The 54933-nt window shown below is 38.1% G+C and overlaps 2 protein-coding genes across 3 annotated transcripts; both read right to left on the minus strand.

Moving 5' to 3' along the window:
• Positions 1-4133: 4133 nt before the first annotated feature.
• MCMDC2 (minichromosome maintenance domain containing 2) lies at positions 4134-13466 on the minus strand. Its single transcript, XM_009885569.1, has 14 exons — positions 13367-13466; positions 13145-13275; positions 12994-13053; positions 12490-12685; positions 11385-11507; positions 11111-11218; positions 9650-9778; positions 8898-9129; positions 6996-7143; positions 6761-6964; positions 6201-6377; positions 5511-5653; positions 4844-4953; positions 4134-4300 (listed from the first exon to the last, which is right to left on the minus strand). Exons 1-14 carry the CDS (start codon positions 13464-13466, stop codon positions 4134-4136), a joined length of 2028 nt encoding a protein of 675 aa, XP_009883871.1.
• A 5310-nt stretch (positions 13467-18776) lies between these two features.
• LOC104286925 (serine/threonine-protein kinase Sgk3) lies at positions 18777-47819 on the minus strand. Of its 2 annotated transcripts, XM_009885570.1 has the most exons (16): positions 47698-47819; positions 42875-42958; positions 40860-40932; positions 37909-37984; positions 32474-32561; positions 30465-30514; positions 29139-29196; positions 28261-28344; positions 28032-28163; positions 25852-25964; positions 25592-25628; positions 25392-25478; positions 23112-23207; positions 21895-22050; positions 20718-20807; positions 18777-19708 (listed from the first exon to the last, which is right to left on the minus strand). In XM_009885570.1, the coding sequence occupies exons 1-16, from the start codon at positions 47773-47775 to the stop codon at positions 19538-19540; spliced, it is 1473 nt and encodes a 490-aa protein (XP_009883872.1). In that variant the 5' UTR covers positions 47776-47819; the 3' UTR covers positions 18777-19537. The 2 variants fall into 2 exon arrangements, with proteins under 2 accessions (XP_009883872.1, XP_009883873.1); XM_009885571.1 differs by lacking the exons at positions 37909-37984; positions 40860-40932; positions 42875-42958; positions 47698-47819 and adding an exon at positions 34876-34895.
• Between the last annotated feature and the right edge of the window lie 7114 nt (positions 47820-54933).

Raw genomic sequence — 54933 nt, forward strand, 5'->3', positions numbered from 1 at the left:
GAGCGGCTCCGCTCGTCGGCCCGAGCACGTGCTGGTCTGGGCAGCAGAGTGGTTCCCAGTATGCGCTTTTCGGAGGGATCGGGAATAATCCCGTACTGTTGGATGTAAGGAATCCAATTTAGACGGTTCAAAATGATCTATATAGTCTCTAAGCAGGATGAGCTGTCGCTTGAAAGACGAGTGATTGTTGTGCTGTTGTAACTGCGCTGCGGTTCCGGTTGCCGCATACTGGCACACGGCTTAGTCTGGGTGCTGGAGGTGGCTGGTTGAAGCTGACGCTCGCTGGCCACGCAGGCTTTCCAGTGACCTGCGTATGTCTTCTGAGACAAAGATGGGCCTAATTAGCATGTGCCATGCCACCGGTAAGCTGTGGTGGGTACTTTGGGTAATGTCTTGGTTCGTCAAGCCTTCTCAGTAATGACAGGTTGGTCATCCAAAGAGATTTGGGTGTGCTGATAAATCACTTTCATCAGCAAATGCATGTCCTAACTCTAAAGATAAATTGCCTTCTTTTCCTTTGGGGAATTTGGCGAGTGTTGTATGGTGACCCTGACCATGCCCTTTTTGGGTTGTCGGCACAGATCTGCAGTGGTGGGTTCTGCAGGGACAGACCCCAGGGGTCTCGGCAGTCTCCATGGCTGTGCTGTCCTGCCAGGACCATGGCATGAGTGCTGACCTTAATTCAACTGATAAGAAAACTCATCAGCAAGTTACCCAGAGCACAACATGCAAATGAGGGTTATCCCCAGTGATGGCTGTTCATTAGGAGTGGCATAATAGCTCTGCAATCAATCATCCTCCATGCTGGAGCTTGCTTTGGGTAAAATGGTTGTGCCTCTCTTTAACCTTGACCTCAAGTGATGCTGCCTGTAGTTTTCTCTCCAGGAGATGAAGCCAGCAGTGAGGTTGCCCACTAGGCAGGTATTTCTTTGGGTTACTTTTCCCCAAGGAAGTGTTGATGCCTTCTGCTGCTGGGTCAGCAGTGGATTTCTCTGAATCAGACATCTTTTGTCTCTTGTTTCAGGCAGCAAGTGAAGTTGAGGGATGAGTTTGTTGCTGGCTTTGGGGATCTTCAGTTGGGACTCTGCCACGCTGTTACCTTACAAGCAGGAAGATGTCGTGTGAATTCTGGAGCTACAGAAGTAATTATTTCTTACTGTAGTTAAAAACATAGGGGGAAGTTACCTGAAATCTAGATCTCTAAAGGTGTTTTATAGCTTAGAAATTCTCTTACAGATAGAACAAGGAGGAATATGGTTGTTTGCATGCAGGATTAAGAGGTTGAAATTCTAACAAAAGGCATTTTGACAGTTATAAAACATCTTAAGACACTGTTCCCCAGAACAAAGCAGGCGCAATCCCAGAATGCCGAAGGAATCAAGAGGGGAGACGTTTGTAACGGTATCAGAGCATCTAGTTTTTAACTGGGGGGAGAACCAAGACTTCTGCTTTGAGGAATTAACAGAAGTGAGAGAAAAAAGTGAAGAACAGCGTGTTCAGATCGCCATCCCTGCTGGCACTTAGCTGTATCGGTCTGTTGGAATATATTCCAAAGGGAAAGGTGACCATGGCAGTGAACTTCACCTTTAGAAAGATACTTGGTCATCTGGGGCTTGAATATAACAACAGGGAGGGACCTGTGTTTTTGTGCCCAAAGAGAGGTTTTGTCTCTTGTTCCTGGCTATACCAAATCCATCCTGTGCTTAACAGTTAGAAATGAGGTTCTACCGCAGTTCATAGAAGCGCATCTCTTCAGACAAACTTAACAAATCCCTTGTGTTTGATCCTGGAAAAAATTACACCAGTCTTACCACAGGCAGGAAACTGTTTGCTGGCATAATGATGATAACTCTTTGCCGTTTACCCAGCTGATTTTTTTTGTGATGAGCAATGTTGTATCTGATGTGCCAGCTAATTAGTAGGATTTTTCCAGTCTGATTTGCTACCATCATTTCTGATTTTATTTATTCTTTTAAAGGTGCTATGACGTCTAGTGACCTTCTCCACCATCTTTGAGCCTTGTGTACGCACATACAGCCAATGGTAGACTCCATCCACTTCCAGAAGCTTGGGTGTTTTAAGAAGGCGAGTTGCTTTTTTTACTGTGATACTATGGTACTGGGGCTCCAGTAAGCTGCACTGCTAGCTGGGGAAGGCCTATACTGGCCGTGCTTGCTGCGATCTGGAGCTGTGCTGGCTTAACGTCAGCTGAAGGTGTGGCCTGTTAGTCAAGGATGTTTTTGGACTACTGACTGACTTTGTTGTCCTTTACTTGTCATACTGCTATTAGTATTGTAATTTTTGCTTAAAGCATCCCAGGAGAAGCTGGGGAGAGGTAAAGATAAAAACTTGTGCTGTTTTTGCAGGATTTTTTTTTTCCTAAGGATGTACCTGCCTTAATACGGCTTGTCAAAAATACTAATTTTAAAGGAATTCTATTTAAGTCTATTCTAGAAGTAATCTTGCTGGCATAATGATGAAATCTTTGCCGTTTACCCATCTGACTGTTTTTTGATGTGTATCTTTGAATCTGAAATGCCAGTAGAGTTCTTAACTTTGTCTAAGATTGATTAAGCATTCAGAAAACTAACTTATTCTGAAATTTTGTTTTGTTTTCAGCTTGAAAACAGCAGCCTGAAACATGGAGTTCTAATGCACTCGGAAATACTTTCATGGCCTTTCCTGCTCCTCAGAAATACTGCTTGATTTGATAGTAAGGCAGAGGAGTAGCTGTTTAATGAAAATGCGTGAATAATCCTCAGATGATGCTCAGGTGAGAGTGTCACTTTAGAAAGGGAAGTGGACTTGTGGACAGTTAGTATGAATATTTAAGTGTACTAAATAAATTGATCAAAATTGAATAAGGGTTAGAACATGTAGGGAAAACTTACATGTTATCCTGTCTAAATCGGAGTGTTTACAGTGTAAATGGTGGCAGCTTTTCTGCTTATCTTCAGAGCAATGTGTATATGAATAAAATCATGGATTTCTGTTTTCAGGGACTGTAGTTTTTTTTTGTTGAGGGTATGTGAACAGTAGCACCATGATGCTACTGGATGACATCCTGGGTAGGAGTCACACCAAGCTGTTGGTATTCAGCTTATCCAGATTTGACCAGAAGTCTGTACAATTTTTCTGCTCCCTTTTTTTTTTTAACACAGATCTCTTGGATGTAGAACTTGCTCAGTATTACTGCCATCCTTACCAGGAACATAAAATACAGGAAAGCCCATAGTTGGAGAAGCATAGTGTGTCTCAGACACCTCATCTTCTATCTACCATTCTTTACACTTGTTTTTGCAGTGATGTGGAGTTGAACTCACTGAGCTGCCTACCTACCAAGGTGTTATACAGTTTTTTCACTTTTCCTGCAGGGTTTACTGAGCTGCCTACCTACCAAGGTGTCTAATAACAGTTTTTTCACTTTTCCTGCAGGGTTCTATTGTTCTCTGCACTCTATATAAAAGTAATGTGGAAATACTGGTGGGTTGGTTGGGGTTTTTTTGGTTGTGGGTTTTTTTTTTTTCAGATTGCAGGAGCACACTGGCATCCTGGTCTGATATTACATTGCTGTGATGTAAAACAAAGACATAAAACATCAAACAGTATGGTGATACTTTACTTTTATACATTATAAAATTTATGGAACATGAGTAATAATTAAGGAAAGTTGGCTTACACTAGAAAGACATTTTAATGTACTTAAAACTATAACCCTTAGTGGGTGACACATCTGAAAAGAAGCAACAAGAAAAACAGCAGAGTTTATGTAGTTGAAATGAAACATTAGATTCTAAACTCCTGGTTTAACTGTTAGTTGTAGTCTTATTAAAAACCCTGCTTTACTCCTGTCACTTAACTGTGGATGAACAGTGGTAGTCAGGAAGAGAAGTTCAGGCTGTGGCTTTATTCTGAAGCTGTGGCCTCCCAGGATGAAGACATCACTCCTGCCTTTAAAAAACACTGTCACAAAACTTGTAATTCAGTCTTGTCAGCCATGCTCTATTCCTTAGCAAAATGGCACTGAACTGTCTTACAAAAATACTAAAAGCCTTATTAGTTGCCTATTTCTAACTGCAGTCTCTCAAAAAGCTAAAGTCGGAGCCTCAGGCTTTACTTACAGAGTGGAGTTTTCACTCTTCATTAATGTTAATGTGAGTTCCTGGGCCATATGCTCCAATAAACTTCAGCAGTTGATGGTGACACTGCATGAGGTAACTATCTCTCTGTTGCAGGGAGTTTTCATCACGGAGGTCAAATGGAAATAGAGGATTTGGTCCTATGCATAATGCAGATGTGCCTAAGCAAAGAAAAAAAAATCAAGACTTGTCAAGTCTTTTAGCTTAACTTTTGCCAGGACTTTGAAGGAAAAAAAGCTGTGACACAAATTACTCAGTAATGTAATCTTGTATGTTATTGTTTTTAAGTGTTAGATCATAATTCTAGTCTTGGTACTAAATTTGTGTGTGAACAAATGTGACTGTGATGCTAGATTAAAAAAAACAAAACAAACAAAAACAACCAACCACACCCAACCCTTGTCTTCTGTTTCCCCAGGAAGGGAAGTCTGTCTTTTGTTTAACCTGGACCAGGTTAATGCGATGCTTCGAATAAGCCAGCATAAAGGATTGAGGCTGGGGGCTTGCCTGTGGCCTCACGACATACAGCACTGAGACTCTTTGCAGGGAAAATCAAATGAAAGACTTTTCTTATATCAGCATTCAACAGTGGAATTCACAACTTTGATTTGAAAAGAACTACTACTGCAGTCAATTGATACAAACTCTTTCCAAACTGACAAAATATGAAAACGATGTACCAAAGACCAAGTTACATTAATTACCGTGTTTTAGGGTAAGAGATGATTCAAGTAACAAGATGGCAATCAATGCATCTTCCTCAAGTACTTTCTTTCTTAAACTTAGTTTAGTATGAGCCTTAGACAGTGAAATCCTAAGAGATGAATGTAAGCATGTCAGAAATAAAAAATACTGCAGACATGAATACAATACGTATTGCCCTGTTTCAAGAAATTCTGTAAATTGGAAATTAAGTTTGGAGTGGGTTTTTTCTATACTTCAGCTGTGTAAACTTCCCACAAATACTGCATAGTTAGTCTTGTCACTGACAAAGTATATGCTATTATGCATAAGTCTTGTGCTATGAAAGCAGTGGAACTTGGCATATTATCTATTATTAATACCTTTGTTGCTTGCATAATACAAAGCTGTGATAATTTAAATCCCAGTTTTGTTTTTCTAGATAGCTTTAATAGTGGTAATTGTTTCTTAAATCACTGGGTTTTGCCTGGCAAAGTTCTTTGCACTTTTTCCCAATGTCAATGTATAAAATAAATGGTATTAATAAATGGTAAATAAGATTCTTTATGCTTGAACTTTTCCAAAGTTAAGTCTTATCTAGATTTTTACTTAACAAGCTCTCGAGCAGGTCAGCACAATTTCTGTTTAAAATGTAGGTCTGTTTCCTTTACTTTGAAAAGTAGGACATACAGAATTTTTAATGCAGATGCTGATAATGTTGATCCATGAATAGAATCTCTTCTCACTCTGCGACTTGCAACGTAGTAGCCCTGAATGAGGTTTTCTGCTTCTGGACTCAGTTCAACATGAAGATTCTTAGCAAACAGAATAAACTAGAGAGAGGGTACACATTTTAAATATTTAACTGGAAAATAAAGAATTGACATTTTCCACACCTTCTAACATACCAGTGGCATAGTGACATAGTTTGGGCAACGTACTATACCACTAGTTTTCATAAAGACAGCTGTCACATTCAGCTATGGATAAGGTCAGATCACAGCTATTAAACAATAATGTTAATTATGCTAGAGATACTGACTATTTAGAATGGAATATTAATTTTACTACTGATTGTAAACTATTGTGGTCAAAAGTAGGTATTGGAGATCTGTTCAAATATGAATGTTAACCTAGTATTTTTTTCAGAAACAAGATCAAACAATTTATTATGCTGGCCCTTTTGAAGAACTGAAGTTAATTTTATCCACAATCCTTTTGGTGGTAGTGAGGACACGGTGGGGGGAAAGGGTAGGAAGTGAGTATTGACAGGTTGAAAAATTAGCAATCAGAATGTGCTGAGAGAACCTTCTGATTCCAGAAATAGTATGATATTCCCAAGTATAATGCATTTCTAAATTATTGGGTGGTATCGGTTACCTCTTCATAATCCTGCATTCTGAACTGCTGTGAGACTTTGTACAGCATGGCTTCAGGATTAATGGCTTTTTTCAAGATATGATGTATAACAGGAGAAGGCAGTTGACAAGCAGGAAATTCATTGTATATCAGAAGCCCAAAAACATCTAGAAGGTTAGGTGGAATCAAACTCACGTCCTAAAGAGAAGACCCAGGGAAAGAAAACAATTACTTTATTTTGGCCTTTTGACTTGTAGAACATTACAGTTTTTTCAATCTGAAATGCTCAATATCAATATATACTGAGTCCTGCAATATTATCTAATGAATTACCTGTAATACACGCAGTAAAATTTTGTTTCAATAGTAGCTGTCAAAAGTTATTCTAAATAAAATAAACGATACGTACTTTGGGGAAAGCTAGCTCATTTTAGAAGGTACTTGATTTAAAGTCACTTAAGTTGTGACTTTTTCGGAAATACTAACAAATTTGCTTGGTTTTGTCAGTTTAGAAGTTAAAATAACCATAAACACAAATGATTGCTATGGTACAGTTACTGTCAACGAGGCATGTGCTTTACCATCTGTCCAATTAGAAAATTATCCTTTTGTATATGTTTCTTTGAGGAAGAACCCATATCTACAAAAGACCAAAAATTGGTCTGAATTGAAATAGTAACTTGTTGGTCAGCCTCTTCTCCGTACTTCTTCCCAGGAATGAACACAGTTGTTGTTCTGCTGTCTAGCACTAGGACAGGACAAAATACATCAGTTACGCAATCAATCTAGTTTAACTATAAATTCCACCACCACCACCACCTCCCGGCCCCCCCCCCCCCCCCAGCAAGCGTGAATACTAGCACTTCCAGTTCCGTGTTTATCTTTAGAAACAGAAGGAAAAATTTCACTAGAAGGTGGGTGTCGTATACCATGAGGCAGAAGGCATATGCTGTAATTCAGAAGCCTAAAGGATTAAATAATTCTGTCAGTCATAAATTGTTAAATTATTGTTCAGTTTTTCAAAACTTTAATATTAAACTTGATACTATACTTACTACTTTATACTGGTATTTATATATATTCAGACTCACTTAGAAACAACACCGCCCCCCCAACATAAAATCAGTGTCAAAGCTAAATATTTAAAGTAACTTTGAATACAAAGGTAGAAGTCCAAGCTGTCTTCGCCAACAGGACTATATTTCTTATGGATTTAACATGAGGCAGACGATGGTTTGCAATAGAAGTAACTCCTAGGAAGTCAAAGGACTCTTGTAATTTAACCCCATATTGTTAACATCTACTCCTATTCTAGAAAAACTTTTCCAGTGATTTAAAAGGGTGGAGGATTAGCAATCCTGGCCATCTGGGAAAAATGAAAAGGTTGGGAACTTGCAAGCTCTGCCCGCCTGGGTTAATCCACTCCCACCCCTCCCCGATTCTTTTTGAGAAAGCAGGTATAGAATTTCTTTTTCATCCCCTGTACTATGTTCCTTGGCACAAAAAGGTTGCAAATTGTCTGTCTGGTTCCACCGTCAAAGGCTGCTAATGATTTTAAGATGTCAGGGCACGATTTATCCTACTATTAATAATGGAGAACATTATTAATTAAAATTAATAAGTATTAATAAATAGGCTATCATACCAATAGAAATACAATGTAGGAAATGCCTACTTTGACAGACTACTGACAATAAAATACTATGTGCATATGCAGACAGTACACATGACAGTACTAACCAAGATTTACAGTGTGCAACTGTTTTAATATTAACCAGATGTTTTGATTCTCAAAACACTCTGGGTTCCTATGATTTCTTGTATGAAATCTTACTCTTAACTTGGGGAAAAAAATTATGCAGCCCACATTTTTTTTAAATTTGAACTCATTTCCACAGCTAAATTTTTAAATGGGTAAAGCATTTTTTCCCACAAGAAAAAAATACTAATGAATTTGTTGAAGAACTCTCAAATGAAAATAAAATTCATGCCACTTTCAAAGATCTTTTTCAAAAATAAAAAGCTCTGTTTTGAGTTGGGGAAGGAGAAAGTGATTTTGTTTAAGTTAATGTAAATTTAAAGTTGAGCATATTGTATTTTTCTGGAGTGTATGTGAAAATGTGTGAACAAATCATAGTTGTGTGAAGGGGTAAATACAGAAAAACATTCTGTTAAGGGCAATAACAGCCAGATTTATGACCTACGTGTAAAGATGTACATGACTTTTGATACCTTATCAGTATAGCTTTTATGAAAAAGAGTGATAAAGATGTAAATATCTATTTACACACTGCTTATTAACTGAAAATGCTGATAGCTGGGAAGTGGTGATCAAAAGGCTTAAAGTGACACTAGATTTGAAAAGTAGAGCCCTTTGCTTTTATCATCACCAGCTTCTGGCATAGCCTTCAGTTTTGGCTTTAGAAGAATGTTTTGTCTGAGCTCTGCTAAATGGTGCTAGTGTTAAAATCTTATTGAGATCATTATGAGAGTGCTAAGAGGTTTTATTATAAGTGAAGTTCTGATATAGATTTATCATTTGAGAGAAATAAAAGTGTCCCGGGAATAAAAACTGGGTATTTTTACCAAGTTGGACCCTGGATATTCTTTTATTGTATAGTCTCTTTTGCCTTTTATGCAAGACCGATCCTATTATAATCTTTAAAAATGCCCATGTTTTTAATTCTAATTTATGTGAAAAATAAGGAATCTCTTTACCTGTCAATTACTAGCGTGTCACTTGTCACAATCAACAGATCCAGATAATCTGCATTTTCTTTTTCACCTGTCTGTACAAGACTCAGCAATATTGCAAGCTTAAGAGTATTGTAAGTGCCCGGTGGAACAACTTGAGAAGCAAAGATATTGGCAAGGACAGCAGTAAACCTCCAGCATGAACTTGAAGTCAGTGAGAGCAGATACTTAAAATTGTCACCGACAAAAGGAGGACCTAATTAAAACAAAGTACAGGTTAAAAAACACTTCGTAAGAGAGCTATGCAGACATAGTAGAACAAATCACCATTCTAGTCGTAATACAAAGCTTACAAAGAACAAATATGTTTAAGCACAAATTCAGAATGTAAACATCTGACACTATTAATTTTACTACTAAAAAGGTAGCAGACCTGATCTGCTAAAGATGGTAGAATAAGAAAGGAATAACAAACCGAAATAATCAGGTTCATTTAACATATGATTTCAAAGTACCTTCCGATGGATAGGAGAAGTTGGAAAGAGAAGATTGAGAGCTGCAGTAAATAATTATGTAGCTTCCCAACGGATGGAAACTGGGCAAAAGAATATATTCTCAAATAACAGTAAGTGTACATTTCAGACTGTAAGAGGAAAGTCCCAGAGTAGTTTCATAATCTGGACCTCTAAATAATAGAAAACTGTACCAATTCTCAAGATTTTGTTCTAGAAGGATTTCCAACTATTTTTAGTCAATTTTAAGTGGAACTTTCTTACCATTTGGTTTACAGAGCTGTACACTACTGACTTCTATACACGCTGTAGCTTGTAAGCCATTTTGTACACAAGCTGGAATTCCTATAATCCTGTAGTGGTTTCCTATTTTCATTTTATTGGCCAGTTCATCTAGAAATTAAAAAAAAAAAAAAAGGTGGGGCGGGGTGGGGGGAGACAGGAACCTACAGATGTGTTAGGGCATAAAAACAGTTTTAAAGACATGGTCAGAAAACTTTCATTCACATTGTAAACGGTTGGATTTTCTTATTTAATTGCAGAAAACAACAGTTGGATACCAGGTTCGCCATAATAGACTAGAATAAAAATGAAGCATACAATTCTAATTAATTAATGCAAAAAAGTAATAAAGGCACACTGGGCGAGGAAAAGTAGATTCCTGATAAAGAAAATGGATGGCGTATTTCGTTCTGCATTGAAAAGAAAATGGGCAGTTGTTTGCAAGTATGCATTCCTACCCTGAAACTTGTGGTGACACCATTATCAGGTACTGTCCTATAAAACACCAGAGACAGTAAACACAGTAAAAAGGAAATCCAAACTAAACAGATGTCAAAGAAACACATAAATAGCTTTGGGAACCTTTCTATTTCTCTTTTTGTTTTGTTTTTCTCTTTGTTCTTTTTAAAGAATCACATTCATTTTTTGGAAATGAGAGTTAGGTCCAACCAAATATGAATCTCAGCTGTGAGACCCTTTCTAGCCTCATTGATCACTGAAGCCAGTGGAAATTTAGTGCAGGCATAACCCATAAATTCTGTTTTATAACAATACACATATAGCTCTAGTTTTTAAGTGTTTCTCATTATCTTGGAGCTATTTAGTTTTCAAGAAATGAACCATACAATTCCATAGACTTTTGGAATGGCAGGGTTTTCGATGTGTTAGTTTGGTTTTGGTTTGTTTGGTTTGGGTTTGGTGTTTGTTTTTTTTTTTTTTTTAAGAGAATTAATGGAAGCATGTTGGTAAGTTGTGATTTTAGTTGGATAGTCACATTATAAATCATTTAATGTTTGCAGTGAAAGGCAGTGGTAGTAGAAGCCAAACATCCTGACGGAATGCGGAAAACAGCCAGATTGAGGAAGGATGTTAAAAAGGCATGAAGTTAGTACAAAACAGCATGACTAAAGGAAGCAGAAAGGAGGAAAAAACAAGCTACAGTTAGAATGTGATACTGCAGAGCTGGCCAGGAGATTTTATTTAAATGAAGGTATAAAAGTGAACACAGCAGTTTTGCCATGTGCACTCTTCAATCACCCGTGCATACTGTTTAGTCATCTAGCTAATTTTACATATTTTCCCCCCTAATTTTATTAAAGAACTGCAATATAAATTATGACTTTCACAATTTTATCCAGAGAAATGGACCTGTAAGGAAAATGCAAGGGATTATTACAGTTCAATTCTGAAACATTTTTGGCAAATCTCCACAATTCAGCTTACCTCTTAAGAAAACTGTAAATGTCTGAATCCTAAAGTGTGATTTATCACTGGAATATCCTTTCAAAGCATTGAGAACTTTTGCATCAATCATTTCAACTATTTGTTTGTCTTTCAAAATAAAGGCAAAGAAAAGGTTAGTTCTCTTGAAAACAGTACTTATTTTTAAAATGACTGGTGTATTTTGGAGCTTTTTCCACTTAACCATTTTGTTTACTTATTAGGTAACAGAAGTAGGAAAGTAATAGATCTAAAAATAAAACTACGTAGATCCTACCACCAAGTACTCTAAATTTCATGTCTTCCTGCAGTGGCGAAGAACACAAACTACACACAAAATCATTCCTCACTGTGGCTGATTCTGTAGCTCCAGGCATATGCACTCTTATGTACCTAAACCCTAAGGAAAAAAAATAATACTATTTAACAAACATTTAAAATTAGTACACGGCTTCCATTTTAAATTTCCCATTAAGAATAAAAATGATTAAAATACTGGACAGTGAAACTCCAGATTTATCATGTGTTTCTTGAGATGAGCATACGTTCATATACTATGCTTCCAGTAAAATGATCTGTATAATTTATTATAGGGCGACCACAAGATGGCAGAATTTCCTATTGGACATTCCCAAGCAGGACAGCCTGCCTTTCTGAGCAGCAGCAGGAGCGAGTAACCACCGCTTCTGCCTTGCTTGGAAATGACACAGGATATGGATATTCATTATTAGAGGTACGTGCCCTCATAAAGACATAATTATGATTTATTCTTCAGTCTTCTAACTTTGGGATTCAGCTTTTCTGCTTAAATTTTATGGTCTCTGTTACAGGAAGAAGCAAAAAAACTAGCCTTAAAAGTACTTCAGGCATAATGCTGCAATGATACAGGCAGTTCAGTCACATCACTCAAAGAAGTAGTTCCACAGAAATCAGGCAGTCATTAAAGCAACCCTGTTCTATGCTAGAAGCTTTTGCCTGACACTTGACCATACTGTTCTGCAGTGTTTCAATATAAACAGAAACACAGTTACCAAGGGGGGAAAAAAAGTATCCTACTAGTATAGCTGTTTTCCTTTTAGATAATTTGATAAATTATATTAGTGACATATCTTTTCTCATATAAACTATCTTCGGCATTAGGTAAATGGATTGCTGGCATAGCTATGCTCCCAAAACATTTAAAAATACTGAGCAACCACTGGCAACGTCCACTGCTTTCAATTAATAAAAATCATGCTGTGCTCATTACAAAAATGTCTGCATAAGACGACTGCATAGGAAAATGCCTTTTTCATGCTAGGTTTTTAATCTCTGTTAAGTTACCAAAATTATTTAAAAGCTTTTGAAATAGTAATGATTTCTCTTTTTTTTTTTTTTACTACCTTCAGAAAATGGACAGGTTTCCTCAGTGCAAAGGAATCTTGCTCCTTGTGTATATTTTGTTACAGTTCCCATTGCAATTGCTATTCCTTCAGACATATAAAATCTTTGAGATGTGTAATTAAAGGGAAACGCAGAAAGACTGAGAACATAACTTGGCAAAGGTGGCAAATGTGTTGGTTTCAGCAGAATACTAATCTAACAAGAGACACAATTACATTAATACTGTAAAAATATTTTGTTTATTTAAAACCGCTTTACTTATACACAATGTGACATATAGCTATTAGAAAAAATTCAGATGCACATGAAGTAAAAATAATTCAGTTTCATATTAACTGTCTCAAAATTCTTGCAACATGGTTGGGTGAGACAGCAATTTTTAATTATAAATACTACAACCAAAGGGAAAATGAAAACTGAAGAGCTAATACAAAAATAATATTAATACATCACTGTACTTAAAATATTTAAGATCTAAATGGAGGAGAACAATGCAGACTCACCTGGGCCTCTGTCTGCAATTGTTCAATTAGTGACAATGTCTTAATAGCTATGAAACATACCTGTCATTGAAAAATAACTTCATTTTAGAAAGGAAAATTTAGTTAAAATATAGATGATGTACTATATTCTTCTCTATAAATATATACTTACTGACTGAAAAATCTGTGCAGCTTGTATGGGATTATGAAGAATGTAGTTTCCAAGAGTTGCATCTAATTCAGCAATATCAGAAGGATTTATTGAAATGATGAAACGATAAACAGCATAACTTTGTTTTGAATCTGTAGGAGCAAAAAGTATCTTAAATAAAAATAACAGATTTGTGTAACATTATGTATCAATTTAACAGAGTATCTATTGAGTGAGTAATACCGTTGTATTTTTTGCAATCATGCACGAATTTCTGAAGGCCACCACTTCTGTCAAGGTAAACAAGGGCAATTTCCCTCATTTTCTGTATTTCACGATGCATCTTCCAAAAAAGATCTTTGCACTCTTTATCAAAATGTTGGAATAAACTGTGAAGAAATGACGTTAGAAGCAGCCATGCTACGATAATAGTAAAGGTATGTATTAACAAAGCCATACAACATTAAAATTAAGTCTCATTTTCCAACTATGCAATTCTTTAAGGATTTTTAAAATACCACCATTCAGTTGAAAGCTCTTTCCAGTGGCTGAAGCATACTACTTTCCCAAAGTAAATTCCTGAAGAATGCTCTAGTGTTTACTCAGTGAATTATTTCACTGCCCAATTGCCTAACCCATGAAACTAAAGCTTGCATTTAATTTAACCTCCCCTATGTGTTTTATATCAGCCTATCAAAAGTAAGACTTCAAGATATCCCTCATCTGAGAAATCTGTTACAGCTGTTAAAAGTGTGAAACTGGGCAACATCTCTAAATCTGACTTTCCTACTCTGTTGTTACCTCCTGTAGCACCCAGTTAAAGTGTTGATCTTGCAAACACTTATTTCCATTCATGTACACGGAAGATCAAGTCTGATTCCCATAGATAAAACTTTCACAACTACAGTTTTGGTTTGGAGGCTGACCATGCTCTTCAGTGCCATCTTCATTGTGTGTTAGCCACACCTCTGTGGGGTTTTTGTTTGTTTTGGTTTGTTTTTGTTGGTTTTTTTGTAAGTAAAGTTTCATACCATGAAGCATTTTGCTGAATTTAGAGGGAGAATTACTAAGGCCAAAATAGGGTATTTTGTATGTACATATCTGTTTTACTGTCTTACAGATTTTCTTCCACAAAGTGTCCTTTGTCTTCTCTGTAGATGACCAGTATGAAACACCACTTAAATCTTCAAAAATAGATTTAGCTACCTGGTAAAGGACAAGACACAGAATTACTGGGCTGATGAGTAAGCAATGCTCACAGCTCATGAAAGATCGCCTGTAGGAGTTCACAGAACTGACTTCGGGACAACAAAAAGTTGATCTGTTGATAAACACCTGAGAGAGGAGTAACTGGATACCAGTGCACCACAGTACACACAGTGCGACTGTTTGTGGCTGGTGGAGGTGTGTAGTGACCGGAAGTATCGAATTTTAAGCACAAGTTGAAAGAGAATTTATAGTAGGTTGTGGGTTTTGTTTTTGGTGTTTGGGTTTTTTTTTCATTTTCTTTAGGATTACTCCTATACAATTACTACTCCATCCCTTGAAATCTTCAGCAAGAAGGGATTAAAAGCAACACACACATACAGATCCACTGTATCCCCCAGCACCCTGTGTTCGCCAGGTTAGAAGGAAAGGACACCAAACATGACCAGGAGGAACTAAGCTATAGCCTAGGTCATTGCACACCAAACACTGTCATTGCCTAACCTTCAGAAAATAACATCTGACCAGTCCCGCTACTAAGATGACCACGTTCCCCAGTGCCCCCACAGCGGGGTAACCCTGCCCATCTGTGCTCCAGCACGTGACATGGCACGGTGCCCAAAGCCAGGCTTCAGGCTCCTGCCATCAGCACCCCACTCCTCACAAACCCCACTGGTGCTCTCCCCAAAGTACTCCCCAGGCTTCCTACATCCCCTCCTCTTCGGCACTGCTGTGAGACAGCAACGGGCAGCGAGGGCCGCTGGGCTGCCCACACCACAGCCACCGTGCCTTCTCCCTGTGAGGGAGCTGGTGTGCCTGGCTGGAGAGGTAAACAGGAACATTTACAGGGTGGTAAGCCAGGGGCTCGACAGCCGCAGGATGGGGCTACCAGAGCCACTGCCTCAGCTGGGACCTGCCATCATTGCCTGTCAGCAGGCCCAAAGCCAGCAGTGCTGTGCGGCCCAGGCAGGAAAGGCACCAGAGCTCCCCTCAGCCCAGCAGCCACCTGCCCCGCTGGCTGCAGCCTCCCAAGGACACCACCACCAGGCCCCTGAAGGGCAGCACCAGTGCGAAAACAACTCCTTTCCCCCTCACCCTGAGTGAAAACAACCGCCCAGCCCACCCGCTACCCGCAGCTGCACAGGGCCCATCAGCCACCACCTCGTAGGGATGAGCGCCCCACTGAGCCCGCAGTAGCCATGGGGTGCGCCACCTTGGCTTTGCTGTGGCCACAGTCTGAGGCAGGTCACTAGAAAAGGGCCATGTACTGACAGCATAGTCAGTACTAAAAGACAACATATTTGTAAAACCATTTTCTCTCTTTCATCATCAAGGAGAGTGTGGCCAGCAGGTCAATGGAGGTCATCCTCCCCCTCTACTCTGTCCCAGTGAGGCTGCATCTGGAGTACTGCATCCAGTTCTGGGCTCCCCAGTTCAAGAAGGACAGGGAACTGCTGGAGAGGGTCCAGCAAAGGGCTACAAAGATGATGAGGGGACTGGAACATCTCTCTTAGGAGGAAAGGCTGAGGGACTTGGGTCTTGTTAGTGTGAAGAGAAGACTTGAAGGGGGATCTCATTAATGCTTATAAATACTTAAAGGGAGGGTGCCAGGGGGATGGAACAGTCTTTTTTCAGTGGTGCCCAGTGACAGGACAAGAGGTAACAGGCGGAAACTCGAACATAGGAAGTTCCATCTAAACATGAGGAAAAACTTCTTTACTTTGAGGGTGACAGAGCACTGGAACAGGCTGCCCAGAGAGGTGGTGGAGTCTCCCACTCCGGAGACACTCAAAACCCGCCTGGACGCTGTCCTGTGCAATGTGCTGTAGGTGACCCTGCTCTAGACTAGATGATCTCCAACGGTCACTCCCTACCCGTATCATTCTGCAATTCTGTGTGATTAACAAATAATGTGTATTTCACTGGTGCCTTTAGCATGCCAGCCATCTGCAAACTTACCCCCAAGGACAGCACCTCTAAACTCTCTTTTTCTGTCCTGTTTCAGGTCATGTTTTTACAATTGCTGTGCATTTCAGTCAGTCCATCTTCCCATTGTCTCTCTCCCTCTCCTCCCAGGCCAAAAGACCAGAGAGCATAAAGGTGGCACCGCTCCTTTGCTTCCACAGCACGTGGCTGCTCACACAGTTCACACTGCTCTGGAAGGGGAGGAACAATCTGCTTTCACTATGGACAGGTGAAAAACCCCTGCATTAGTCACAAAAAGACGAATTTCTACCTCCCTCTATTACGTATCTGCCAAAACAGGAAAGGAGTACCACAGGTGGTTCCTGTATAGGTTCTTTGACAAACTCCTATCTAGGCTTTACCACAACTAGGGCTTCAGATTTCACTTTTCAGCTCAACAGGGGTGAAGGGGCTACTACACTCTGAACCTAGCCCTCTCACTTTAAAAGCCAGCATCATGAAATCACAGAATGGTAGGGGTTGGAAGGGCCCTTCAGAAATCTAGCCCAAGCCCCCTGCCAAAGCAGGTTCACCTCCAGCAGGTTGGACAGGAACACATCCAGGCAGGTTTTGAATGCCTCCAGAGAAGGAGACTCCACAACCTTTCTGGGCAGCCTGTTCCAGTGCTCTGTCACCCTCAAAGTGAAGTAGTTCTTCCTCACGTTGAGATGGAATTTTCTGTGTTCCAGTTTGTGCTTTTGCCCCTTGTGATGCAGAGATGCAGAACAAGAACCCTAGATGCAGAAGTATTGTGAAGCTTTATTGCCTGATGTTGTACACAAAGTCTGTTAAATTTAGAAGTCCTGATCTGACCAAGGCATTTCACAATATGAACTTATCGTAGAAGAAAAAAAGTGAACTTCGGTTTTGCAAGTGATATGCTTAACACATTCACACTTTGCCGAAAAGGCAGAGCCTGCTGAAGAAAAAGGTTTAATAAGCAATTATTAGTCTGCTCTCCCAGAAATAACTTCAACTACCACTACCATTTTTTTTTAATTAAAAAAAAGGAAAGAATCCCCAAGTTTATGACAAAAAAACCCTCCAAACAAACAAAACAAACCTGCAAACAAACCCAAACCGCCTCACCCAGTCAGGCAGCTAGATATAGACATCTTGGAAATACAAGACAAAGAAACTAAAAGGGGTGATCGCTCCCACAGCGACAACTCCTCAGGTATCCCCTCTCCTTCCCATTGCTCTACAGTACTGTACTTCCATGCTGGGAGAAGCAGAAAGCAGCTTCCTTGCCATAGAGAGAAGTTACAGTAGCCCACAGTCATTTCAGGAGTATACAGGGTAAAAATTCAGTATGAGAATGGATACTTCCTTTCTTACAAACAATTTCTGCTTTCCAGTCCATCAGAAAGACCTAAGTTCAAAAATAATAATAATAAAAAAAGGGCAAGGCTGTTGCTTCCCAATGATTATAGCTGCAAGAACAGGATTCATGTAGCTGTTTGTTGTTTTTAACAGCTGCGTAGCTACTTCCAAATCTCTCAAAACTTCCCAGAGCAGCATTAAGGAAAATGAGCGCCAAGCCACCACACCACTCCCACAAACGATACAGCTCCTTCCTCCCTCCATGCCAAAGTCAATTCTTACTTCTTTTACCCAGCCACTCCTTCCAACACCTCGTGTAGCAACTGCTCAGCATCACTTAAGCACTGTGCAGGAGATGCTGTAGGAGATACTGCTTGAGATAAACAAGGAATCCTGTTTTAGTTTCCACTTGTCTAATGTTTCACTGTTGACACAACATTAATTTCAAAAGAATCATGCTTTGATATGCTCTTCTCCCCAGTATTCTCAATTTTTAACTGATCTTGATGCAATATAGACAGCGTTTCTCTTAGCTAGTTCTTATTTTGTCAAAAATTAGAGGATTTAAATATTGAAATTTATCTAATGTTTACCTCTGGCTACTCATCAGTGTCTTATCAGAGTTCTCTCAAATCAAGACATTTAACTCAATGTATTTTTGAACAAAAAACCACAGAACACTTTGGAAGTAACAGACAAAAATAAGTTGTTATTTACAAGTAATATATATAATAAAACTACTACCGTGATAGGCCTTTATACACTGTAACTGCAGTCAATTTTTGCATTGTTTAAAAAAATTTCCTTAAACAGAAATTATTCAGAATTATCCGTTTGTCCACACACATGTATGTTATGAGAAATACAATAGCTTTTCACATTTTTAAAATTATCAGCGTAATTTACATTTTCTTCCCCCTAATATCAAGTGAAGATTTAAAAATGGTGCAAACTGGAACACAAAGACAAGTAGCTACGAATGCTGAAATACAATCAATTTGGAACATATTAGTGTTTCAAACTATAAATCCGTGAGAAAAATCCCAAATATTTGGCATGATCCCCTCACCACACACCCCCAAAAGGTCAAAGCAAGATAGCCTTTCAAAGTAACAGTGATTATTGCATATTGTATCTTTGGAAAAGCAGAGTTTTAACCAAAATATTTTTAACGTAGTTGAAATACAGGTGTATTTATTTCAGGGAGGAAAGAAAAGCAGAACACATGATCAGTAATGTTATCAAATCAATCCAGTTAATTTGTTCCATCCTTGCTTTGAGCAATCCCCCATACCTCAGATAATCCAGTTGAACGAACGGGTACTTCAGCAAGCGCAAGAGCAACAATCCAGTTTTACACGACCAACTTCTCATTCTGTAGAAGTCCTTTAAGAATCTTGGTCTTAACTTGTATTAGCCCCTCATTTAAGTGCTGACAGGTAAATTAACATATATTTCAAACTGATACAACAGGGAAAAAAATTTACCTTCCTTAAACCAGGATATACAAAAAACAATTTGCATAGTTACAATTCAAGCACAAAGTCACTGTAAATAGGTACAAAAGCTTTATAAATTTACTAAATTTGCTGCTGTTTGTCCCAGCCAAATCTCAGAGAGGCATAAATGTAAACTTGAAGGGATTGAGGAGAACAGTCAGTGTTTTTGCTTAAAAAATATGTAGAGAACGCTTTTTAAAGGTTTTAAAAAATATTTTCTGCAGCAGGAACAAACAGTTCAAACCCCAAAGAAAGCCATCCAAAATGCCCAAGTTCCTCCTATACAGCAGAGAAAGTTTGTTCATAGGTTTCAAACCTACATACAAAACGAGGCACTAGTTATGCTATTTTGGAATGTGTCCGTGACCCTAACACTTCAGTTCACCCCAAGACTTCCAAAACACTGTTGGCTTCTAACTTCCTAGGAAAACATATCTTCAGAAGGTGGTGCGTAAGAAAATCCAACAAATGCATCATCTGCCTCTAGCACACTGGCATTAACAATGTTGTAATCAGAAGAAACGCAAACTGAGTATGGGACCATTTCTTCTGTAAACACTGCATCAAAATTCCCAATATCATCTGGTCCAACCTAGAAAACAGGAAGATCTATCAGTTGTCATAGTAATACAGTGTTTTAAACTTGTGCCTGTCCTTTAGATGAGGCTATCTCCTTTATGTCATTCTTTCCTATTTAAGTACAGGAAATTTAAGGAAGCACACCACAGCATCCCTGAAAGCAGCTAGTAAAAGCCTGCTTGTTTCTTTTAGGCTGGAGTTAAGGCCAAAGCCTACACACCTTTATGATGTGATAAAACTAAGAAATATGAAGAAACATCTCCTCCTTAAATGACTGTTAGGGACACGCAAAAAAACTTAAAAGCCAAACCCACACAAACAACAATCTCCCCCCACCCCCCAAAAAAAACCAAACCCAAACCAAACCCCACCAAATTCTCTTGCTCCCTTTTCAATCAATAATAGTTGTGTTAAAGTGTTAAAGTCTAGCAACGGTACTTTTGTTACAATAGATCAGCTTCCTGGTAACACACCTAAGAACTAAAGCATAGCAGTATTTAGTCACAGAGGGGAGACAAGACAGCTAAGGCTTCTTCACCAAACAGACACAGACTCAACAGAAAGTGATGCTCTGATGTGGCCTTAGGAAGGACTTCCTCCCCACCACCACTCTTCCCCCCTGAGTTTTTGGACAAGCAGTCACACATTGACACAGTTTAAACTGATGGTATGATAAAGAAAAGCTACAACTAAGGCTTAATAACTACAAAAAAAGAAGCAGGAAATCAGTCTTCTGGAAAGTCTTCAAATAAAGAGGCTATCTGTATTTTCTTCTTTGGTATTCAGACCCCACAAAAATTGACAGTATTTTCACATGAACAAGCAGAGGAAACAGTGATATGTCAAACTGAGTTTTAAGAAAGAAAAAAAAAAAAAAAAGACAGTATCACTGCTCAAAAGTGCAGTCAGCACTGGGGGGTTCCCATTCTTCACCATTCTGAAACAAACATTCTTTGCAAATACATCAGCCCTCAAAGGCAGAAATTTGGCAGGTATGAACTAAAACAGCACCAGGCACCTACCACGTTAGGATTAAATGGTGGTGGAATCTTCTTCTGAAGAAGATCAGTCCAGCTGAGAGATTCAAAGAACGGGTGCTTTTGAATTTCAAGCTGCAACAAGGAATAAAGATTTTAGATACTTCAGAAATCCATCCTGTGTATCATAGTAAATAGTACTTCAGACTGCATGCATGTAAGGAAGTCCTTCATCAGTTTATTTATTCACAGTTTACTTTGCAATAAAAGCTGTAGTTGGTAAAAACAGCAATTAAGATTTGTTAGCCTCCCTCTACAAACTGATTTCCTTTTAAAATCATATTTTCTGCTTTTAAGCCTTAAAATCAACCACCTTGAAGTGTACCACAGAGCAAGAATGTTTTCTGTTAGTATCTTTGCTACTGCCTTTAAAGTTCATTAGTTTTTGTAAAGCAGATCATTGAGAAGCGTCTGCTTCAACAACTCTGCAATATGCTATTTAGGAATCAGCAAACAGCTATGCAAAATGCCACCGTCCTTTCATCTTGCTCCACACTGTGAGAAAGTACAACACAGTTTAAGTGCTCTATTACAAGGTCAACAGACTTAACTAATGTTAAAGGCTGCAAAAAGAAGACTGTAAAGATCTCACAATTAACGGATGTAAGAAGTCCTTCTAGATTATTCCTCATTGCACAGTTCTGAAGACATCTATAATTTCTCACATCACCTTCTTGCAAACAAAGTTTTTGTTGTTACACTGGGAAAACATTTGCCATGATTTTAATGCTAAAAAAAGAGCTACTGTTTGCACGGTACTAGTATTCCTCTTTACCTGAAGACTGGTTTTTTAGTTAGGCTGACATTACCAAAAAATAGCCTTTTCTTTTGATTATTTCCTAGTTTCACTACAAACAGTGAAACCTATCTTAGTACACCTTGGTGACCACTATACCAGGAATTGTGTTTCCTGTGCTGGCAGGTACAGCAGCAACTGAGCTCAAAATGTTTATATCCCATGACAATCATCTCTCTCCTATCCCAAACAACTTTCAGGGATTGACCACACTGGTGTCTTTAAGGAAGAAACAAAAAGGAAGAAGACAGAGACAGACATAACAGAGCAATCTCTATCTCCAGCTATTAAACCTGTGCTGTGCACACAAATTTACTGATGTCGCTTTAAACGAAGTAGGGCTTGACAAATTAGGACATTACATACAAAATCTTCCCTTGCTCCAAGTCGGCTTTGCCGATCTTTCTCCAAAAGTTCTTCCAGAATAGACCAGGCTGTAAGACTGATTCCTGGGCGCAGAACTAGGGGTTTATGAAGAATGTTCTCATACATCTCAGCAACATCACGGCAGTAAAAAGGAGGCTACAAGAAATAAAAGTTATACATGAACTTGAAGCCACATGTGACATTTTATTTCATGTGTATGGATCAGTAAATGATTCTGTAAGAAATACAAACTGCTAGCAGTAAAGAAGAAATCTACCTCTTCTTATGCACTAACTTCTAATTCAGCCATCGTTACTGCCAGATCTTTACACTTGATAGCTTCCCCACCCATCTCCTCTTCTCCTAAGACGTTCTCATACCCCTAAGTAGCCACAGACGCCGTCCAGCTTCAAAGCTCCCATTGAACTTGTCTGAAAAGAACATGAGAGTGGAAGAACAAATCTATCTCCCTACTTAAGGTCCTATGGGAGGAGATAAAACTAAAGAAAACTAACAGGACAGATTGTTACTGGAGTAATTACATATGACTAGAAGCAGCATAGTAAGATTTTTTTTGTTCTAATGCTGCATCAAGAAGTGGAAAAGCAAGGAGAAAACCTGGGAGACCTAAGTAAAAGAAGTCTTCTAATTTTATTTATTCCAGTATTTGGCAAAATTTTACTTCTAAGTTGTGTTTTTTATTAGGTATTATCACTGTTGATTCAGTTTACTCTCAATACACTCAATACTCTCAATACTCTCTTCCTTCACTGGCACAGGCTGCCCAGGGAGGTTGTGGAGTCGTCTTCTCTGGAGATTTTCAAAACCCACCTGGATGCAGTCCTGAGTAATGTGCTCTGGGCAATCCTGCTTTAGCAGGGGAGTTGGACTAGATGATCTCTAGAGGTCCCTTCCAACTCTGAAAATTCTGTGATTCTGTGTAATATTCCCTCAAAGCAATGACTACTTGTCTTCATTGGAGTGGATGTCCAGCAGTTCAGTGGAAAGCAAAGTTTTAAACATCAAGAGGCAATGCAAAATCCAAAAGAGAAAAACAAGTGCTAATGTTAAGTATAAGACAAACTGTTCATCCATTTAAGTGGAGTATTTCAATATTTTGCAAAAGTTAGCATCTTTAACAACACTGCAGGGTTATTTCACATAAAGGAGGAGAGGGGAAGGAAACAACCCCTGCCCCCCACATATTAAGTACATACCAGTCCATAAAGCATTTCATAAAGAACTGCACCAAGGCACCACCAGTCTACTGTGTTGTCATAGGGCTGCTTTTTAATGACTTCTGGTGCAAGATACTAAAATAAAAAATAAAGAAGTATTTTAGAGCACTAGGCTAGCAAGAACAAAATCTAGGTTTTAGTCCCATCCCAGTAAACACCTTCAGGAAAAATTGCTTCATAGCAACTGTAAGACTGCTAAGTATTTATCTTGTCCTTCCACAAACCTGGCAAATACTTCATCACCATCTGGTCATTTACCAAGTAGGACAGCTGTGTTCTCAACTGAAACAATACTTCCCCCACACTATTGTTTTGCCAAACTACTTTGCCACCTCTGTTATGAAACTTGTTTTACATTTCAGATAGGTTGCTGCACAGGCAACATCTCTCAGCAAGCTGGCTACTAGCCATGCCTATTCTGCCATCCTAAGCCTGTATGCTCCCCATCCAGGACATAAAAATGAAAGGAGATATTAATTCTGCCTCAATTCTATCATTATTGAGAAACTGAATGACCTACATTAAGTTTCACTGTAAATCTCAATGAAAGTGTGAGTTGTGAGTTGCTAAATTAGAGGTTCTTGTCAAATAGTCACTTGACTGATTTGTGATAAACATCTGATACCATTCTTGTCAAATAGTCGACTGATTTGTGATAAACATCTGATACCAAACACTGAATGACAATGCTAATTGGGTTCCATCTGCCTCACAAGAAATCTATTCAGCATCTCAGAGCTTACTAACATTACAGCACAAGGACAGCCACTTGTAGGAGACTGTTCTTTGTGAATACGCAATATAAAATTACTGTGGCTGGATCATCATCACCTCAGTCCTCATGTACAGCACACAGTTTCTAACCTCTCAAAACAAGAGGATTCTCACTTCTATCATTCTAGTATCCAAATTCTGAAATTTAATTTACAAGTAGATGATAGCATTGTCAGACAAGGCACAGCCCGAAACTCACAATTTAATCAGATCAGTATTTCTCAAACTTACAGGGCACTCACGCATACAGAAACTCATCTGTCTATAAATGACCCATCATCTGTATGCGTGAGTGCCCTGTAACTCATCTGTCTATAAATGACCCATCAAAAGCATGAAAAGCAGCCAAAGTATTTTGAACTCAACTACTTAAGCCTCCTTTCAGCTTCTTAGGTGTTGGAACTCACCCAGTCATTCAACTTGGTGTTTAGAAATACTGGGAAGAGCATTACACTTTTTGCAGCAATATGAAAGATTTGAATCTACATCTTGGATTAGAAAGGCTAATACACAACTGCTATGTTTAGTCTTGATATTTTTAAGAACTCATATGAAGCAACAGCATTAACTTAGATTACAATTCATGCAAGTCTAAGGTAAGTGTGAAGACTAAGCCTCTGAACATCAGAAAAAAACCCCAAAGATGTTCTCAAACAGATCCAGAGTTACCAGTATCCTATACATTGTCCCTTGAAATTTCCAAAATACTCAGCAAATACTGTTTGAGCTCAAATTTACCACTCAGCTTTATGGATTCATACTCTGATCATAAGTAGGATAAGTTGTTGCATGTTGCCACCTGCCTTTTTTTTTTAGTTCAAATGTTTCAGCTAAATACTACTCCTTCCCTCATCCTTCATTGCCTTCAAAGGCCTCTTCTGTAATTTAATTTATTTATCAAATTATCAAACTAATCCTGGCATTTCAGTGACTCCCTCATATGTGTTCAAGACTTCCAGATTTTAAGTTTTCCAGTGTCGTTTTGTCAGTAAAAACACAACAGAGTTCAATAAACTCAGTCAGCAAGTTCAAAGTTTCGTGTATATGCAAAATTTGCTCAAGACTCACAGATGTTAAGACCCTATAAACTTACTAAAAAGTAGTGGCAGGATATGGTAAGTAGATTCATATTGGCAAATCTTTTGCAGCCTTTACACAAGCCAACCGTCCTGTGTCTAGCCAGCAGTTAGGAGACAAGGGAGGAAACCATGTTTGAAAAGGACTGGAAAAATGGAGGAAGGAAGAGATGAGTTATGGGCATGAGTTTGGGTAGTAAGTAGGAGACACTGCATATCAGTAAAAAGGACAAAGAATAGATCCGCAGGAAGCTTGTCATTGGTTTTGTTTCACATAAGAGCTTGTTAAAAGAATGCAAATCTCCAACAGTACCAAACAGAATATTTGATCTTCCAGTTACACAAATATTAGTAATAGTCAACAGTCATTAATTACTAGCCAAAAAACCCACAAAAATTGTCAACATACTTCTGGTGTCCCACAAAAAGTTGCAGTGGTATCAGAACTTGCAATCCCTTCTTTACAAAGTCCAAAGTCTGTCAACACAACGTGACCCTGTTTAAGAAAGAGCGGTATTTTAAAAACAGAACATGCTCAACATGCAGATACACATAAGTGTCAGTTTTGTGAGAGGACACAGAAACCCAAAAATAATGTTGCATACTTACTAGTGAATCTAGAAGAATGTTTTCTGGTTTTAAATCCCTATTTAAAAAAAAACAACAAACAACATGTTAATTCAAAACAGCAGTCACCAACACAAGACCTTCATAGGCAAGGACTTTAATTGTCCAGCTGAAAGCTTCAAGTTTTGGTGAAACTGTTATCTTCAAGTTTCCCATAAGATGATTTAATTGTAGTGGCTTTTATTCAGTAATTTGTTCTATTTTGAACTTCTGCAGAACAAGGATACTTTTCAGAAACTTACCTGTACACGATATTTATGGAGTGTAAGTAGCCCAGTGCACTGGCTATTTCAGCAGCATAAAATCTGGCTCTGTGCTCAGGAAAGGAACGTTCTCTTTGTAAGTGAAAGAACAGCTGTAAATATGCAAATAATAAATAAGAACATTATACACAACAAATCAGGTTAATAATGTGCAATTTTAATAGTAAAATAATTTTATTTAGCCATCTACTTTTTTTTTTCTCTTAAACAACGTAAAATGAAATAAAATTGGTTTTGCTGCATGACTTTGTCATTCCTTTCCTCTCTTCCTTTCTTCTCTTTTGTAGCTCAGAAATGGATAGGTAACTCAAGCACATAAGGACATTTCCCTAAAACCAAGACCAGTCAAAGGAATTAAGAGTTCCTACTAAGCTATGAATACAAGTTGGCAAGATTAAATCCAGCAACATAGCCTCCTAACAGAACATAACCTGGTGTCAAATAAGTAATCTTCCATTTCTGTATATGCTTGTATTCAACATTTCGTATGTAGGCATTTATAGAATCGTATGCTGAAACCACCTTGATGTAGATCACTTTGGGAGATGTATATTCCAAGCTGATCCACAAATCTGCTCAACTACAGAGAGCTGTCTGGCTTCAAAGAGTTTGAGCAGATATGGAAGTCTAACCAAAGATTAAATCATAAACATTCAGATTAAACTATACTACCCATTCAACTTCGAAAGATTTTCAGTAAACAGAAATTTTCTGTTTTCCACCTACAAAGTCTGGGAAAAAATAAAAAGCCATCAAAGCTTTCCAAGCACTTCATTCAAATTTGAAAGCTGTTTTGAACCGTACTTTAGTTTGCCTGGAAGAATGCCAAGGTAAGTTGTGGCCAGGAATTCAAAGTAGAGCAAACCAGGAGTTTGCTAATATAGTCTAAATAAGATGACAGTACATTAGACAAGAGAAAGGCCCATCTTGTCCCAACTCTGACACTTAAAGGGGTCAGAACACCAGCATCATAAATGCTGACAGTAGGCCACATTAATATGAACTAATGTATACCCCAGTTCATATCTCATCCTGATTTACTGAGCAAACTTTACACTTGTCTGTGTATATTCAGCTGCAGTGACATAATAGGAAACCTTGAGATACGCCGAAACAAGCTATTTAAATTCTACCCCTTCTCCTGCCCCCGTTCAGCTACCAGAGTTTTATCATCTACAACAGTATCCTGCCTCATCCTTTTCTCTTTTTCTGCTTTATGTACCTGTAAGACCTTCTACAGAAATGTGTACATTTTACACCAATAAATTACCAAATTGAAAATACAGCAAGTAACAAGACATACAGATCTTCTTTAAAGCATGTAGGTTGGATATTTCTGTTCATACAGTATTTTTTCACTACACTTTTTTCTTCAATCAAAATTAATTTCCTAGATAGGTCCAGGTATTATTAGTCTACAAGACTCTTGACTTTTCACAAAACCTTCTGAAGGAACGGAAGCAACATTTTATACCCTTCTCACGTGTACTGGCTATTCAACCAGTTTACACATAAGTTTCCTGAGCACCTTGGAAGTACCGGGTATTTTGAAAAACAGGTCCCTAGCTGAAGACAAACTGCTCCACAACATTTTATTTAAACATATACAGACTTTCTCCGTTTCTTTCACAAGTTCCCCCCCAAGTTACTTAACGGCTCTTCAGATTCAACAGCATCGTTTCAAGGAAAAGAATCCCGAGGATAAGGCTATTTGGCAATAAGTAATTAGACCACGCAAAGCTACAGAATAATCCTAAGGTTCCCAATAATATCAATATAGTAAATTCACTCACTAGTTTCCTTCTTTCCGTTTTCAAAATACTAGCATCTCAGCTAATGCAGATGCAAGAGGAAAAGACAATTTTACATGGTGGAAAAGTGCCAACATAAGATTAATTTGAAGTAAAGGTAAGTTTATGTAACTGTAAAATACACTATTTGTATGTGACAACCATGAATAAATTTGGGATTGAAGTTGTTGATAAGAAAAGGAACAGGGTCTGTATAGCTATAGAAGTCTGTAGTAACAGCAGATAATAATAGGATTTTCAAAATTGGGAGAATGCTGATCACAACCCATCGTAAAGGATCATTTCATTCCTCTCCCCCTAGAATTAGAAAAATAGAGACACTCAAATCCAAACACAACCACCACATACCTCTCCTCCATTAACAAAATCCAGGACAAAGTAAAGCTTTTCTGTTGTTTGGAATGAGTAATGTAATCCAACCAAAAATGGATGTTTCACATTTTTCAAAAGCACATTACGTTCAGCCATAATATGTTTTTGCTGCAAGAAAGTAAAACATAAATAAGTAAACAGGAATGATTTTGTAATTAAGGGAAAAGGGAAGGGAGGTGGGTGGAGAAAGAATGTTTCTCTTCACCTCTTTCCTATTAAGAACAATTTTTTTCTGCAGCACTTTGACAGCATAGTATTTCCCATCCAGTTTTCGTTTTGCAAGAAGGACCTGTGAAATTCAAAACAAAAGAAGAAATGCAATTGTTGCCGTTCACATTCTATTAGTAATATTTTCACAATTTCAGCATAACTGGAAACTATCTGTACTATTTTTTCCACAATAAATTCTCTTTGCTTTTAATATAGTCAATCAGCAATATAATGACCAATAGAGTGAGCTTGCAGTTCAGTAAAATCTATCACGATAGCGATATCATGAAAGACTGAATTATAACATTTATTTTCCAGGACCTGCTGAATCTCTGTCAAGATCAGTTTCAGCTGGTTTTCTAAGTTTTAAAGATAACTTAATGGAAAACAAAAACTTCAAAAATAACCCGAAACCAAAGATTTCAAGAGCAATTATCAGTTGCATCTTTGTAGAACATCAATATTTAAGCCACTGTTGCTCACTCTGCTCCATAGCATTAGGGGTTTGACAAAACAGTCCATGCCAACAAAAGGAAATACATGATTTGTACTCCAGCTGCTGCAGAAGCACAGGGGTACCTCCCTTCCTCTCTGAGGGAAACAGAGGATCCCTATTGCTCTTAAAGAGAAAGGGAAACGCTCTCTTTTGTTGCTCCCAACAAGTGACTGGGGCAGCCAACAACTGCCACGCTAGGGAAAAAATGGCAGGGCTATAAAGAAGCAACAATACGGATCCAATACAACAGTTTATACACCACCCTAGACTGATACTACTTCCAAAACCTCTGGCCAAGTCTAGGCAACAGTTACTATACAGAAGACACCAGCTAGCATCCTTGCAGCAGGAAAAGACACAGTAATAAGAAAGCTCACCTTGCCAAAGCTGCCTTTCCCAATAACTTTCAGGAAATCAAAGTCTGTTGGTTTAGCACTGAAAGATATTTAGGAAAGAGACAGGTCATCTGGGTAGAAATTACAAGCTTTATAGCTATACAGCAGTTTAGTGTAGCACTTGAGTTGTAATGCGAGAACGGTTTGTTAGCACACTCCTTTACTCTGCATTCTACCCAACACCTAGACTTCTACAGACCTTCCCTCGGAGACAATGATTCCTCTTCACTTGCAATTCCGTTTTCCTCCAGGGAAAGCATTCCAGTTACAAAATAAAATAAACTCAAAGGATGTAAGTTTAAGATATAAAGGTGGAGCAAGACTGTTCTTTTATTCTTCATAGTCTTAGTTTCTTATCATTTTTAAGTGCCCATTTCCCCATGGCTTTTCCTGGAGCTTATTTCTCATTTCCAGAGATTCTCAAGATTACATGATGGAAGTAAGGACCAAGTTCATTATCTAGTCTCTATTTGCTTAACCCATTCTTCCCCCCCATCCATTCCTCTCTCTTTTTCAATTGCAGCGAGGAGGGAGGTCCTAACGCCTTCCTTTTTTGTCTGTGTACATATGAACTCGCCCTCAGTTTTTCCACTTCCCATATCACCACTCCTTTCAGTTATTTCCCAGGATTCCCTCATTTTTTCTTAAACACAATGCAGAGATATTTTTGTCAGCAAAACAATTATCCATGTTTGCAAATTCCAAAACAACAGTTACATTCTTACTGCAATCTATTAAGCATTTCCTCCTGTTAGCCCAGAACAAATCTGTGAGGAAATCAAAACCAAAATAGCAGTCATCTAGATGAGAAAAGCACAGATTCACACATAACCAAGAAAAGAAACTCTACAGAAGACACCAAATGGCAAAGCAAGTTAGGACTGCAGTAACTAGGTTTGTAGTATCAACAAGGCAACATGCTCTTTTGCCATGCATTAAACCAAACTTGTTTTCATAAACTGTTCACATTCTTAACAGTTGTGTGACCACTCCCAAGACAGAGAGGTCATCTTTGCTATAGCATCCTTTCGTAAAAGGATAGCAGACTAACAAAATCTGAAGGCGAAAAGGAAAAAAAAAAAGTTTTAAAGGTAGTTGTTTATGCAGTACAGGATTCAATGTTTTGCTTCCTCTGGAGCACTGCAAATCAACAAATAAAGGCATATATCCAAAGAACTCTTCATACTATTAACAATTACACTCAGTCTAATTTTTCAGGTTTTAAAATTAATTTTAATAAAATTTTAATAAAATAAAAATTTTGCATTAAATTGAATTACATCTTAATTCAATTTAATTGAAACCTACTGAGGATTTCCAGATGGTCCCAAGTTGATATTCTGTGAGGTAGAGTTTAACTGTTGGGAGAGACAAAGAGGTTTATGTTTAATGATTATTATTTATTTTTTTTTAACTCTCCCTTCTATTTGAACCAGTATTAACTTCAAAATACTCTACTAATTTGCTCAATCCATACCCTTCACGCTTGTTACAATAGATTTTTAAAGAGATCTAACATCCAGATTGGGAACTTCATAAGCTAAAATATCTGGCCATCATCACCTTGTCGCAAATTATTTCTACATACAACATATTCAAGGATGAAAGTAATAAAATAATTGCGTCCAGACACAGAGGACAAGATTAGGAAAAAAGATTTAAGAGTGTTTCAACAAACAACTTGTTCTTTATCCAGAACTTAACCCTTTCTGTATTTGCTCTAGGAATGTACGTTTTACCTTTCATCATAGATTTTCCAGTATGTTACCAATAAAGTAATTTTAAACCCAAACTGTTTATCCAAGAGTAATTAGTGAAAGACACAGTGCTTTAAAAAAAAAAAAAGTGAATATTCTCCCCACCCCAAGAAAAACATTACCAACCTTTTCTATCCTGACATTAAAGGTTAACTAACTCAATTCCAGGAATTACATGAATCCTACGAGTACACACCCAGACAGAATTTGTAAATTACAGGGAGGGAGACAAGGAAGCCACTATAATTTAAGTATTTTTCTCCATTTTGTTTTTGATTAAAAACAAACACACATTTTGGACATTATCAGAGAAGGATAAAATGCATTCAAATATGTTACCTGGGGACAGGCTAGCAGGCATCACAAACCCAGTACTCCTATAGAAGCAGAGAGCTCCCTGACAGCAGTGCTGGATGCTACTATTCACTAAAAAGAGCCAATCACACATTGGTACTGGACAGTTTTAAAAAAAAGCTACTATGTAAGTTTCAAGATTTTTCTTTTTTTAAGGGCTTATTTTTGTTCCTTATTCTTCAGCTTCATCGCTTACACAGTAACTATGAGAAAGTGAATTTACTATCAAGAAGTATGGTCCAGGCCACTATGCATTAGCTCTCTTCCCATTTTGCAATTTGTTGTGGATTGGACACATCATTTATTTTACACAGAAAGTTTAGATCACTCCACATTACTTAAAATACCTTTCAAAGGAGGAGGAAACTCCTATTTTAAATTAGAACTTTGCTGCATGCTCACTGTGCTGTCAAGAACCTCAAAAAAAAAAAAGCAGCAAAGACTGGCATCTCTGGAAGTGAAACTTGCAGAAAACACCAAATCTGCTCTGGATGACGTACAAATGAAAATGACAACTGTTACATCTTTAACAGGGGTTGAATAAGAAGAAAAGTACTAAGGTCACATTTGTATGCCAAGAAGTAAGCCGCATTGAAAACAAGCTTAAATATGGCACTTCTGCCTTCCTAGAAATACTCCATTTTTCAAACAGCACTGTTTCTGGAGGCTGTAAATTAATTTTCAGAGAATCCATCTAGCTATGTAGTGGCTTTTGTGACAAAAGAAGCTTCAGACCACACAGTGTTATATGTGAAATGAAATAAAATCCATCCTTGTTCCTGAACGACTTTTAGAAAGACCGCATTTTTCCCTGTGAATATTTCTCCCCCTATTTAAAAAAAACAACACATAAGCAAACAAAAAGACAATTAATCATTCAATCTCCCCTGCTCCTTGCCAGATGTTCTTAGCAAGAATCTTTGAAGAGATTGCAAAAACTGACAGCTAAGCTATGACTAAAGCTGTGTTTCTTTAATTCATATAGCAAGTGGGGAAGAAGCAAGACAAGGCTAGCAATCACTTTTACCCCTCTCTGCAGTTCACATCTGAGAGAAAAATATCTTACAGCCCACAGCAGAACACATTTATTTAAAAGAGCACAGAGGGGATTTATTGCAAAACCAACCAGTAATTTTCAATAAATAATATACCTAAGATTGCCCTCAAGTAGCTAAAATTTAGAAGGCTCTTCTCCTGTTTTATTACCTTCCGACTGCTCCTTTCATCTTCATCTTCAGATGGATCCGACTGGTGTTTTGGGTTATCCATCTGAAGAAATGCTCTGACATCTGGGCTAGAAACACAGTTAGCTTCATTAGCACACCGATAATCTGCATGATTATCAGCCATAACCATAGGAAGCATAGCATTAAACAGCAGCATACAGAGGAGTTACTCACCACAAAGTTTTATATTTAAGTTCTCGTAATTAAGGACTGTGTACAAGAAATGCTTTTATAGCAACATAATTCAACTGCTGAATGTGTCACTTACAGTACACAAAATTTGCCACTTGCAAAAAAACTGACACGTTAAAGTATATGTATGTGAAAACTTCATAAGGAAATGCTCTGCAGAACTACATTAGAAGGTAATTATTAGAAGAAAGAACACTATCTAAAGCATGAGTTCTAACTGGCTAGCAACCACCAGGAAATCAACCTTCCTTCAAAAGACTGAAGAGTTTAAAGCCATTTTTAGTTTTCCAAAATTAGTGAAATAGTCCAACACAATACAGAATGAAAATACACAGTCTGTATCCCAAAGAGAGATGCATGTCCCAAGAGGTACATGGTAGTAACGTTCCTGTTCCCATATGCTTTAAAGTAGAAGATGGTGATTTATTTATTTATTTATTTTATTCAGAGTGCATTCTAGCTGGGCACTGACAAGACAACGTAGGAAATCCTTCTGGTCAGCTGCAGGACAAATGCTATCCTTCAGGAACCAGCAAGAGAGACTACAGGCTTCCCACAGTACCTAAGGAGATGCATTTTAACTTCAGCATTGGTTTCTAGCTTCTGTCTTGGTGGGGGCTGTGGGAGAAGGACTGGGAGAAGGGAAAGAAAGTAAGAGAATTATGAGAACCCACTCCCAGGAAGCGAGGCTTACCCCACAGTAAGCTCAAAAGAATCACAGAATAGTTTGGGTTGGAAGGGATCTTTAAAGGTCATCTAGTCCAACCCCCCTGCGATAAGCAGGGACGTCTTCAACTCCATCAGGTTGCTCAGAGCCCCATCCACCCTGACCTTGAATGTTTCCAGCGACGGGCAATCTACCACCTCTGTGGGCAACCTGTGCCAGTGTTGCACCACCCTCACTGCAAAGAATTTCTTGCTTCCATTCAAACCATTACCCCATGTCCTGTCTTGTATCCCGAGTCCCAGGAAGACAAAAATCACCGTGGTTTAAATATTGTAGTAATATTGGCTCGTAATGCAACAGTTTAAGTTTCGGAATATTTGGATATCATAAAATCAAGAATAAAAAGTTATGGTTAATGCTTTTCACTAGTCAGAACAACAGAATCAGACCTTGATTACCTTTCAGCATTAATTATTCCGGACAACTGGCTGATTAAATAGAGCATGTTGTAATACCTCTCAAATAGTTACTACAGTAACTTTGGCCATGACTGAATTCACAGCAGGAAAAAAATAAAATTAAAAAAATCTCTTCCCAGTAAAGGGCTGCTGCACGGTTGCAAGGTATTCAACAGTCTCCACAATACATGGCAGCCAGAAGCGTAACTGAGCAATGTTACAATGTTCACATTTGTAATTTTAAACACAGTACAAGAAAGTAGTGATTAAAAAAAATAACAATTTTAATGTACCAATTTCTTAGTCAAGATTGCAGCATGTTATGCAAAATGCTATAGAGATTGGCAGGACTTCTGTGCTGTATTAGCTCACGTGTATTAACTCAATGTATTTTAAAATACACTGAAACTACTCCTAAAGTAATCTCACATGAAATTAAAAAGATCAAGAAAACAGTTTACAAAGGCATGCTTGATATACATTTTACGTCTACTACCAGCAAAAGTTTGGTTTGTCTGGATTTTTATGATTGAGTGGATTAATTTAGTTTATGGATTATCGCTGAAATCCACGAAGGGGGTGTCAAGCTCCACCTAAATACCATTCTTTCTGTGACACTTGTTCTGCACTATACTTCCTGCAGGAACACATGAAGCCACACAAAAATTTTTAAACACACCCAGAAATATGAACAAGCCCAAAAAGTCACACAAATTGTGATGGAAAATGGTAAAGTTAATTGCCAGTGACAGAACCTTAATGTTTAAGACACTTTATTTAAATAATGGTGCCCAGCTCCCCCCTCATCTTCACACACTTAAAAAAAAAAAAAAAGAACACTGCTCGTTCTCTTACAGAAAGCAAAGGCTCAAAAAGTCATAATGTACAGTAACATTTTAAGAAAGTACAACTAATGTAATGCAAGGCTTGCTTTCCCCAACACAGACTGCAAAATCTTACAATCCAGGGGTTTCACATTCATTTTTATATTCATCAGATTTGAAACTACAAAAATCTAGTCACTGTTTTTTTTCTAGGGAACAAATGGAGACCCCCACTTCTCACTCAAAGAACTGATAATTCATTTCCCCACAGAGATTTCAGGGTATTGTCATCCTTGAGCTCTTCAAGTGTTATGCAAATGTTCTCATTTTCATTAAGGACCTACTTTGAACTATTTAAAAATAACTGTGTTATATCTTTAATGCATGCTCTATTATACATTTGGATTTCAACAGATTTTTTGGACATGTTCTGATAGACAATTAAATGAATTAATTTTTCAGTGAAGACCTACATTTAAGGGGGCAAGCAGCCCAATTTGAATAGTTGCTCAGTGACTTAAGCGGCCTCACAGCACTCGTAAGTAACAAACTCCCAGCTCCTATTCAGGACATCAGTCAGCAAGGGGGACGCATTATCACATCCCTGTCCCTTCTGATATTTCCCCCCACCCCCCCAACATCTGCATTCTACCCATGAGAGCAAGTTAGCTGAGTAAATGAAGCTTGAAGCTAGTCCACTTAATTCCCAGTTCAGTCTAAGCCCATGATCTATCTTGCAACGTATTCCACCTGACAGCGATTACAGGAAAATCCTTATCAACAGGGTCTCTCTGATCACTTGAGCACACTTTAGGTTTTGATTGGGTTTATTATTGAGCAGACAGGTTTGGCTTTGATACAATATTCGACAAACATGTCAGACCCAAGAACAAAGTCCACTGAGAGAGGGAAAAAAGGAAAAAGAAACAGTTCTGCATGTTTCAGAGAATAATATAAATACTACAATCTTGGACACACCGACTCTGACATTTGTGCTTTTCAATTCAGATGTTCAGCTGCCTTCCCATCCAGAAATGAGGACATCATCATGAACCATTCTTAAGCTTCCAGCGAAACAGTTTTCCTAGGTAGGACTTAAAAATGTGACACCCTGATACTGATTTTAATGCTTAAAAGATGTAGTGGAAAGTGGACTTCCTTACAGTTCTGTGAGAATGCTTTACTCCTTAAGTCTTCCTCGTACATGACTAACTTTACATAAGGTATTTTACCTAATAACAATTTGAATTAGCAAATTAAAGCAAAACAGTCTAAGAAAGCAAGGACACGGACTGTCTGTGAAGGCTCAGTCATCACATACTTCTTGAGTGGTTTCTAGCAGATTAAAAAAAACCAACAACCAACCAACCAAAACCACCAGGCTCAAAGTTTTGATATTTCTTCACTAATAACTTTCATTGGCACATAGATAAGACGACAGATTATATAATTATTAGTATGATTTTTTTTTTTTTTGCAATGGAGCACTGAAAAAGTAAAAGCTCACTCCAGAAAAACAGAGTACCATGCAGTTATTAAAAGAAAAAAACCCACAGAAATTACTATAAAATTAAATGCTTTTCCACTGAATTGAGAATGAAAAGGCTTGCTTTTTCTCCCACATAAATCACTGTTACTTTAAGGGTGGGGAGGAAAACAGCAAAAGACAAACTTCAGTCTCTATTTTATTGTAGAACTATGCCTAATAAGCTTTTTATTTAACATGCTTTCAACAGCACAGAAACACTTTACAGGACGTATTTCTTAATACTGGTTTAAGTTAGTTTTAATGGGTCAGACAGGCTAAGTGCCATGTTAAAGAACATACATTCAGCTACAGATGCGTTTGAGCTTAAAACAATTCTAAAAGCTCACAAAAAATAAGGCAGCAAGTGGATCTGAGGTTTGGTGCTTTTTTTTTTTTTCAAGCACAATTTTTATTGATGTGCATAAAAGAAAGAAAAACACCATTTTACCTTTGGAGAACAAATATAGCATGTTTTAAGACCAAATATTTGGTACGTGGACATACTGACAAGGGGAAGGGATTGTGCTAAATAAAACCAGCATCCTTTCCTAATGTAACGTAACAGATTAAAACAACTAATTGTTGAAAGCTAAAGTGCTTTCTATTCTTTCCCAGAGAAGAATACTACTATGACCACAAAGCTCACAGTATCTGTTCTAGTAGAAAACTATTCCACTGTAAAGATTTTTTCCAAAACTTTTTTTCCCCATTTATCACAAGGAAGTATATAAAAAAATGCTTTTTTCCAAAAAAAAAAAAAAGAAAAAAGAAAGGAAGTACATATTTCAGGTTAATAGGACATTAAATAGTTCACTGGTTGGCGGGGGGGAAGCATCTGACTGCAAGCTGCAAACTGCAACAATATTCTAGAGGTTGGTTTTGGTGTGTCCCGTCCCCCCACCCCACCCCATGGGAAATGGGCAGTTTTACACATTTTACAGATAGGCTAATTAAACAAAGCACATGTATTAAAGAAATTTACTCAACACTAATGCCAAACATAGACCTTTATCATTTTACTAGTTCAAGCAACATAGAAAGCTGCATGGATTTCATTTAAACTGATTAGGTAGATTTAAACTGAAAGAAAAATGCAGTTTACCCCCCAAATCAGTGCACACACAGTCCTCCAGATTTAACCAGAGCTGACTGTAGCATATCACCATCTCTCATTCATCACTGTCCCACTGATGGAAGTTAGCACACCTGCAGATCTTCTGACAGAGCAGTTTATGTAAAGCTTACTCATTTGCTTTAGGCAGGTCAGCTTGGTTATCTCCCAAACCACGTAAGCCAGCTGATTAACCTACTTGGTTAACATACTTAAAACAAGTTCTGGAGTACACACATGAACTGCTCTAACAGAAGGATGCAGGCAGTGACTTACTCCCAGCAATGCAGTGACAGCAGAGCTCCCAAACAGTAAAGCCATCGGCAAAACATACACCTGTCCTACAGCAAGAGAATTTACACTGGAATATGTACCCCTTGAATTAAGATCATTTAATTGTCTGCAAGTTTATTTGTAGATCAGTTTTCAGAAAACAAAGACATTTTAATACCATTCATCAGTCTGCAGATTTTTCCTGAAGGAATGAACAGACATACTAAAATTTATTCATTTTACTTCAGAGCACTGAACAGGTAAAATACATTTTCTGGTTAAAAGTATTTAAATTTGCAATTTTGTATTTGGCATCTCATGTCTTTTAAATAGTCCTTATAAATAGAAATGAAACTACTTACTGGTTGCATAGCTCTGGCTGTCTAACTAAATTTTGAATGAATTCATTCAGTCCTGCTCTTCTTTGTTTAATAAAATCTAAAAAAAAAAAAAAAGAGAGATAAATTTATTAGGATGATTAGTCAGCTTGCGAAAAGACTTGTTTTCAAATTTAGGTTTTTTAGGATTTAAACAGCAGTTAAAAAGAGATTGGTTCACAACTAGTTCAGAACAGGATCCTACACATGAAAGTCATGAGTTTAAAACATCCAAGTGAAGCGAGAGAACAAATTTCAGTTTCTCTGCAACACTACTTGAAAATGTAGAAAGCCAGGTGGATTAAAAGTGCACTGAAGTGCTTCAAGAACAGCGTGTAACCACAGTGGGCTAACCTGTGCAGCCTTCGTTGCATGGGGGAACCCTTCAGGACATGATTGTGCTCAAAAAAAAAAACAAAAAACCCAACCCAAAAAACCACCAACCAAAAAAGACACAGGCAAAACTTGACATCAGTTGCTCAAGTCAAGTTTTTACACGAACAGTCCCACCAAGCAGCATATTTCAATAATATATGTATGGCAGTGAGAAAGTTGCACAATTCATCCTGCCAGCAGGCACTCAGATGTAACCATTGAAGATAACTTAAAAAAAAAAAGTTTTCTTTCTGTTTTGGACATCATCTCTAACATAAAAAAAATTAAAAAATCCTTAGAAACTCCACCCTCATCCATAGATTAACTCTTCTTTAGCAGTATGGAAAGATACACAAGGGATCTGAAATAGAGAGTAAGCTCTAACATGAAATAAAGTGTAAAACAGAATAATCTTGTCTATTATTACTCATATCAACAATAATTTGATTGGAAAAAGAACATTCAACTCATGTATTAATTTTCAAGGTATTCCAATGAATCTATCACATAAATTACTGACAACTATTAAAATTTTAAATTAAAAATAAATTTAAATTAAAAGCTGTGTTTTAAATATTTAAAAAGTGTTCATATTGTTTCAAGGATATAACCCCTAAACCCTTGTTAGGGTATTTAATAATCCCAAATTACTGACATCAAACAGGAAGGTAAATTTGCATAAAGATGTTACAGGAGTCACCAACATCAGCAGTTTCAGTATGGTGGATGTACAATGCTATCAGCCACTCCAAGCCTAGAGTTATCCACGTTGTTGAAGATAAAACACCTGCATCATCTCAGCTCAGATGTACTCTGTAATTTTCTAGCTCTGTATTCTGACTGGTTTCTAGGATTTCCCTTTGCCCCATTTTCACAGTTAAAACAAGATTAATTTTTAAATTACCAGGTGACAATAAATACAAAGCATTTAGATTACAGTGTATGTTATGACAGTATTTTTGGTAGATTTTGGGAAAAGGGATATACAAGTTTCACTCTACTGCTCTCCAATTTAACAGTACAATGCTGCATACCCAAGCATGGATCAACAGAAGTAAAATACCTTTTAAACATTTGTAAAATATGACACATTTCAGAAGCCAGTAGAAACATTACATCAAAGCTTCAATAAATCAGTGTTAAGATAAAGAATTATTTAAATGAGCATCATGGCTCCATCTCCACCCTGCCCCCCAGCAAGAAACATCTTGAGAACTATTTAATTTCTCATGCTTCAAGGATTTCAGCATAGTTTATGGAAACTTAAAACAAGTCTGAGGACTTTATTTTACATATATAGTTTTAATAAAGTTTTAGGTTGGGGGTTTTTTTCTATTTAAACTCCAGTTTCCTGAATTTGACTGCAAGAAATCCACCTGTACATTTGGCTGTACAGCAGACCAGAATGCATGACATTACTAGGTCTTCAGCCAGTTCTGAAAACTCCACGGTCAGAGAAAAGGAAAGACACCAAAACAAAACGAGAAGTCCCTGTAGACACAATATACATACAACTTGTGGCAATCATTTACATCTTCATCATAAGAGAACAGAGCGTAGATACTTGCATTTGATTATTTTAATAAAAAATAAAAGGGAGTTTCATGTCAGGATCCAGATGAGTAACTGTAACCGCCAAAAATTAATTTGTTTGAAAGAACTAAAAAACCCAGAACAACACACCCCAGGAGTTCAACACCTTTGGATTCATTTGTTTTTCAGCAAAGGAGAAAATGAAATGCTTGAAACAGGTGCAGGAGGAGGTGAAACTACAAAGAGCCTGATCACATCAGCAAGCCAGGGGAGGACTGGGAGGTTCCCAATGACCACCAGGAAAACCCCGAATTAAAAATGGCCTGAATGAAGGGTATAAACACACAGAGCAAAAGCCTGGCCTTCCCACTTGCCTTTTTATTTATTCATCGGTGTGCCACCTAGGTTAATTCAATGCACTTTACAAGTGATTTTTCATTAGTATTTTGATGTGAACACATCAAGCTTAATTGGGACCTATCACTGCTAACTGGATCACATCACGTTCACATCAAACAGGCTTCTCTCATTGGAACAACAACAGGAAGAGGTTCATTTTCATCTGAACTGTACAAGGAAGCACATTTACATACAGAGAGTTCAAAAGCATTCCAAGATAAACCCTTCAGTTATTTCATCTTGGGGGGGGAGAAGTCACACAAAGGAAGTTTAAAATTTATTAGGCATAGGTTTAGAAGTCTGGGTTTTGAGTTTTGCTTTTACAGAAGTGAGACTACACCTGACAGTTCAGGATCTCTCATAATCCTGAATATCAGAGGGTAGGGAAGACTTACAGCCTTCAGCACAAGAGAGGCACTGGGCCACTAAGCAACACTTTGCTCACAATCACAAGGCAGAATAGCTACCTACGCTAGTTCCTGTTCTTGACTGAAGCATGACTAAACTTTGGTTTAGTCACTGTTTTGAGGACTGGTGTGAAACTCATCTAAGATAGCTTCTTGTGGGCTGAAATAGATCAATTTTCATATAAAGAAACTGACAAAATGAGTAACAAGATAACAACTTACCAGGATCAAAATTATCTCCAAATATTCTTTTAGCTGGAATCTTCAGGTTCATGGTGGGAAATTGCTTCTTTAGCTGAAAACAAAACACATACAATTGGATTGTGCTTAGACATCAAAGTACCTAGAAATAATTGCATTTCGCTTATTTTCCAAAGAACAGGTTGAACATCTGATTATTAGTAATTCTGCTTCTCTCTGCCACCTTCTCTACTCATACACTTGGGGAAAAAAACAAGCCCAAAACAATCTGTACTCAGCTTGTTTGCACCAGTCACACCCTTTTAAATTCAAATGCCATCTCACTTTAGAAAGCTACAGACTATTGCAGCTATCTTCTACAATATTGTCAAAATGATTTTCCACTTGCCCCAAATTAAAAAACGTAGGCTAGAATGTCAATGTTGGTTTTATTCTCCTCTTTACTTCCTTCCTCCATCAATTCTCTCTCTCGGGTTTGTTTTTTTCTTGCTTGCACAGAAGTGTATGTGCAAGGTGTAAGATAGGTTGGTGATACAAGCCTCTGGGTTTTGCTCAAACAACACTCTTAAAAGCTTTAGAAACCACAGGTGGTCTACCCCTAAGTCAAAATTGTAAATAGATGAACAGCCTGTTTTACAATGCTGCATTTGATAATTTGATTATAGTCTACACTTGATAAACTGACCAGAATGTCGTATACCAAAGCACTAAATTTACCAAAAATAAAATCACGAGCCAAGCCTTGATTACATTTGCTTCTGCAAGCACTCCAGAGTAGCAATCTTACTCTCATCCTCTTTAAGAGAATAATTTTCTAATACTAGCAATTCTTCTTTCCTTAGAAACATCAGTATCTTTTCCAGTTAGCAACACAAGTTCTTTTTGATGTACTATACTATATGAATTACACCAAATAGAAACGGGACTAAATGCCCTCCTGCTTACACTTTCCCAGGACCTCCACCTCTCCGTGCATTAGAAAGACCAGTGGTGAACAAATTTCAGCAGAGCAATGCTAACCTGCTTGGCAAGAGAATGTGGCAAAGGGAACATTCACTCTACAGGTATAAGGGAAGAAGAAGAGAAGAAGAGAAGAGGGATGCTTTGTTTTTTCACATTGGTTGCAAGTCTATCCCAAGATACAGGCAAAGCATAGTGTGGTATACCCAGGCTGACTTCAGCTCAGACCTTGTAAGGCAGCTCCAAGCTCACTGCCTGCATTTGTATACCACTGCCACACACAAATCCACATGCAGTGAGGGAAAAGGCAGAAAAGCCTGACTACTTCCCATAGAGGCGATGGAGGCACAGATAAGCAGCTGGTAATCTTTTCTTATGGGGATCACAGGGGAATTATTTCTCCTTTTTGTTAAAGCAAAAATTGTGGGTCTAAACATGAAGAGCTGGAGAAAAGTATGGACATCAGGCACATAAAAGACTGCGCATCTGAGCAAGTATTTGCCCCACTTACCCACTACGTAAAAGGGGCAAAATCCTCTTCTAGCAACGAACCCAAGACATCCATACTTAGTTGCTGAAGAGGTGTATTTTATTTGGACCACTACCACAAAATTCAGCCATGAAACTGCAGGTAGGAATTGCCATGACTGATTTACCAAGAGGTTTAGATTAAGAAACAAGGATTTGTTCATTGCTTTCAGTACTTCAAAGTAAAACACTTATTTTAAGAGAAATTTATCTATCTAGATGTTTTAAGTTTTCCAGTGATTTTTACCATCACAAACAAATGCACGTTTCAGATGTTCTGACAACCAGTAAATTGGAAGTCTCTCTCCTTACATTATGATCCCAAGCAAAAATTTAAAAAGTGACAAATAAGTGGATTTTAAGTTTGAAATGCAAAAAACCCCAAAGTTTTAAAAAAACACCCTGTCATTTTCTTTAAACAGGCTCCTATGGTTACTGCATGCCGAGTCAAACTCAACATTGAGGGAATTAACTCAAACCATTAACACTGCAAACAAGCGTTACTCTCTGCTATTCTGGTGTGACTTCATAGCTTGCCTTTTCCTTACCGTATTGTAGAGTTTATCAAACTCTGCATACCGTCTGAAGACAAACCATTCATTTCTGCCAACAGAGACCAACACTTTGTAAACCTGTAGTAACAGAGATAAAGTTATTGCCAACAGCAAAGCTTAATAAAAACCTCCCAGGTTTAATCCTGTGGTGGAAATGAGGGCAGGTTGTTAAATGTATTGTGTAAACATACTGGTTGAGCTATATATTTCTTACAGCTAAGTAACATAGACATCAACACATGATTAAAAGAACAATTAAAAAAAGAGTCTGGTATTTTACAGGATTTTTTTTTTTTTTTAAACATCAGGTAAGCAAAAACTAACACCAAATCCAATTTAATGGAGTTTCATAAATTACTTCATATCCAACAAGAACTCCTGGCCATCAGATAGCAGTCTATAAATATTTGCTATGAAATTTGTTAACAACTTGATAATACATAATAAAGACTAATATTAAGGAAGTAAAGCATTTAAAGACTGAAGATTGCCTTCACCAAAACCTAAAAAGCAAGCACATATGGAAGGCAGTTATAAAGAAAACTGTTCCTTGCAACATCTTGAATACATATTATAGCCAGGATCCTGGCAGATCGCTGGGGACTTAGACACAATTGTTCAAGGGGGGAAAAAATGCTGCAGTGGCTGAAATACAGCACAGGCTACACAATATACAGCACTGGGATCAAGGGAGGTTCAGCTGGAACCTGATGCACAGTTCTGGCCATTCAAATCCCATGGCAGCAGAGTTCTCCAGTAACTAGAAAGATTGTCAGTCTTAGAGCTACAAAGATGATTAGGGGACTGGAGTATCTTTCGTATGAGGAAAGGCTGAGGCATTTGGGTCTTTTTAGTCTGGAGAAGAGAAGACTGAGGGGGGATCTTATCAATGCTTATAAATACTTCAAGAGAGGGTGCCAGGAGGATGGGAACAGTCTTTTTTCAGTGGTGCCCAGTGACAGGACAAGAGGTAACAGGCACAAACTTGAACATAGGAAGTTCCATCTAAACATGAGGAAGAACTTCTCTACTTTGAAGGCGGCAGAGCACCGGAACACGCTGCCCAGAGAGGTGGTGTAGTCTCCCACTGGAGACATTCAAAACCTGCCTGGATGCCATCCTGTGCAACCTGCTGTAGGTGACCCTGTTCTGTCAGGGAAGTTGGACTAGATGATCTCCAGAGGTCCCTTCCAACCCTGGCCATCCTGTGATTCTGTAATATTCAAACACACATCTTCACTCCCCATGACTACATGGCAGATCAATGCCAACAAGCTTAAGCAGCAGGCCACGGACAACTTCTTAAATTAGCAGGGCAAAACTGCAAAGTGCACAGGCAAGCATAACTTAGGATACAAGATGATATTCACCTCCTTGGCAACCTCAAAATTAAAACAGTTTTGTTCTCAAAGGAGCTAGCTGTAGAACAATGACACAGTCAACACTTTTTACATGAGTGCACATTAAAAACCATATGAGTTCACCCATCAGCAAAGCTCTTGCATACCCAACAAAGGAGAAACTGCAAGTGCAACAGTTATGGAAGCACTGAATGGTAAGAACACATATGATACCTACAAACTATTTGGTAAAACCCAAACCCGTAACGTGTCTTTGGGCTGTATTACTACTCTCAGCTACACCTATGCAATGATTTAGAGAGAGCTGCAAAGCCTGTTTCTAGAAAGGTGTGGGGGAGGAGAAATCTAGCCTTACTTAAATAATAACCTTTTCAAATCTAATTACTCGTAAGCCAAAACTAGTCTTAGAAAACTCCTAAAAGATGCATCCATGACTTGTAATATGTGGATAAATAATGCAATGCTTTAAGAAAGCAAAAAGAAAAAGAAACAGAGTTCCTGAAAACATCACCACTACTATCATCACCATAAACTCTCTTCCCAGATACAGACAGGATAGAGTCCAGCTATTTCTGGATGTGATAGACTCCTTCATAAAAGAAGTCACTGAAATTAAAAAGCTTCAACTCTGTTTTGGTAGCTCATGCTTCTGCATTGAATACTCAATTTGTGTTCAACAAATATGAGTAAAAAGGCTGTTTTCCAATTTCAAGAGAGCAAGCCTTGAGGAAGTAAGGAAAATATTTATTAAGTGTCAACAAAATTAAAAAAAACAACTCCACAATTTCCACAGGGCTGGGGATTAGTATTATACACCACAGATCTGAGACAAAGCTTCCAGATTTAATCAGACAAACAGCACCCTTGAAAGAGATTTCTTAATAAGCCTATACATGACGGGGTCATGAAAGGAGACAAGAATAGGTCAGAAGAGAAAATGAGGCCTCAGACATCGAACAGCATAGGGATAAAAGTGAGAAATCCATAACAAAGCCATTTGGCAAAACAGGCAAAAGAATGGCCCACGATACAGCAAGGACAAAATAGCAATGAACATAGCCTAGATACTTGATTGTTTTGGACTGTATTTTGATCTTTTTATGAAGGAAGTGAATGCTGAATCTTCAGAAGAAGGTAGGACAGTGAACTGGAGCAGATACACATACAGGTCAGTTACCATGAATTAAGTGGAAGCAAAAAAGCTTCCCTGTCAGAACACCAGGAAAATTAAAATATGAAATTATTTGTCAATAAAAAAATATTGGTAGTGAATACATAAAATGTATGCAGTATTTAACAAAAATGAATCAAGTATTCAATAAAAAGCTATGAAAATGCTCAGGAGGAATGAAGAGTTCATTTCCAAAGACAAAACAGTAAAGCTTGACTTACTCATTAGAATGAGGACCACACAGACACATGATTGTTTTTAAAAATGCTTCATCAGGGCAAGTGTGAGGGGGGAAAAGAAGAGTTAGTAAAAGCTAAGTTGCACATACTTGTCTTGTTTCCATGCCAGCATTAAGTGAGCCACTGTAAGGTTTGAGCTGGAATTCATAGTTTCTATTCAGACCAGTAAGATTCTAGAATAGTCTCAGAAGCAGTAGTGATATATACTGTAAGCGACAGTTAAGGTGAAGATTATACAAAACAGTCACCTGCAGTCCTTCCTAGCCTTCATCACTTTAACCTTTCCTTTCACCCTACTGTTCTAACTGCTCTTTATGGAAATGGCACTAACATTGCCATCAGAAACAGACAGCTGTATCTACCATCAATTTCAAATATTCCCCCTCGCGCCCTCCTCTCACTCCCCACCAAAAGTAGTACTGACAGGCTCCAGTCATTACAACACAGCTACAGAAGAGGAGACACAGTAAAAGCACTGACAGACACGTGCTGGAATTCACAGTTGCTACCATGAAGTTTATCATGACCCTCACTTCTGTTATCAAATCCTAAAATATATGTGATAATACTCAAAAGCTTGGTTGTGAAAAGCAGTTCTCGTCAAGCTGCTAATTATTCCCTGATGCAGAAAGCAGAAGCCACCAAGACAAAGTATACCTCCACACAGTGCAAGCTGGGTTGGATTCCTTTTCCCCCTCCTCAATTCCCAATTTCTGAAGTTTCCTACTCTTGCTTGTACAGCTTCCTAAAGGGCGTGGCCAAAGAAAGTGCCTTTAAGTTGCTGTCACACAGATCCTTAGGTAAAATGACATGGAAATCACAGACGTACCACACTGGCACATTTTAACAGCAGAACTGCCAGCACTGAGGCAGTAAAACAAATCTGTTTTGCTCAAATTCAGACTTTCATGAAGTTTTTCCTGCTTGTTTGAGTTTCACATGCATGCAGCACTTTAAACTATCAGTAAAGTTCTCTTCCGCTTGGTCCTTCTACCAGCACACTCCTTCCCCAAATTACATCTTGATAAACTTGTAGAATCAAACAGCATTATTTTTCTCCGAGGAAGGGAGGTGAAGAGAAAAGGCAGATATATAATAACTCAAAGTAAACTTTTGTTTTACTATGTTCTTCAGACAACAACTTTGTCTAAGGGTGTTTGCATTCCACATCTGAAGAGTGACTAATCCACTCAAAAAAAAAAAAAACAACAAAAAAACAAAAAGAGAAAAAGCCTAGAGGAAGTTGCACAAGAGCAATGAAATAGTTTGAGCTTTTTAAAGGAAGTATTATGATGCTTTCTGTATAGCCTAGCATAAGTATAAGCAAAACAAAAATCCATGCTACACTACTTTATTTTTCAGTATGCAATGCAAAGAGTTTCCCCACAGAATAGGAAGACTTTACTTCCAGAAAGCAAGCCAAATTGGGAGGCCAAAAAAGGAAGAGGGAGGGGAATGACAAGGAGTGGAAATGGGAACAGGATAGGAAAAAAATCATAGGCATTAGAATCAGAAAACAGGAAGGAAGACAAAAAAAGTCTTTCAAAAATTTGATTTTTTTTTCTTTTACACAAAAAAATATAAATAAGAGGATATCTATCAAAAAAGGCCATTCAAAAAAAAAAAATCCAAACCACAAACAGACAAACAAACCCAACCAAACACATTTTATTCCTTTACACAATAAATGTTTCCATGAAAAATCATGCAGGATACCAAATCTTATTCTGATTTGGTACCAAAATGTTATCCCTGCACTTGGATACTCACGGATTTTATATGAGAAAATGCCGCTATTTGGGGGTAAAAATACCAGAGATTTGTAGAGCCAAATTCTTTTTGCAGAAAATACCACAGTTAAATACTGTAAAACATTCACAACTTCTCACACTGGACTATGGCCAGTACTCACAAGAGCAAGTGAACAGATTTTCATAAACCTGTTGAAAATAATACCAAGCCTACTAGTAAAAACCAGAAAATAGCACTTCTAGGCACTAATAGCCTAGGCATTTGCCTACTGTGTTTACACTCTTGCATACTTACAGTAAATCTTTTCTTCTTCTCTCTGTGTTCATCAGAGCTGGGAATGCTAACACTTGGGCAGCTTTCTTTGAGATCCATTATACGTGTTCTTTTGACAAATTTGTTACAGGACCCTGCTTCAGCTGTTGTAATCAGAAGGTATCTTCAGCAGTACTGATCCAAGATACGTAGCCTTTCTTGAGAAAATGTGAATTCCATCATGTAATCTGAAAGCGAACATAAAAGGAAAATTAAGTACGGGAACACTTAACTCACAGTGCTAAAACCTGTGTGACAAGAACTTTTCCTGGCAGGAAATGCACTTTAATATGCACATATACAACCATAATCATTACAGTTTTGCAAACTGTTTCATGCTTGTTGTCCTTTGTTGTTTCACTGAAATCACTCATATTCTCTAAGGACACAAGTGCACCCAAAAATCACTGAGCTGTGTAGACATAGTAGAAACAGATTTGGGCCCACTACAGACAGAAGGAACAAAGGATAGAGCACAGAGAAGTAACTAAAGATGACAACCTGGTGTCAGACATCTGAGAAAAGTCACCAACATGTACATTCAGAACAGTTTATTTCAAAAGCAAAGGTTTTCGACTGCATGAATGTGTACCAGAGGGCATTTCAGATTTGTCAGAACATGTTGAGTGTATTTAATTATCACAGAGACGAAAGACAACATGAGAAAAAACAATTTTTCATGTGAATTTTAGAGAGGGACACAGGTAGCATCATGTCTCTGTCTGAATATTTACTTTCTCTATCCTCTCTTCCCCTGTATTTGACATAATTTGTGTTCAGCAGAACAGTAAGGTTGTCCACTCCCTTCAGTAGAACAGTTAGCTTCCTTGCAAAACTTCAGAAGGGCACAAGACAGCAGGATAAAGCCATCAAAAAGGCAGGGCACTTAGCATAGTGCCTCTTCACTCACTAAGGGACAGTATTCTCCACACTTGCCTTCAGCACAAGCAAATTGTTTACTGGACTCAAATGCAAACAACAGGAACTTCAGCACTGCCTAAGAGCAGCTGAAATTAAGGCTACATAGCTACAACCCTCTCCTCAGGCCTGCAGTCATCTGAAGTGTTTTAGTGAACGCAGCTCAGCTTTTGGAACGCTATGTGTCTGACAAACTTACAAACACGAGAAAATTTTTTCTAGAAATAGGAGACTTCAGTTCTCTTCAAAACACCCAGAGGAAAAAGGAGCACCCAGTTCAACATTTAACTCCCTATTTTCTTTAAACAGGGAAGTATAAAAGTGAACTGTATGTTTCATATCATAAATTTCCAAAAAGCACAAACTAATCCAATGCAATTCTGCTATTAGAGAGACACCCATATTTATGTTGGCACAAAGGCCAAAGCCCCTGGAATCCAGTGAAAAGACTTGTTCTTGATACCCAACTAGTCTCAGTCAGTCAACTGACTATTTTTCTTGTTCTCAAAAGCCAGACCATCTCGCTAGTTCAAACTTTATGTTATTATTCCTTCTGTAGCCATTTAAGTAATTGTCAAAGATGTACTTGGTTACTCTAAACAAAAAGGAGTATTTGAAACCACCGTAACCACAGCTAAGTGACAGATCATCCATACTGCAAGATATTTGGAGAATTATTTTTAGTTACATCTGCATTTACCTTAATTTGATTGTTCCCTACTCCACTGATCAGGTCATTACAGGGTGGTTGGGCAGGGTTAAGCTTCCCCCCAGCCTTTATTTGACTATAACACAGCTCATCTAAGCCAGTTACACAGACTTCGAGTTTCAAATTGGTTTCTCTTTTCCTTTGGCAAGCTACTGTTAAAAGCTTTATTACAATAAGGCACCGTTCCCATTTTCCACAATTTTATACTGGCATGGGATTAAGACTGTTCTTCACCCATTGCCACATACTAAAATTAAGATCTAAAGGTTAACTGTGCTCTTCTCCATCATAAGAGGTCCACTGAAATAGTCAATAGGCACCACTTTCTGTAAGTGTTTTGCTAAGCTTAGACTTTACTAAGCACTTATGTCAATCTTTAGCCACTCCAGGTCTAGTGTCAGGAACTGAGCGCAAGTCCCTGTGTTTATCTGTCTTCCTGGTCATCGCAGAAAAATAAGTAAAGCTTTAAAACAGATTAGGTATTCCCTGACTAACATCACTCACCATCTTTCTCCTCCTGTAAACTGACATTTATCACAAAAGCTCCTAACATGCTTGCACTCATTCTCACAATATAGGCTGTACTTCTCTCATCCCTTTCATTTTTTATTCTTGGTGTCACAGTTTCAAATACCAGCACAGGAGCAGTATGGATTAAGAGCTGTAGTCCAAAGAATATCCCTTGGAAGAATGAGCTTTATTTCAGATCTGAAGTTAAAAGATCTACAGCAAACAAAAGGAGGAAGTGTCACCCAGATTAATTCAGGAAGAGTTTATTCATCTTACTGGGGAGAAAAAGAATAAGTCATCTGAGAAGCTGAAACTGCAATGTTCATATTTCTTTCTTCAAGTTGTCTGGAAAATCACTGGCTGTGATTACTTTCTTGCCCTAAGGCGTCTCCTCTGAGTTGTGCCTGGGTCACCAACACTAAGCTGAACTGACAAACTTGGAAGAAATGCATTTTCAGTTTGCCACTAAACTCCAGATGATCAGAGCGTTCTTTCAGTTTCTATTTGCCATGAGCACATCAGCTCTTGAGAGGTTCTTACATCTGAACTATAGATCTTACTGTAGAAATACAAATAGATTTCCCTTAATCTTTGCCATGCTGTAGTTTAGGAACACAGCTGTGGTTTTAGTAGCAGGTAAAACCACTAATGCTGTGGTAACTACATGAAGTAATAATCGAGAGCAAACCGTAGAGATGTATTTTCATCCACAGCTTCAAAAGTGCAAACTGCAGTGTCTTGAGGGTTGCCAGATAGGAGCGAATTTAACAGATGCTGTCAGTTGTAAAGTCTCTGCCTCTGATTCTAGCTTTTTCTGTTAACTAAGAAGTATCCCCTGGCCTCGGCTTTGATAACAGGCACAAAAGAGAAGCAACTGTAGAAAACCAGGCAGCAAAATAAATACTCCTTAAATCACACTCAGGCACTAGTGAAAGAACATGTACGTAACGCAAGACAGGTTAACACTGGGACTAGTGCTTTCCCGAAACAGCTAAAACTTTTAAGTTGCTGCAGTATCTAGGCCTGGAACAGGGAAAGGCACAGACAAACGCATTAGAGGAGAACAAAAGTCACAGCATCCTCCTGGCAAAGTTTCAAGCCTATCAACAGCTACACTGTTCATTCTCTCCATGATGGTTGTCAAAAAGCATGCAGTATTTTCACTGTTTCCTGCAGGAAGCAACAACAATGTCAAATTTCAGGCTGACCCTTGCCTCTGGTGAGGTAAGAGCATGGCAATAACAGAACCCTGACACTATGAGAACATATACAGATCTACTATACCCACAAATGAAGAATTTTCTGAATGCCTTACAATAAAATATTTTGTGCGACCTCCTAATAGCCACATGCAACAGGCAAACATTACATACCTTAGTGACACACGGCAACCTCCTTTTGCTCCCTTCTACATATGACAAACTCAAACTGTATTAGAAAAAGTTTCCGAAGTTTAGTCAGGTTATTTTATTCTGTACTGAAACATTTTCTTTTCTTTTTTAAATCATAAAGGCCTGAAGATGATACCATTGTATAACCAAAGACCCTTGTTCTGGGTGCTTACAACTCAATTGCTGGCAAGAATGTTCAAAACTAGATTAGGAAGCCATGTACTCACCTGGTGCCTCCCCAGCTGTAGCCAAATTGCCTTAAATGCCTCTTAAGGTCAGTGCAAATCAGCTAACACACTCACTCCAACTCTGTGAGTAACACAAGGGAAGCAGAGACAAGAACAGTCAAAAAAACCAAAATACAGTCTCCCTGCGAATACGCTTGGAAGAATCACCAGGATCCATATGCACCCATTGGAACAGAACAGACATTTCCCTATACACTAATCACCTGCCTAGAAAGACTTACTCTAGGAGTGAGTCACCAGTAAAACCAACTGATGAAAATCCCACCTGAGTGTCATTCCAATTACAGAAGAAACCTGCATATGCAGAATCAGAAAGCAAGATACAGGAGACAGTCCTATTTCTTGCTATAAACATTGCTCTACTTCCTCTTACTTTAGAGAAAGTATCATCTTTAGCATACTTTTCATCACTTCCTCAGTCTTCTCCACAAATATCCTGATAATGACTCAACATACCACTGGACATTACACAACCCTTGAGAAAGCCAACTTTTTCTTAACTGCTGTATGATGAAATAGAGCGTCCTGCTCTCTTATTACCAGACAAGCAGCTGACACACAGGAAATGGGAGACAAGACATTCAGAATCCAATGCAACAGAAATACAGGATGAGGAGAACCAGGGATTGTAGAAGTCACATGCTTCAGAAAGAGTCAAAAGCAAAACACAGATCACTAATCTGTGAAGACAGACAGATGGCCAGAAGCTGTTGAATAACTAGGTTCTGAAGAACACACGTTTCACATAGGCCATCCTTTTAAATACCACATGCATATGATTTTTAATACACTAAACATCAGTGTAGACCTCTAGAAATATTACAGCTGAAGAAAAAGGACAGCACTAACCAAAATACTCTGGCCGATCCTTGGCTTACCTCCACACTCCCTTCTAACTACAATTGGAGAGGGGAATTGAGAATTCAGCCATTGGTATAAAGCAAAAAGCCTGCTCCCTGTTTACACACTCACCCACTACCTTGCATTTTTAAAAATCTTTAGTATCAACACTATGGAAAGCAAACCACTACTCTGCAGCAATGTGGGCAAAGTCCAATTCAACTGATGCTTTCTACTTGTAGAAAAGGATAGCAGGTAAAGTGAAAACTCAACCAAGGGAAAGAAATAAGCAACTCTTTTTTTGTCTCTATCAAATTGACTTTGGAGAAGTCAGGCAAACATTTACTTCCCCCGATTCCACTGTACCCAAGAACATGCCATCTGCCCCACATCCCAAAATAAGCTCCATGAAATTACTCTAACTGGCATATAACAAGATTCATGGATTGGACTGGACCTACTTGCTACATTTATTATATGACAGAACATGGGTTCTTTACTGTGGTAAGCAAACCCTGAGTAGCAAACTGGGTCTGAAGAACAAATACTGCCAATAATAAAAGGCAGCTGTCTTTTAATCCTTAACATGGGTCCATAATAATTTCATCTTTAGCCTGTGTCCATAGTATCTGGAAAGGTCACTATGTGCCTCAGATGGTATGCCTTACGCAAACAGCAGAGCACATAAAAAAAAAATTAAAAAAGTCAACTTTGCATTACACTTGCTACCTGCACATTTCTTGGCCTGCTTCCTCGGCCTTCCTACACACCAGATCCAATTAAAGTTAAATGTAGATGCCTAAGGACAGCACAGATCAAAAGCTGCAGCAACAGCACTGTGAGCTACTTTCAAGAGGTCCTACAAACAGCTCATACCAGCCACTTGCAACATAGTCAGTTCTACATAAGAGGGCAGTCAGGCTTCAATAAACACAAAGCAAATAATCCCAGCCTCATTTTGCCCTCTTGATGAAGATTAAGCCAGAGAACCTTAAATTTCAGTTCCATATATAATGCACACTTTTTACATGACCTTCAACAGAAGTCACTAACTGTTTTCCCACTGTTTCACTACATAGACACAGGAGAATTCTTAACTATTTAAGACTGATATTATCGGTAATGCATTGAACATGGACAGTTACTGGATTTTATGTACTACAATTGCCAAAAGGATAGAATCCATGCAGCCGAATACATCTGGATTTTAAAATAATGAAACATGTAAATCCAAGCTACAGTTCAGAATCCAGAAAACACACTTTTGAAGTCTGTGCTCTACAGAATTCAGAGCTGCCTAAAACCATAAAACTGTTGGATAATGAGACGGCAGCAACTTAACTATCAGAATATAATGGGCAAGTAAGAGAAAGCGCCTTTAGAAATATCCAAATCGCATGCCCAGTTCACCACCATTTGATTTCTCATGTTGCGTGAGTGCAACTACAGATAGTATTTTATGTCCATTCTTCAAGGACAGTTTACAAACTCCTGCAGGTAAGAGCATACGTTGACCTCTCACATATTTCAGTGCTGCACAGAGAATAAGGAGGTATTTCAATTCTGTAAAAATTCACAGAACACTTGTTTATGTACACATAACAGAATTCTATGCAGCAACATCAGATGTGGTGAAGCTGTAATTTAAAATCAAAGGTGGGAATTGAGGTCGGAAAGCAATTCTAACACAATTCATCATCATCACGTAACCACTAGGGACTACTTCTTCAGCTTTAAAATTGTTGAGACTGTTAAGACAACCAGTACTTCTCACTGACACATGCAAATTAAACATGCTGTATTTCTGACCTAAACGAGCGTCTCAAAATATCTTTTAAGAGACAGGTCCATTTTCTAGCTTTATTAGAAGTAACATGAATGGTGACTACCTTGACAACATTAACAGTGAACTTTCCAAAATGCTTTCCAAAAGCTAGTAATATTTTTTCCTGAAATCTAAAGTATCTCAAAGCCTTCAGGAAAACTCTCCTCCATACACACCTTCCTTTTTTATCATTAGCTCATATTACAGTCATTGCAGAGGTTCATGTGCAAGTAAAGACTAAAAAAACTAAACAAAAAATAAAAATCAAACTATATTCAGACACTCAGACTGAAGGACCACTAACATTACAACATTAAAAGAACCCAAATTGGAATAACAGCAGCATTTAAAAATACAGATTGTGAGTCTATAAACACACTTTATGCATGTTTGAAAGGAGTGGTAAAAAAAGCTTAGCTACAAGAATACAGCAGCAAGTGATATTCACAGAAATTTTCGGTGCCAAGTAACTGGAAGAACCATAATAGCATTCAAGTGACATTACTGCGTTAAAACCAAATGCACTACCAGCACAAAAACGTATCTTAAGTTAATAAGAAATGAACATTCCATACTGCAAAATTACTGCACATTTAGAAGGAGAACAGTTACACCTTTAAGAGCTGCCAGAGAAGGAAAACTCACATAAATATTAAAAAAAAAAAAAAAGACGAGCTGTCAAAGCAGCTTTAGCCTTACGACTGCCGTTTAATTAACCTCCACAAAATTAAGCTCCTCCAGGGTACCTGCATGCCTGACCTCGGTGCTATTCCCCCC

The sequence above is a fragment of the Charadrius vociferus genome, unplaced genomic scaffold, assembly GCF_000708025.1.
Source record: "Charadrius vociferus isolate BGI_N301 unplaced genomic scaffold, ASM70802v2 scaffold835, whole genome shotgun sequence".
Lineage (NCBI taxonomy): Eukaryota > Metazoa > Chordata > Aves > Charadriiformes > Charadriidae > Charadrius > Charadrius vociferus.

Coding starts and splice junctions, on each gene's coding strand:
- LOC104286925 (XM_009885570.1), bottom strand. CDS start 47,775: ATGGATCTCAAAGAAAGCTGCCCAAGTGTTAGCATTCCCAGCTCTGAT. Junction 29,197..30,464: donor GGACCATCTGGAAATCCTCA/GTAGGTTTCAAT, acceptor AATATCTTTCAG/TGCTAAACCAACAGACTTTG. Junction 28,164..28,260: donor TTGTTCTTAATAGGAAAGAG/GTGAAGAGAAAC, acceptor ACTTTCTTGCAG/CAAAAACATATTATGGCTGA.
- MCMDC2 (XM_009885569.1), bottom strand. CDS start 13,466: ATGCATCGTGAAATACAGAAAATGAGGGAAATTGCCCTTGTTTACCTT. Junction 7,144..8,897: donor GACACGCTAGTAATTGACAG/GTAAAGAGATTC, acceptor TTAATCCTTTAG/GCTTCTGAATTACAGCATAT. Junction 5,654..6,200: donor GAATGCAGGATTATGAAGAG/GTAACCGATACC, acceptor CCCTCTCTCTAG/TTTATTCTGTTTGCTAAGAA.